General features: G+C 52.3%; 2 protein-coding genes and 1 long non-coding RNA gene across 5 annotated transcripts; 1 reads left to right on the top strand and 2 right to left on the bottom strand.

The window, feature by feature from the left end:
* Positions 1-14,841: 14,841 nt before the first annotated feature.
* Positions 14,842-21,038, bottom strand: Lif (LIF, interleukin 6 family cytokine). Of its 2 annotated transcripts, none has more exons than XM_004645540.2 (3): positions 20,814-21,038; positions 19,019-19,197; positions 14,842-18,273 (listed from the first exon to the last, which is right to left on the bottom strand). In XM_004645540.2, exons 1-3 carry the CDS (start codon positions 20,830-20,832, stop codon positions 17,863-17,865), a joined length of 609 nt encoding a protein of 202 aa, XP_004645597.1. In that variant the 5' UTR covers positions 20,833-21,038; the 3' UTR covers positions 14,842-17,862. The 2 variants fall into 2 exon arrangements, with proteins under 2 accessions (XP_004645597.1, XP_023561633.1); XM_023705865.1 differs by lacking the exon at positions 20,814-21,038 and adding an exon at positions 20,348-20,398.
* A 6,289-nt stretch (positions 21,039-27,327) lies between these two features.
* Positions 27,328-31,769, top strand: LOC111813847. Its single transcript, XR_002818989.1, has 4 exons — positions 27,328-27,391; positions 28,437-28,603; positions 28,836-28,961; positions 31,675-31,769. It is a non-coding gene; the product is annotated as an uncharacterized LOC111813847 (long non-coding RNA).
* A 5,617-nt stretch (positions 31,770-37,386) lies between these two features.
* On the bottom strand, positions 37,387-40,499 carry Osm (oncostatin M). 2 transcript variants are annotated; one of them, XM_023705863.1, is made up of 4 exons: positions 40,427-40,499; positions 39,878-40,050; positions 38,741-38,889; positions 37,387-38,025 (listed from the first exon to the last, which is right to left on the bottom strand). In XM_023705863.1, the coding sequence occupies exons 2-4, from the start codon at positions 40,011-40,013 to the stop codon at positions 37,471-37,473; spliced, it is 840 nt and encodes a 279-aa protein (XP_023561631.1). In that variant the 5' UTR covers positions 40,014-40,050; positions 40,427-40,499; the 3' UTR covers positions 37,387-37,470. The 2 variants fall into 2 exon arrangements, with proteins under 2 accessions (XP_023561631.1, XP_023561632.1); XM_023705864.1 differs by lacking the exon at positions 39,878-40,050 and having other exon boundaries at positions 40,427-40,486.
* Positions 40,500-56,113: the final 15,614 nt, after the last annotated feature.

The raw sequence follows: 56,113 nt of genomic DNA, 5'->3' as shown, positions 1-56,113 counted from the left end.
AAAAAAAAAAAAAAAAAAAAAAGATTAAGAGGGCTGGAGATACAACTCAGTGGTAGAACACTCCTGGCTCAATTCCAGGTCTAGAAAGGGAGAAAACTCCTCCAAATGCTTGGCCCACCATACCGATGCAAAGCAGTTCAATGACCATGACTATGATAACATTCATCGCTACAACTGTATTCAGCAGCAATTTCATCTTTTCATTTGTTACTTTTTTAAAAAACTTTTTTTTTTTTCCTTTGACAGAACTGGAGATTGAACTCAGGCTCTTGCACTTGCCAGGGAAGCACTTATTCTACTGAACCATCTCCCTAGCCCCTAAGAAAATGCTTATTAATTAATTAATTAATTAATTGGTATAGGATCTTGCTGCGCAGCTCAGACTTGTAATGATCCTCCTGTCTCAGCCTACCCAGCACTGGGATTACAGGTGAGTGCCATCATGCCCTGTTTTGGTGGCCAGCATGGCATGTGGTACTGGGAATTGAATCCAGGTCCTTATGCTTCCCAGGCAGGTACTTAGACCACTGAGTTATCTTCCCAGCCCCCTTTTTTCTTTTTTCTTTTTTTTTGTGTGTGTGTGTGTGTGTGTGTATTTAATGCAGGGTCTACAGGGTCTCACCACACAGATCGGACTTGTAGTGATCCTCCTGTTTTCAGCTTCCCAAGAGCTGGGATTACAGACATGCGCTATCACACCCAATCTCAATCGCCATCTCAGCGCACCCCGCAGGAATCAAACCTCCAACCCAAGTGTCTGCCTAAGCAGGCGCTTTAATCTGCTAAGCTATCTGGCTGGCCCTCATTTGTTACTCTTGTGCTCATAGCACTGAGCAAGGAACTTCAGACAGGTGTCCTTATAACCATTTGCCAGGTGGTAAAGCTATCATGGTAGGGAGCCATGGGAATGTTGGCCTCCCAGGGTGGCTTTGCTCTCCTTGTAGGCATCGGCCAGAGTCCATGTGACCACCCCCCCACCCCCCCACCCCGTCCATCTAGGGTGGACGCCAGCCCCACATCCCGAATCAAACAACCTGGGTCACATGGAAGGTGTGTTGTCTGGCAGGAAAGATTCACAAGCATGTTCTCAAACACCCAAAGGCCTTGTGGGCAGAAGCTGAATGAGGCTAAGTCTAGGTTTCCAAGGACAGATGGAAGGCAAACGCCCCTGGAAGAACATGGAAAAAGGATGTTACATGTTGTGGGAAGGATTCTTAACACACTGAAGCGGTGACAGATGGAACAGGCTGCCCGAGAGAGAAGTTGGAGGAGAAGGCAGGAAAAAACAATCCATCTCAGACTCAGCTTTGCCTGCTACACACACACAACACAAATCTTTCCACAACATCAAAATGTGCAGGGAAGGGCCAAGGAGATAGCTCCATGGCATAAGCAAGGTCCTGAGTTTGACCCCAGGTACAAAAAAAAGGTCAGGGATTCTCACCACCACCAAGGAAGTGTGACCTTACAGCGATCATGAGCCCTCTAATCCACCCTACTCTAATGTGGTCTCCCTGGAGGAAGGATCCAGTCCCACAGGGTGGGCTCATTTCCCAGGACTGCTGCGTGACTCCCCCGAACACTGTCTCACACACCATCACAAGCCGGGGGCTTGTTTTGCTTCACTTTTGATCTACTGGCTAAAACCCAGGGTTTCCACCAACCCCTCCCCAGGTTCAATCAAGTTGCTTGAGTGACTCAGAGAACTCAGGAAAACACTTAGATTTACCAGTACATTGTAAAAGACATTGCAAAGGAAATGGAAGAAGAGATGCCTAGGGGTGAGACGTGGAGGACGACTCTCCCCTCTCCAGGCACACCGCATTCTAGGGAGCCTGCAGGTGTTCAGTTTTCTGAAAGTTCCCAAATCCTGTCTTTTTGTGGTTTTAGTGGACTTCCTGCATAGGCAAGGATGCTAGAGACTGAGCAGAGAAACCCAGCAAGCCCTCTCTGTTTCCATTCTCCTTGGCCTCTCAGTGGAGCATTCCTCGCTCCAGGACCCTCTAGAATGATAGAGATCTCACGGGTAGTGAGCTGCCTGTCCCTGTGTGTGCACAACTCTGATTAGCTAGAAGTTGTACAGTGGGGGGAGCACATTCCCTGAGGGAGGTTTTAGATCAGATCTAGGCTTCTCAGCCTTAGCACAAGTGAGCACAAGTGACACTGTTTCTTTTTTTTCTTTTCTTTTTCTTTTTTCTTTTCTTTTTTTTTTTTTTTTGGTGGAATCCAGGATTGAACTCAGGCCCTTGCGCTTGCCAGGTGAGGGCTTATTCCCCTGAGACATCTCCCAGCCCTAGTGACACTGTTTGAGGTGTGGACCATCCTTAGTACCACAGGGTGTCCAATATCATCATTTTCCTCTGCATGATACTGGCAGTGAAAACATATCAGGCATTGCCAAGTTGTTTCCTGGGATAAAAACCATCCCCAACCGAGAGCTACTGGTTTATTTGGCTTTGAAATCCCCTGGGATCCTTTGATGCCATCACTGTAAACAAGGAGCCACAAGAATCATTGTCATTTTTGGAGCCACGGGTGGCTTGCATGTTGCTGAGTCTGGGATGTGTCATCTCACTGAATGTCATAACTGCCTCAGTAGTCCCTCTTCTTCTTTTTTTTTTTTTTAAAGTATTTTTATTTTTGTGTGTGTGTGTGTGTGTGTGTGTGTGTGGCCAGCTCAGCCCACCAGGGGGCGGGGCTGGCTGGCATGTGGTGCTGGGGGATTGAACCACAGTCCCTGTGCTTTGCTAAGCTTGTTCTAAGTAGGTGCTTTAGACCACTGAGCCATCTCACCAGCCCAATAGTCCCTCTTCTTACATCACTCTCCTCCACTCCCTGGCTGGGTGTCCTCCAACTCCCCCTTAGGGCTCGGAAGATGCATTTGCCTCCCCGCAGGCCCTCTGTGCCCACCTTTGGTGCATTCTAGTGCCTACACTCACCTAACAGCCACAGTGACTGTGCACTTCCATGCCCGTCTCCCCTGGAGGACCACCTGTGTCTTGCTCAAGTCTGAGTCTCCACATAGGAGAGACTCACACCCAGGGAGCAGGAAGGCGGCACCTCTGTGTACCTGACTATCAATTGTGTCTGCCTCACCCTGCAACTGTGGTGTGGCCGTGGCCTGGGCTGCCCATGTGTTCCCCAAACACTCCCTCAGGTGGCAGCCCGCTGCTGGGCGGGTCCCCATTTCTCTGTACATAGGATTCTGACCCAGACACTACCTGGTGTCCACAGGAAGGGCCAGGGGCAGGACGTGTGGGCAGAGCTGTCCCCTGTAAGAGGAAATGACCTGGATAGGGAGGTGACCGCAGCCTTGTCCGCCAAACCCCAGACACCTGAGCAGCTCCTTTCTCCCAAGCTGAAAGGAGGGCACTTTAGGACAAATAAGGGAAGCCCAGCCAAGTCCTGGCCTGGGACAGGCAGGTAGTGAGTGTTCCATCAACTCAATATTCTGACTGAGTGGGAGTCATCGCTCAAGATGTCAGGAAGGTCATTGCCCTTTGAGGGACTATACTCACTTCTTTTGTAAAGTGAAATCGATTTGAACTAACTGTTGGTTTTCAAACCTTTGTGGGTGTTTTTATTTTGTCTGTAGCAAAATAACCCCCACTTCTTAAAGGAAAATATCATGCACTATTCTTTAGTGGCCCTGGGTCACCTCCCAACCCCACAGCGCTCCCAGAGTTTCAGTTGGAACTCACAGAATTTCTCTAAAGCTTCCGAACTGCAGGAGTTTGTGATTCGACGGCTGAGCCCACATGGTAGCCACATGTACCCTCATGTGACAGGCAGGTTTTGGATGGCCTGAAGGTCCCTCTTGCTAGTCTTGGGGTGACTACTGTGATGGTGGTTATCCTTGAACATGCTGAAATGGAAAATTCTGGTCATCCAACTATTCTGTTTATTTCTGTGCGTCCCTGGATAAACAGGAATTCACAGTACCCAGCAAAGATAAACTCACCGAACTCATTACCCCAGAAAAGGTTACAGGTCAAAGACTTGAACGCACTCGACAGGCCTATGTTTTTGATGACACAGAGCAGAATGGAGGATATTCTAGTTTTGATTCTAGCCAGATCACAGTTGGCACAGTCCACAAAGATTCACTGTCTCAGGGTCAGAGCTTTGAAAAGCCATAAGAGCATTTGCTTATCCTTTTGGTGTTTGATCTTTTCCCCTTTTTCCTGACTGACTGAGAAACTGGTCAGAGAAGTAGAGTTGCTGGCAGGCAGGGGAGGCCAGTGTGCTCGGCTTCATCGGGGGTTCCAACGCCAGCAGATGCCTGCATCAGCACATGTCCACAGTGGGTCTCCTAGCCTGGAAACTGGGGGTGTCCAATAAGTTACCTGCCAGGGGCCAGAGAGATAGCTCAGTAGAGTAAGCGCTTGCCTGGCAAGTGGAAGGGCCTGAGTTTAAACCCCAGTTTCGCAAAAAAAAAAAAAAAAGTTACCTTCCAGATAGCTGAAATAAACAGAATAGTTGGATGACCAGAATTTTCCATTTCAGCACCAGGGTAGCTCCTGGTGTCCAGAATAGTCCTGACACACAAGGCCAAGGGGACAGAGGCACCACAGGGACTCCCCCACTGCTCGGGACTGACGCTCCTTCAATGAGAAATGCTGTTCCCCACCACCTCCATCTGTCACTTGCCCATGGAGCCCAGGGATCCATCCCAGGATCAAAACCTCAGTGAAGGACTGAAATTTCTCCTTCCAGAGCCAGCTTCCCAGGCTCACGGGATGCTAGTCCTGCCTCTGGGGAACATTTCTGATTCTTAGGAGAATCTCTGAATCCAGTTCTTGTTGGAGCTGGGGAAACCCTTGAGGGATTGTATTGGTTTCCTCTGGCAGCCATAATAAATCGCCCAAGCCAGCTGGCTTAAAACAACAGTAGTCAGCAGGGCCACATCTGTCTGGTGCCTCCAGGGGAAATCCTTCCTGCTGTCTTGCAGGTTGCTTCTAGAAGATGGCTCCAGGTGTTCATTAGTTTGTGGCTGCATCAGTCTGATCTCTGCCTCTGACCTCATGTCACCTTCTCTGTGTGTCCCAAATCATCCTCTCATTAGGACGTATGTCACTAGGCTTGGGGCTCCTCCTAGATAAACTGGGACTATCTTATTTAGAGATCTTTAACTGAATGCCATACACAAAGGCCACTCTGCCAAGTCAAGTCATATTTTCACATTCTGGAATGTGGATATGTCTTGGGTTCTACTCGTCAGCGTTGTTTTATAGCCGGGGATGCTCAGCCTGAGGCAAGAAAAGCCTCCTGCCCAAGGTAAATGCTCTGTGACAGAGTCCGTCTGTACCTCAAGGAGCACTTGATCTGTGTTCAGCATGTATCTTCTCAGAGGAGCCCCATTCTATGGAGGAAGAAGTGTGATACAGAGAGACCACGATCACACTGCTTATCTGTGACCTATGCTGTCCTTTGCGAGGCCTACATGGCTCCTGGTGTCCAGAATAGTCCTGACACACAGAGGCCAAGCACACATGTATGAGTACCAGCGGTGACTCTGCTGCATGGTACTCTGTCATGTGGCTCAGAGGCTTTGGCAGTCTAACTAGGGAAAGATGTGTCCAAAAGCATCTCATAGATTGGGGGCAGAGGCGAAGCTAGTCATCCCTAAGGGGGACAAAAATATCCAGAGGAAGAAGTCTGGGAAGGATGCTCAGACCACAGGCCTAGGTGAACAAAGCTAGGAGTGAAGGAAGCAGGGAGGGGCATGAGTATCCTGAGGGCTGCGTACCAGTCAGTTTTGCAGGAGCCCAAGCTAGAAAGTAGCAAAGAATAAAGCTGAGGGGACGGCAGAGCCCTGGCTGAGGTGTTGGGCTCGATCTTGAGGGTGCTAGAAAGCCCCTGAGGTTGAAGCAGGAGATGCCTCACTGAGTTTGTATTTTAGGAAGATTACCTTGGTCTTAGCTTTGAGTTAGATCCTGGGACAAACCTGATGAGGCCAGACAAAAGGATCTCTCTGAAGGGACCCCTTCTGAGGGGATGACATTCAGAGTTTAGCACCAGCCTGTTACTTGTAGCTATGGAGAGAAGCTACAATTTGGGACAGGAGGAACAGTACCTGGTGAACTTCTAAGAAAATTCCTCTCTTGCTGTCTGAAAGACCCCAAGCCATGGCAGGAAGTCTGGGGTCTCAGAGGAGAAAGGATTTGAGGCCATTTTAGCACAATACCAGCCTTCATGTGACTAGGCCAATGGCAACTGTGGGAAAGATGCTTCCATCTGTTCATGGCACGTGATCCTGGAAAGGTCACTAAAGAAGAGTGCACAGAGCTGAGGAGATAGCTCAGCAGTTTACGCGCCTGCCTGGTAAGCACAAGCACCTCGCTTCAATCCCCACTATAGCATGCCATGCTGGCCCTGTGCCTAGCCGGCCACCAAAACAGAGCATGGTAGTGCATGCCTGAAATCCCAGCACTGGGGAGGCTGAGACAGGAGGATCACTATGAGTCTGAGCTGCATAGCACAATCCTGTACCAAATACATAAATAAAGTGTGCACATATGCTGCACACCCCAGCCTCCCCCATAGTTCTAAAGGTCCTGAGAAATCCTACAAACAATGTTGTCAAACTTAATGTTTCCTAACATTTTTTAAGATACAACATCTTAAAATTATGGAGAAAAAAAAGATACAACATCTTTTTATTCTTTGAACATTAATGAACTCCCTCAGAAATCAAAAGCAATAGAATCCACTTAGGAAAAACCTAGTATAGAAGAAATCACCAGGGGACTCAGGTAATCTGATCTTTGGCAGAACACCCATTACTTCTCTGGGCTTCTATTTTCTCCTTGCTCTTTCTGCACAGCTGTCCCATGACTGCAGTGACTACATGACCAACCTGAAAGGGAAACCCACCAGGGATCTGAGCAGCTGGCCTAGGGCCAAGGAAGAGTGGATACAGAGTGAAAGCCTGCCTCTCCAACAGGGTTACTGGGGAATTAAATGCATGGATGCCTATGAGGTGAGTCTTATGTAGTAGATTTTAAGACCCTGCATGCTTGAAAGGCACAAAGTTTTTATATGTTTTCCAAGGGACTCTACCCCCTACAGATTTGCCATGTGCCTAAAATTCCACCATTAATCTTCCACTTGCCTTAGGGCACTGGGGGCCTCAATGAAAATGTCATTGTGTGTCCTAGTATGTCTCTGTTGAGCCACCAGCATTCTACCATGTCTACCCAGTAGATGCCAGAAGTGACCAATCAATAGTGTATGACAACCAGAAGTGCCTCCAGACATAGCTAAATGTCCCTGAGAAGAAAAAAGCATCTCAGACTTTGGCTAACTGAGGTGTGAACCCTCTCAAGAGGCTCGCTAGACCCTCCAGAGGCCCACAAATTTCCCCACACCTTTTCTAGAAATTCTCTGGACCTCCAGCATGGTATTAGGAGCTAGTGGGAAACACCCAAAAGCAGAAATAACCAAGCTGTGATAAAAATCAGGAAGAGTATAGAAAAAGGTACCAGCTGTCACACGCAGCATTGTACCCCCTAAGAATGGTCATGTGTCCAGGGGTTCCAAGTTGTCTTTATGCACCAAGTCACCCCAGAGTTTGCTCTGGGACCAGTCTTCATGGACCAAAGCAGACCCAGAGGGCCCAGAATCTCTTTTTTGGTGTTCTTTCTTGGCCCACCCTGCCTTCCAGCAGGTGTCTGGAGTGGGTTTCCCAAGGCCCCCTAGAGAGAATGAAGTGGACAGACCTGGGCCCAGGGCTGTCATCAGGGGAGATGGAACAGGGAGGGCACAGGGGTGCATGTATCTCGCCACGTGGGTGGCTGGCTGCTTTGCGTCAGGCTGGTCTGGTGGAGACAATGACCTCACCTGCTTGGAAGAGCCCTTGGCGGCTGCTTGAATCTGGGGTTGGGGAGGGGTCCTGAGGGCCAGACAGAGAGGAGCTTCGGGGCTGAGAACACCTCCCCCTGGCCTGGCTGCAGCCCAGCTCAGCTGCCTGTGGTCTGGCCCCAGAGCAGGGGACAGACCTCCAGTGTGGCTGGCACCCTCTCAGCGGCCTCTTCCCAGCCACGGCGGGGAAAGGGAGAGGGGCTGACGTGGGGCTGACCTCATGCCCATCTCCCCCTCCTCCAGAGTCTCCCTGGGCCTTCTCTGTGGCTGGGAAGTGGGACCAAGAGAAGGGAGGCAAGCAGAAGCTTCAGGAGGCTGGACTGGGTACAGGAGACATAAAAGGCTTCCCACCCCAGTATCTCCTCTTCTGTGCAGATGGAAGATCAGAAGTTTCCTTTAGGATGGTTGCCATGGTGGGTGGGTCAGTGGGGAGGCTGTGAGAGAAATGAATCCTTCCAGAAATGAATCAGGGTGAAGGCAGGGACAGGGACAAGCAGGCAGAGGAGACAAGAACAGTAAATTAAAGTGCCGCCTGACCCACTGGCCTTCTGTGGCATGTCTTATCCCATCTACTTCTCTTAATGACCATAGAAGGGTCATTGACAAACGAGGAAACTGAGACATAAATAAACTTAGGAAACTGACCTAAGCTCCCACCGTTGAAAAGAGCAAAGCCAGGATTCAAATCCAGTCATGTCAGAGTCTTGGCACTACACTTGAGCCTCAGCTCTTGCCCCATGATGACAAGAACAATGAACAGAGTCCCTGAGATTCACACTGAAATGCAAATTCCATTTGAGCTCGATTGAGGTGGGGCTATGTCTGTATTTCTAAGCTCTGAGGGTGTGGACCTGGCTGATACGTGCTCTAGTTATTTGATATAGTGTACTACAGTTAAGTGTCTGCCGCAGGTCACTAATAAACAGAAGTTATTATTGCTATGACCTATGCTGCATTCCTACAATGTGCTCTGTGCATAGTAGGTACTCGATAAACAGTAGGTCCTTGTGGACCATAACCATGCGAAGGAAGAGCTTGGTGAATTCTAAGGCCCTGAAAAGACATATAGTTGGAACTCAAATGAGCTTAGGAGACTTCAATCTGAAGGGGTCAAGGGACACATTGTGGATGAAGTAACATCTGAGCAGACCCTAGAAGAGCCAGAAAGAATTTTCCACATAGCAGAGGAGAAGTGACATTCTAGACAAAGGTAAGAGCCAGGGAAAAGAGCTGGGAGGAGGTGAAAGGACATGACATTTAACAGATTCCCAAATCACTACAATGGCCAGAGGGAAGCCACATGGATTTAGAGGTGAGGCCAGGAGGTTAAATTGACCAGGGCAAGCCACATGATCCACAAAGTGGAAACACCAGGCCCCTCTTCAGAAGCAAGCATTTCAAGACAACAACGACCACGAGCTCAGAACCCTTTTGTCTGTGCAATGACCCAGGTTGCACAAAGCTCTGAAGTTGGGACCTAGCTTTTGGTCTACAAGAAAAAAGAGCTGACCTTACACTGTTGAGAGTCTCTGCAAGAAGTCTGAGGGCTTTTGAAGTGAGGAGGTAGTTTGATCAGCCCTGGAAACTTGGAAATGAGCACAAAAACTGTTGCTACAGAGGGAAACATAGGACTGTATCAGGGACACAGAGTGGCAGGGAGGACTTCAGGTCAAGTGGAAGCCAATTTGGACATGTTTGGTGCAGGTGCCACTGAAGTGTTGGAAAGTTCTGAGTAGGTATATTAGTGCCTGTGTTAATCTGTTTTCCAGTGCTGTAGCAAAATACCTGAGACAATCAACTTAAAGAGAGGAAAGGATTATTTGGTTCTCAGATGTGGAACTTTCAGTTCATGGCTGGTTGGTCTTGTTGCTTCTGGGCCTGTGATAAGGCAGCACATAGCATGTCATTCCTCCATGGTGGAACAGGCGGTTCATCTATTGGTGGCCTTTAAACAAACAAGGAGAGGTAGATCTGGACTGGAGTCCCATATCCCCTTTGAGGGCACCTCAGTGACCTAAGACCTCACATTTTTAAAGGTGCTACCACGTCCTAGTAGCACCATAGGCCAGCCAATCAAGCATTAACATCTGGACATTTCAGGGCTGCCATCCAAACCATAGCAGCAGCATCCTCAGGCTGCCGTAACACAGCACACAAGCTGGGTCCTGCCCTGGAGCCTGCTGCTCACCGACCACCACGGCTCTGGAGGCCAACAGTCTAAAATGACAGGATTAGCCAAGCCTGGCCCTCCCCAAAGGCTCTAGAGGAAAATCCTTCCTGGCCTGTTCCAGCTTCTACTGGCCCACGTCTTCCTTGGCCTGTGGCTCCCCCAGCCATCTCCACCTGCACGTGACCTCTTTCCTCTCATAAGGATGCTTGACCTTGGACTTAAGGCTCACCTACTTAACTTCAGAACATCTACCAAGATCCCTTTTCCAAAACAAGTTCACATTCACAAGTTCTGGATTAGGACCCCCCCATATCTTTTGGAGGTCACTGTTCCAACCACTACAGTAGGGATGCCTGAGACCCAGCTGAGCAAGACGGGACAAGAGCAGGAGCAGACAGGGGACACGGAGCAGTCTAAGCCCACACTGCCCATGTCTGCTTCTTGCCTATGACACACTCTCACTCAGGGGAGCTGAGAGGGTTCCAGCTGGCCTACTGGGCACAGAGGCGTGGAGGCTGGGGGACAGGGCCAGGAGAGCGCCTGCTGACAGGTAGAGTCTTCCCGGCTTTGATTCATTGACCGTCTGGGCAGGAGCTGGACCAAGCTGCCTAGAATTACAAAAATGCCTCGCATATTTTCCTCTCCACTAGCGGTTTTGCTCTCAGCCAGCAAGCCAGTCTGCTCGCTTAGCCCCCGCCTGGTCCCCATCCACGGCCGTCTGCGGCTCTCCCACTGCATCCCACCGGACACCCGGCCACTGAGGCTGCCTCCAGTGGGCGGCGCTTAGCCACGTCCTCATAATTGAAATATTTGCTTCCTGAAGTGAAGCCAAAGCAGGGTGGGGCTCCCCCAACTAAGTGAAAGGGACAGATTCAAGCTGGGCCCTTCGCAGGGAAGGGAGAGATGCCAGCCGGAAGTGTCCTGGCTGCTGCAGGCAATGGCCCACTGAGGACTTTCCATCTGGGTCCAGTAGGACCCAAAGGACCCTGGAGGCAGGAGGAGAGACTCAGAGCCATCAACCCCCAAATCCCTCACCAGACATGATACATGCTTCCCAATTCTCCTCTCCCAGCATCATCCCTCAGGACCACCTGGCATCCCTCTTTCAGCTTTCACAGATTCTTCCAAGAGGGAAGAAGTCATCTAATGTCCCTTTTGTGGGTACACTGTATGTCAATAAAAAGGTGTTTGAAACCGATCATAGTGTATGCACCTGTATCCCACGACTCTGGGAAACAGAGGCAGAAGGATCCCTAGTTTGAGTTTAGTCTGAGCAACTTAATGATTTTCTAAGACCCTGTATCAAAATAAAAAATAAAAAAGATGGGCCAGGGATGTAGCTCAATGAAAAGGCCCTGGATTCACTGCTCAGTGTCATTTTTTAAAAGTGTAGGTGGAATCTTCTGAATCACATGCAGCCCTTACATACAGTAGGGGCTTACGTCCAGCCCTAGGTGACCCAAAGCCACAGTTTTTGCCCATGGCAGACTGGCTACTGGTAGAATCCCCTTCATTGGGCTGCATTTCAGAGTCAATCTGGCCTGTCTGCTGCAGAAAGGTCTCCCAACCCCAGGAATCCACACTCTGTTGAAAGGGAGACCCCTCATGTCACTCACTATGGACCATGGTTTCAGACAAAAACCCTTTTTGGGACCCAGGCCCAAGCCCAGGCTCTACTTTCCCTGGGCATCCTCCTTTCTAATTATGAGAATCACATAATAAGATAACATTTCCCTTTTTCCGTTAGCTGCCAGGAATCTCAGAGCCAACTTTGAAGTTCAGCCATGGTAATTACATAGGCCTTGTGATCTGAAATATTTTTTTTTTCTTTCTGTGGTCTTATTTTCTCAGTCTGTTTATATTTCTCTGAGGCTAATTCTCTATCTCTTTTCTTGGTATTTTTATTATGTACCTTCTGTTAGAAGCTGTCTTGGATGCTGTTGAAAACAAAGAGAACTTTAAATTAGGAAATGAATGTACTTTGTTTCCTTTGTGACATTCATGCGTATTGCAGACATGTTGCTTTGGTGTATAAATACGTTTCCCTTCTGTACCATCTTCAAATTTAGGAATTTCCCTGGGAGATTCTCTTTCTTCCACCTGAGCCCCTTGAGTATAAATTTTGCAGCAGAAAAGCCTTTCTCAGGCTTGACAAGGTACATGAGGAAGTGACCATAGAAGTAAACAGCAAGGGCATCTCATGGCTGGGGTGCAGCTCAGTGTGTCAGTAGGTGCTTGGCATGAGCAAGGCCCTGGGTTCTATTCCCCACCCATACACTTGCGTATGTGCACATGCGCACATGCGCATGTGTGCACACATGCATGCACACACACACGCACACACACACAGAACCCCACTCCACCCTGTTTCTTCATCTGTAATATAGAGTGAATATGCAACCCGATAGTCACAGAGTGGTAGGGAGGATCTAATGATGGGTAAAAAAAATGCTTGGTAAACTGTAAAGCAGCGCAGCTCCTCACCAAGCCCATGCAGTAGGACCACTGTTGGAATTATCTTCCGAGATTCGTGGGCCCTGTGTCCTGTTGTATTCCTGAGGACAGGAGTGGTTGAAGGCTTAGCTGGGAATCTGGGCAGCCCACATGCTCCACCTCATACCTAAGGCCTTTGTACCTAAGTGTCTTATGGGCCTGGGACTTGGGTTATCCACAAGGAGCAATCTGCTAGAATGTTCACACTATCCCCACCATCAGCCTATCCAGAGCAATAGACTTAACTGTCCATATCCTCCCTTCTGCTTTCTCTGGGGGAGAGTGATGCCTTGTCACCTGCAAAAGGGGCACCAGGTATCTGAGATTCCTTCTGCTTCACATCGCCCTCCACCTAAGAATGGACAGGCTGGGTCCCCAATAGAATCAAAATTCACCCAGCATGACTACCCCTACTTTCTGGTTATTGTGGTAGATGGAATGGCATTCACCATCGACTGTTCTTGCATCTTCACAGAAAAGTGAGCTGAGCTCCTCAAACGGGCCCCTGGCTGAACTGAGCAGCGATAGCACCAGGCAAGAGCCTGGCTGGCCCTTCCCAGCCAGCAGGCCATGTCCCTTCCTCCACTGACCGTTTTGCCTCTCTCTTTTTGAGGGTGACCCAATAACCAATTAACAGTCTGTTGTTCTTTCTGGCCAGGGTGGGACCCTCTCCCTGGTGGAGAATTCCAGACATGTGGGCCATCTATCCACCATCCCCATCCTTCCTTTTCTGCTCTTTGGCATTTGTTTTGTTTTTCTGTAGTCTCCTAGTAAAGGTTTCTTTAGGAAAGCTTTAACCTTGCTTACCCTGGGCAATGGAAGGATTATCTCCACTCCTGGGCATGACAAGCATATATTGGCAGATGTGGCCTGTCCGAAGGACTCAGCCAGCAAGAGGGCAAGGAGACCTGGGGCTGCCTTTGGAGAGAAGATCCAGGAAGAGCTCTGGACCCTCAAATCTTCCTTCCTACAGCTGCCTGCACTGTCCTGGGAGATTTGCACGGGGCCTCGCAGCCTGTGGAGGAGCATGAGGTAACAGGGTAGGGTAGCCTTTCTCTGTCTCACTATGCATACAAACAGCTTGGGATCTTGCTTTAGGCCAGATTTTGACTGGTGGATGAAGCTAAGACTACAGGTTTAACCTACTCTCAGGTGAAGCCAATGTTGCACCATGTCACAGACCAGCCCCTTCGCCATACAGAGAGCAGGCTGCCGACATCCCCAGTTGATTCCAGAGTGAGTAATCTCTCTATTTTGACCTCCTTGCTTCTTGGAACCTCTTCCATCGCCCACATCTTCCTAGAGGGGGTATTCATTGTCTCCACTAGCAGTTTTAGCTTTGAGCTTCTACAAGGCAATGACTGACGCCAGTAAATGTAAGTGCATGAAGTAGGTGATTCTCAGAAACCCTGCCCAGATCTCCAAAATCTGAGAAGCTCAGATCCCAATCTCAGAGAGAACCCTGGGGAGATATTTGGGGCTGCTCCAGGTCTCTGTGTCTGTGACTACTCAGTATGAACCTTACTTACTCCCCCAGTGAAAGGGTCCCAGGAGACTGGGAAGAAGATTGCTGTGAAAATTACCAACCCAAGTGTAAGGCAGGAGGAGTGCCGCAGGGCCACTATGGGAGCTGCTCAGGCCCAGGAAGACTAGCTAAGAAGCCATCAGTGTAGCAGCTCAGCTCTGAGCTGGCCTGTAGGAGCCCAAGAAGGACACTTCTCCTCCATTCTCCAAAGTCTTTTAGGCCCATGCTTCTTAGGTCCCTCCAGATGGTCAGTAACCATTTCTTCATAATAGGGACCTCTGCACTGGGTCTTAGTTCTAAGTCTCTAACGTTCACAAAGGGGAAAGAACATGAGGTTTGGAGTTGAAGAGGTGACCATAATTGTTCCTAAAGACTTCAGATGGTCACAGGCATTTGGTTTCATCTCTCTGACTCTGTTTCCTCCTCTAGTAAATGAGACGCAATCAATGGGGTTACTGTGAGAATTTAGTGAGTAGCCAAAGAACACCCCTCCCCACAGATGAGCAATTCAGCCCTTTCCTTGGTGACATCCCATGATCTGGACATCATCCACTTTCTGCCTGGGCTAAAATCCCACTCACTCACTCCTGTCAGTGCCAGAACCCTCGGCCAGTGGAGGCACCCCACGCCTCCCCACTCCCGCCCTTCATCCAGCATGAGTCCCACCCAGCTGGACTGCCAGGTCCCCACCCCTCCTGTCTCCCCACATCAATACACTCCAAAGTACTTGCCAAGAGCAGATTCTTTATTAATTTCTCTCTTTTTTTTAAAAAAAAAAGTATTCCTTCAGTATAAAAAATAAATATTTTAAATATGACATTGAATAAATTAAAATAATCTGTCTTTATGAAACATTCCCACAGGGTACATTCATCAAAGAGGAATTTATCACCCAAGGTCAAGTCCTTTCTAGTAGAAAGGAAGGAGGGAGGCATGTAAGGCCCCTTGGTGGGCCCACTGAGCTAGCAGTGCAAATGGGAGAGGCAGCCTAGGTACTGGGGCTGGGTATGAGATTTATCTGACATGGGAACATTGTATTGTCTGAAAGGCAATTGCTACCTCAATAGATTCTGAGATTCCAACCCCACTGGCCAAGTCTGCCCTGGAGACCCAGTAAAACAGGCCAGACTGACTTAATCAGGGTTGGAGATAAGAAGGAAGATGAGTAGAGACAAGTAAACTTACAGTGCTTTTGTGGTTTAAAATTTTAAATAATAAATAAGGACCCCTATACTTCTTTCTTGATAAACTGCCAAATGACTGTCTACCCCATCCTCTGCAGAAGACCCATCCTTCATCCTCTGGCCCAGGCATATGACCCATCGTGCCAGGTGAGGGTCAATGCCAGTAGGCCAAAACAAAGCAACGCACAATTTATTGCCCACAAAGGCTCCATAATTCAGTGATACTGTGCAAAGTGGGTGCTGACCTGCTGGAATTAGACCTAGAGAGAACACTGAGGACCAAGTCCTTGAGGCAGAGTCCAGGCTGGGCAGCGAGTGTCAGGGAGCCAGGGCTTGTGCAGGCAGGGAGGAAGAGATTCTATTGGCTCCTCAGCCCTCCAAGGCTGCCAGGTAGGTCCAGGCCAGGGAATCCATGTCCAGTCCACAGGGAGATGGGTGATGGCAAGCTGAGCTGGCCCCGGGCTACTGAATCCTCCATCCTGGCTTCCAGACAAGCTGTTTTTCTTGCTGCTCAGCTTGCAAAGTGCAGCCATTCCCAAGCCATGCCCAAAGGAGCAGAGGAATAGGAGGGTGGTAGGCTTTGATCGTGGACAAGAATGTGACCCAAGTTGAAACTGTGTTGGGAAAGGCACAACTGCTGTGGCCTCTTCTGCCACACACATCACATCTGAGTCACACCGTTGGGATGCACAATGCCTAACCTTCCCTATCCCCACCCCTGCCATCGAGGTAAAGTGCTTAGAGAATAAGAGAGAAAGGTACAAAGTGAGAGTGAAGTACCATCACCGGTACCAAAAGCTTGTGACTGGGCTGCTGGGACTACCACAAGCTTGGGACTCGAGAAGCAACCAGAAGGCTGCTCTCAGCAGCTGCCACAGCTCCATCACCTCCCTCCCTCTCTTGCTTGCAGACCCAAAGGCATTTCTCTGTTCACCTGGCCCCAACATATAGGAAGAAAGCAGATCTGGTTCCATGCCTGAGAACCCAGACACAGAAGGGAGTGGGAAGGAGGTGGGTAGCAGGAACCACAGCTTCCTGGTCTGTGTCCCAAGCATCTCAGGTCTCACTTTCCCAGCTCCAGAGCACAGGGGCAGCTGCTCAGTCCATGCCCTGCCCTAACACCCCACGCACTTACTTGGTGGGTGATCAAGCCACCTGAGGATCTTCCCTACCACTCAGGAGTACTCTGGGTGTCAGGGCAGGCTCATTCGCATTGTGTGACAAAGACTCCACTGATGAAGATAAGTGAGCAGCCTTGCCCACTGCCCCAGGGCCATCATTTCCATGATGAATGGTGCCAACCATTCGAGGGGGTGCTAGAGAGCACAGTGGGAAAGTGTCCTGGAACCAAGAAAACTAAGCCTCCCTGCACAGACTGGTTCAGCCCCTGCTGCCTGTCCCTGACACCCCCAAAGCAAGTCAGGAGGGAGGGGAACAGGGACTCTAGCCAGATCTCTCAGACCCTGACACTCCTCTGAGCTTCACCCATAAGGCTAATTCTACTTGTAACATGTCAGCTTCTAGACCAAACCCTGCCAAAAAGCTCAGCTCTGGTTCCCTGCTGGGCAGAGAGCAGGGGAAAGGATTAACTTTACCATTTAAAGCACCAATAAGTTAACATAAATAGGACATCATAATAAATAGATAACCATGCTGGGCTAGACACACAGCACTTTTGGATCTCAGGCTTCTCTGAGACCCTGACCTCAAGTTCTGTGACCCCTTGCTCTAGGGACCCAAGACGGGCTCTGGTCCCCCTCAAGTACCTTTGTATGATTTTACAGGGCCTCTATAGGCCTCCAATGTGAGCTGCTGCTCTGAGCTACCTGTGCCCTTCCCATCCCCAAGAGGAAGCTCTTGGGCCCCCTCTAAAGCTCCACACCCATCTCTGTAACCTGCGCTTACCCACCTCCATGTACCCTATCCTGGATCTAGCTACCAAATCCTGGCTGTACCAGGCTGTAGGAAGAGTGCAGAGGAGAGGAAGAGGGACAAGGTTTTGGGGGCCTCTCTTCCTTCTAGCACCTTCCTTCTCAGGCTTGAAGGTAGCCTCTCTGCCTCCCCAAGAACCTAAATACCAATGACCTCTGGAACCATCTACCCAACAATACCTGGGCCTAAGATTTCTGTTTATGTTCAAAAGAATATGGCATCCCACCCCTTCTCTATCTTCTACCTACTAAATTTTCTAAGGGACAAAGAGTTCCCGACTCCAGTCCCTCTGGCCTGCCTATGTCCCAACAAAGCCTTCCAAAGTCTAGGAAAAACGAAGGCACAAATGGCAGTCAGTCCACTGGAAACCAGTGACCCCAGGCCCTCACTGTCTTGCCCTGTGATCAGGGCTGCTCTAGACAACTTGTGCGGTTTGAACAAGGACTAAGGGGGACAAGTGGGAGCAGAAATGCTGCCTACACTTCCCTCCCCAGTGCGACACCCTGGTTACCGGAAGGGAACCTCTTCTGGTCAGTGCTGTATAGAGGCCCTGACATGCTGAGAACCCCTTGGGACCTGCCAGCAGCCCCCAGGTTAGATGATGCCCTGGGCCCCAGCCGCTCTTTGAGAACCCCCCACATTTGGATCCTGCTCCTGAGATCCCTCAGTCCATGACAGGCTTCAAGACATTCTGTCTAGAAGGCCTGAGTCACTATGCCAATGACCTGCTTGTACTTCCCCAGAAGTTGACAACCCAGCTTCTTCTTCTGAAAGACATCCTTGTCTGAAGTGTCAGGGCCATAAGCCACGTCCACATGTGCCACGTGGTACTTGTTGCACAGACGGCAGTGCACATTGCTGAGGAGCCCCCGCATGACATCTGCAGTGACACTGAGCTTGCTGTGAAGGCTGAGCGCATTGGGGTTCAGAAGCTTCTGGTCCTGAGTGATGTTGCTCAAGGCAGCGCCAAGGTAGGCAATGATGCGATACAGCTCCACCAGCCTGGCCTTCTCGGTGCCGTTGGCGTGGAAGGGAGGGAAGTCCGTCACGTTGGGAGCACACAACTTGTCCAGGTTGTTGGGGAACGGTTCCCCCTGGGCTGTGTACTGAGAAGCAAAAGAGCGGAGAGGAAGTGACAAGGGAGTCAAGGGTTGACATTCCAGCCCTGTTACCAGCCTCAGGGAAGCTCTTAAGTTTCTGTTTCCCCACCTGAGGTCTGTGGACCCAACTCCCTGCCCTATAGGCATCCAGAATTGTCCTGGGAGCTGGAAGCAATCACAAGTGTGACCAAACTTGCTAATCATCAAGGCCTAGACCAGGGATGGCGAAACTTTCCAAGATTTCAGTGATAACAAACAGCCAACTGCAACACAGTGTCACCACCACTGGCCCAGACCATGCAAGCAGTTGTCGTCATCATCACCTTGACCATACAGAAAAGGAAAGGAGCCAGTGGCATCTCACTAGTGACACCTCGGCGGGTAAACCACACATACTTGCACTTTCATCCGCCACACTCTCCCTCTTCCTGGACGGCCCTGCAGACACTCAAGGCCCCTCTTTTCTCCTGGCTCACTCACTGTCTTAGTCCCCTTGATCTCTCACAAGACTAGAAGTTCCAGGCCCCCTCCTCATCCCAGCTCTACCCCTCACTGGCCAGGCACCTTGAGAAAGTGGCTTCCTTTCCTAGAGCCTGGGCTGTGTGGAAGAAGGGGTGGGAACTCAGATGTGGGTTGACCAGACTTATCTTCACTGCCTCCTTCCAGCTCCAAAGGGGTCCCTTCCCGCCATGGCCAGCTACTCATTAGCGAGCCCCTCCTTCCTTCCTGAATATCCTGTAGGGTAACTTACATAGAGAATAAAGAGGGCATTGGCGCTGCCATTGAGCTGTGCCAGCTGGTTCCTGATCTGGCTCATGACGTTGCTGTGACATGGGTGGCGTGTGGCACAGGTGGCATTGACAGGGGTGAAGGGAAGAGGGCTTCCTGCTCCATGTTTCCAGTGCAGAACCAGCAGCAGGGGCATGACTCCTGGGAACAGGAAAGACAGGAGAGATGAGCGGAAGGGTGGCTTGGGGCACGGGGCATACTGGCTGAGAGTCGGCAAGGGGCTCACAGGAGAGGAATCCATTCTGCTCTCTGCCTCCAGCTCTGGCTCCTCTGACCATTTCTAGTTTTCTCTGCATCTTTTTCCTTGTCTCTCTGTCTCCAGATCTCTAGCTCTGCTTTGCTGGGCCTTCTTGTCTGTCCCTACTCTCTCCTGGGTTGAGGGACCGGGCAAGGATGCAGGAAGGAGTCATTCCATCAGCTGGAAGCTGGGCCCAGAACAACTGTCCAGCCCCTTCCTTTAGGAAGGATGAAACCTGAAAGCTTCCTGCCCTCTGACTGGGAGGCATCCTTTCCCAGGAGAAAGGTGATCCCTATCATTCCATCTCCTGGGATGGTCCAGATGCCTAAGCTTTGCCTCATACTCAATGGCCCATTTCAGCCCCAGCCTCCCAAATGACCGCCTGGGGACAAGGTGTGGGAACTTCTGTTGACACTTTTCTCTAACCTGCCACTGAATTCTAGCTTCAAGAATTCCGACCCCTAATCCTTCCGACCTTGTCCCATATCCAGCATCTCTGTCCTTCCCAGTGAAGCCACTTCCCCATCCAGGGCCAAGTCCCCCTTCCCCACTCCCAAATCATCATTCCCTTCAGACGGCCCACCTCCCTCCCTGGAATCCATTCACTTGCCCCTCTTGTCCACTGTCCTTTGTCCCAGGCCCTGGGTTAGGGCAAGGACCACCTGGCTTTTGTAACGGAGAGGAAAGGGTGCAACCAGGAAAGAGAAAAGGAAAAAGGTCGCAGGCAGCCAGGCCCAGAGGGAGTAAAGTGAAAGGTGCCAGGAGAGCGGGGAGCTGTCCGGGCCTGTCCCGATCACCCCTCCCCCCAGGTGCCTGAACCCCCTTCACCATCATGCACCCCAGACAGGCCACTCGGGTCCCAGCAGAAGGCGCCTGAGGGTCCTCGGATCTGAGACCAGCCGACCCGAGAAGCTGGAGGCGTCCAGCGAAAGCCCCCTGTGTGAACAGGAGCCTCAAGTTCACTTCCCTTGAGTCCCCTTTTCCTCCCAGCATCCCCAGGCCGAGTGGAGGTGCCAGGATGGCTCGGGAGAGAGGGCCCACACCGCGTCTCACCTAGTGCGGACCTCACGCTTTCCAGGCACTAGCAGCTGGAGGTAGCACCTGCTCCCGTCCGAGCCGGAGTTTGCAAGCTGCTCGGCCGCCCGTGCCCCTCCCAGGGAGCAGCCCGGGACGCAGTCGGAAAAGAGAAAGCGGAAAGAAAGAAAGAAAAAGAAAAGAGGGAGAGTGAATCGTGGAGAAAGCAGGGAGGCAAGGGCAGCGCGGGAGAGTGGCGGAGCGAGGAGGAAGGCTGCTTGGCCCCCACCTTCCCCGCCAACCTGCAGCCCGGCGGGCTGGGCGCCCGGAGCCCCGACCATGTGTAGCCTCCCAGCGCCTCCGGCGGGCCGGGCGGGCAGCGCGGGCGCCCCAAGTGTCCGAGCGGCTGCGGCAGGAGGCGTCCCGCTGGTGCTCGCCAAGCGCCCTAAGCTCCGCCGCGCCCGCTGCGGGGACGCGGAAGCCGGCACGGCCCAGGAGGATTTACCTGCTGCCAAGACCTTCATTATGGAACGGACTCCAGAGGGCCTTGGAGGAGACCTGAGATGCCGGCCGTTTTCAGAGGTTCATGCTCAAATGGGGAATTTGCCTGATTTATATACTGGAGCCTGTGTTGTAAGACAGAGAAACAGCTATATTTAGCCGGGATCCCCGGTCCAGGAAGTTGTTTGAGGTGCATCATAGGAAATTATGAATGGAAGAAAGTGAGAGTGAAGGGGGGGACAAGTGAGGGAGGAGGGTAGGGAGGGCAGATTTTTTTCCCTCTTCTAAGAATTTGATTGATAAAATTATAATGAAGTCGTCAAAAGAACGTATGCCCTGTGGTTTTCCTGCGAGGCTTGCCCTAGGCTTTGAAGATGGGCCTGGTAGGGATGGGGCCCCAGGCCCTCAGTGGGGGTCCCTCCAGCCTGAGGCAGCCCAGATGGCCCTGACTCACCTGGGTTTGGGGAGGTGGCAAGACTGGACTGGCAGGTGGAGGGTGATGCCTGTGGTCCCTGATGGGGGGCTTTAGGGTCAGTGGGAGGACACAGGCTGGGACTTGGCTGAGAAGAAGGTTCCAGGAAGAGGGGCTGAGGCCTGGCTTGGACTTTAGACGGTAATAAAGCAGAAGTGAGCATGGGCGCTAGAAGCCACCTAAGAGGTGGCCTTCTGCAACCTGCCCATTGCCACTGGCCAAACCGGGGCTCCAAAGGAACACATAACATGGGGTCCCAGAAAGTCAGACCCCTGTCAGCCATCAGTACACCTGCTCTGCTGACCACTTCTATCTGTGAGGGTGGAGGAGGAGCTAGGAAGATATGAGGGGCTCTGGCCTGCTTTGGGGGGATCTTTTGGGGAGGAGCTCTGAACAAGACAGTTCAGCATTGCCATTCTAAAGGGATCACCTGAAGCAGAGACCAAGGGATGTCTGAAAAATCACATCCAGGCTTCTTCCTTGGGATGACAAAGGGTGGCTGGGCAAACAGAAATAGCAGGCACGCAGAACCTCCTGGAAAAGCCCCCAGAGGTCAGCTTCAGAAAACGATAGCGTCTTCCAAAAAGGGCTTCTGGAGTCTCTGAGACAGTTCTGGTGTCTACCATGGGCAAGTAGATTGGTGAATACTTGAGGGTCAGTAAGAATGGTGGGGACCAGAGCAAAATGAGCAGAGGGACTCCTCTTCCGTAGGAAGCAGAATAAAGAAAAATAAGGCAATACATCTGAGGCCATGCTGTCCCTAAAGCTATCAGGTCTCTCTGTACCAAGAGCTGCCTCATTACCTTGGGGACATCACCCCACCCCTCCTGCCTGACCCTGGCCCAAGATCCAGGATGGAGAATCGGTTCTTCAAGTCCAGGAACTCCCACAGCCTTGCCTAACCCTTGCCTACCCTTTTACCCATCCTCTGTGCCCCCAGCTCCAGGCTCTCACCATATCCTGGACCTGCCCAACTCTATCCCCAGTCCTGCCAAGATGAGCCACTGTGCTGCAGCTGTCCCCTCCTGCACACACTCCATGCCCTAGCCAGACTCCTCCATGGCCTCCTGGCACAGCCTCTCTTGTAGAGTGATAAAGTTGCCCTTCCCAGCGGGTACTTCCCAGCAAGAGGAGGAAGGAGAGCCAGTCTGGCACTGTCCCAACATACTTTGTCTCTTTCTTAGGGTGCCGTGGAGGGCCCCAACTGCCGCTCACTCCTCCTATTCCCATGCCCTGGCGGTCAGTGTGCACCCCAACACATTCCAGCTCACCCCCACCATGACCTGACAAGACCACTCTCAGTGCCTGAATTCTGGATCGGCCGCTAGTCCCACCCCATGCTCCCAGCCTGGCTGACATAAGCCTGGATGCCAGATCCACCTAACTAGAGCTTCAAGTGGTCACCAGCTACATATCCATCCCCTGTCCCCCTAAGCTGAGCCTCGAAGTAAGTGCTCCCAGCCTCCTAGGGGCAACAACCCATTTCCCTGTGCTGAGGCTCCGCCCTGCATCCCTCTCAGGGGACCTCCAAGCCTTACACTGCCTTGTGGCTCTTCCTTTAGCCCTACAATTCACCCCCAGGCACCATTTAATCTCAGCCCTACCCCACAGGAAGTGGAAACAGGGTCTAAAAGAATCTGTTGCTGGGGCCATTAACCCCAGCCCTGCCCGGCGCTCTCCCATGCCTCTGTTTTCCCTTTCCCCATACCTGACTTATTCCATGCGCCCCAAATGCTCTGGGCTCCTTGGCATCCCAGGCCCAGCCTTGACCTCCTGTCCATGTCTGGGGACCACCTGCACTGGGCCTTTGGGAGAAGCCGGGCAAGGTCTCAGAGTCGAGTGTCCGTGAAGAGCTTGCAACGTGGCTACAGCCCGGGTTTGTTTTCTTCCCTCCCTCTTTTCTGCTGTGGTGGTGGTGGTGGTGGTGTGTGTGTGTGTGTGTGTGTGTGTATACACATGTGTTTTCCCCTGTTCCCTCACGGAAGGCATCCTCCCTTATTGGCTGCCTGCTTCCAGGGTCATGACCTGGACCCCACCCTGGAGTGGCAGCCCCAGCCTGGCCTCTTCCAGCTGTGACTTCATCCACAGCCTGTCTTGCTCCTGCAGACTGGGCCTGCTATGGTTTTGACCACCCTCTGGGTGAGAGGGATAGTCAGCCCACAAGGGACCCCTTCAGTCTGGGCAGGGCCTGGGGTACTGTCCTGTCTACAAGCAATGAGCAAGTCGGCTTCTCTTATTTATGCATGTAGCCAGCCAGCTGTCTTTGTCTGCTGATTTTCACCCAATATACTCAAGTCTGCCCTAGAATGTCACAGCTGCTCATTGTTTACATGGGGAAACTGAGGTTTAGCGGGCAAAGGAACTTAAGGTCACACAAAGAGTTGGCAAAGAGGCAGACCTGGAAGCCAGGCCTGTGGCTCACAAGACACCCAGGAATTGCAACAACCCATCGCTCTTTGGGGACGGGCTTCTAGAAGTCCCTTCAGCCCCATCTGCTCTGCTGGCCTTTGTTTCCAGTTACCATAAATATCTTATTCCTCAATCTTTGTGGGCTTGGATGGAGTCTGCCAGCACCTGGACTCTTAGCAGCAACTGTTTGGGGTGATATCCAGAGTAGATGCTAAGTATTTTTTGAAAGCATTTTCTGCTTTCCAAAAGCTGTGCATGCCAAATCTCTCCTGGAAAGGAGGTGTGGAAGGCTGGTGGTTTGAATGGACTTTGGCCTCATTCATAACCACGCTGGAGGTTTAGCTCTGCCGGTTGTGAGCTGTGTATCTTTGGGGGGAAGTGGCCAGCAGCTGGCCTGTGTCTCCATCTGTAGAATGGGAGGGATGGTAGCTACACAGTGGGTTTGCTGGGAGGACCCAGAGTTCAGTGGTTCCGGGCCCCAGCAAGCCTCCTACAGCCCAGCATGACTGTGTTGATTTCCCTGGGAAGGAAGGATTCTTGTCACAATCTTACCTATAAGGAAACTTTGGGAGGGAGAAGGGACACCTCTGTGCTCCACAACCTCCACCTTCAGGGAGCTGTGGAGATATCAGGTACGGTGGCATGGCAGTGTGCTTGCCATCCTTGTGCTCCCCTACAAGGCCTGAGCTGGGGCAGCTGCTGACCGGCCTTGCCGCCCCCAGGAGCTGATTCACCCCCAGGCCCCATCTGAGAGGGATGGGGACATAGCTCAGCTCAGAGGGGCTTGAATCACCAGCCGCCCCCTGCAGAGCCCCCCTCAGGATGTGGGGGTGGGGCCAGCCCCCTGCCTGCATGTCTGTCTCTTTCCTGGGCCCCCAGGGTACTCCAGAGAGGGCTGCATGGCAGTGGCCACTGACATGGGGTGGCAGGGAGTTGCCTTCTTAGCCAGGCATCCTGTGTGGGCAGCCAGCAGCCGTTACTCAGCAGGTAAGCAGTTCTCTGGGCATCGGGAATTCCCCAAGACCAGTGACCCAGATACAGAGTAACCCCTACTGCCCAAGCCAGCCCCCTTCCTCTTTTCCCCCCTCCCTCTCTCTCCTCCCCAACTCTGATCTCAGTTCTCTGAAAACTAGCCTTAACCCCTGGCCTGGATGTTTCCACCTAGGAAAGGAGTGGAGTTCCCAGATGGGCCTGTGGGGTTGTCAGAGAGTGCTTCCGCAAGATCAAGGCTGGGGACAGGTAGCCAGAGGAGACAGGAGAAACTCAGGAATTCCTGGCAAGCCCTGGCAGTTGAGTGTCCTGTCCAAAAAGGCAAAAATACCTCATTATTAGATACCTGAGACGTGAGGGTGTAACCGCCTGTGGCCCCTGCCCCCACCCTACGGCTCCATCTGGGAGCTATCTGGACACCTGGATTTGGCAAGTCAGCTTTGAGTAGAGCAGGGCTGGGCTAGCGTTAAGAGCGCAGCCCTACATCCAGGCCAACCTGGGTTCAAATCCTGCTCACATCACAAACCAGTTCTCTGGCCCTGGGGACAGTAACTGAAAAATGCAGATAAAGTGCTGGACAATTTAGACTCAAACCCTAACCCAACCAACTTCTCTCTGAGCCCCTCTTTGATCTGATAATGAGGATGCCTCAGCACCAAATGAGGTTGCCCTGGGGACAGTAACTGAAAAATGCAGATAAAGTGCTGGACATTTAGACTCAAACCCTAACCCAAGTCAGGGGCTTGGAGCAGGCCTGGGTGAGGGGTCGATGCTGGGTGGTGTGAGAGTCAGGGCAGGCAGTGGCCTCAGGGTCCTCCCAGCCCCTAGAGCTTGGCGTGGGTTCTGGAGCACCAGGGAGCCTCTCAACCTTGGCAGAGATGGGCACAGTACTTCCCCACCCCCACCCCCCCATGGCCCTAGAAGCCCAGACACACTGGGCCTGTAATCTACCTCTTCCTGCCTTCATCCCACCAAATCTCTGGCAGTGACCAGCAATGCTCTGTAGGGCCCCAGAGGAGCCAGAAGCCACTCTGGCCTCCTGCCAGCTGCCCCCAGCATCACCCTGACATTTCCCGACTGCTTCTGCGTCAGGAATCAACCCCCTGGAGGTGAATCAGAGTGACTACATTTTTTTTTTTCTTCATTTCTGATAGAAATTGCAAGGGAAGCAGCAACCCACAAAGCACTGCTCATCAGCGGGGCAGACGGCTGACCGTGGCACTGCGCAGGGCCAAGTCTCACCCAGCAGGGCTCTGTCCTGGGTTTCTCCCCTTGCAGGATGGGTCACTGTCTTCCTTGATCACAGCACCTCAAGGTGGTGGTATTGGGACTCTGTGAGCACATTGATATCCTCCCGCATCTGGGTCTCTAGCCTGAGATCATCCCAGGCTGAAGTGGTTTTCACACGCTAGATCTCTCCCTTCTGGTGGATTGTGGGTTCAGTTTAGAGTTTGAACCAGCACTTTCAAAAAGGAAATGGAACAGCAAAATCACTTGGCATCACCCAGAAAGAGGGCAGGCATTGTCCTGTAGAGCCCCTCACCGCCCCCGTGTCGCTATCAGTGTGTCAGCTTCCGGTAGCAAGGTGCTCTGTGTTTCTTGTTGTGAGTCAAAACTGTGAGCCACAGGTGTCAGTGATAAAAGCCAGTGGAGCTGAGTGACTTGCCCAAAGTCACTCAGCTGTTGGGACTATGAGCTCCTATCACCTCAGGTGCCACCTGTTCTAACTCAGGCCGAGGCGGGACAGTGTGCAGCAGGTACCCACAGTGGGGACACAGGCCCACGCCATAACAAAGGCCTCCCAGAGCCCAGCTTCTCCATGCTCACTCCCTTCCCTGCCTCAGCTCCTGGGCTCCCTGCCTTCCCCTGCCCCACCTGACCTTTCCTCACGCTGCAACCGGGGCTCTTCATCCACCAAAGGGCCAGTGTGGTAGGAGGAAGTGGCCACAGCCCACTTCCCCAAGGGCCTGGCCCAGGTCAGGAAGCACCCTTGGAATCCCATGGGTGGCAGGCCTGAGTCTGCCTGTCTGTCCGTTCGACTGGGTCTGAATGGACATCACGTATTTTAGCGCACAGAGAGAACCCAGGTGTGTCTTTGCACGTCTCTGCCTGGCCCTCTGTATGTGCACGTGTGGGTGTATTTGTTTGCACTGCCTGTGTGTGACTGGAAGAGAGCCAGGCTGTACACACCCTGGATGACGTTGTGAATTCTCTGTATGGTTGTTTGAGAGTGAGAGAAAGAGACTCACGCCTGAGTGAGCCTGTGCAGAGCAGTGGTCCCCGGGCACAAGGGATACACGGTAGAAGGCGCGATCCTGTGCACCCACGTGTGCATCGCTATGTCCTGCTATGTGCTTCCGCGTGCATCCCAGAAATCCCTGCTCCTCACTGTCAGCCCCCGCCCCTGGGAACCATGTGGCAGCCTCACGTCACAGGGGCCACCAACAACTCGTTTCCTCCCCACCCGACCCGGCCCCCCCACCTCGCCCTGGCCACCCTGACTCTTGGCTCAGGGACAGCGCTGATGTCAGAGCCGAGCTGACAGCTTCCTTCTCCCACTGGATTTTCCAAAAGAGAGACCACAGCACAGTGCCTATTAAATAATCTCGCTAGGGGTGGGGGATGTGTCACTCAATGATTTCCTGAACAGGAGGCAATAAACAGAACAGGAAGCAGCCATGGACACACTTGGCCTGGAGCTGGCCATGGAGGTAGGGCCCTGGTCCTTCTTTCTCGTCTCCCAGCCAAGCTCTCTGGGACCACCTTGACTGAACCAAGGATGATGTCAGGGAGGTAGCCATGTGTGACCTCTCCTCAAACTATCCCTCAGCACCCAAGGACCCTGCAGAAATATTCTAAAGATGCTCTGTAAAGGATGATATTGAGCCTCAGGCCTCGCAGTGGTAATAAGATAGAAAGAATAAAGTGGTCCCATCCCCAAGGATAGGGAGGTGGAGGGGAAGAGACCTAGTAGTCCTCTTCCCTGAGAGGGGAAAATGAGCTCCCTGGAGTCAGAGCACTGACAAGAGCAGGCAGGGAGACCCCCTAGTGGGAGCTGAGAGGAGAGAACCCAGGTGTCCCTGGCACCTCATGGGCAACTCACTCCTGACACCTGCACACTTGGACAAATGCAGAGCTTAAAGAGTCTTCTACCCAGCTTGGCATCCTTCCTAGGGCACAGGGATGCCCTGCTAGGCGCCCCAGAGACCTCATAAGCTGCTCTCCTCCCCAAAAGCCAATTATTGTAGTGTTCACCAGCCACCAGATGATCCCCAGTCCTATCACCCACCTCCACCTCGTGCTATGCTGTATCTGAATCCTCCTTTGATGGGTAGGGAAACTGAGGCCCAGTGAGTTGAATGATTTGTCCAAGGTCACACAGGGTCTAAAGCCCCCTGCCCAACCCTCCCTGACACACATCTAGGGAGGTCCAGGTGTGGTCTGAGCAGCTGGAGATGCTCACAGCAGCAGAGAACAGTGGGGTTCATGGGGACAAGTCACCCCTAGGGAGTCTCTTCTTCTGCCTGGCCAGGCAGCTCAGCTGCTTATCAGCTGCAAGGCTCCATGACACAATCCTGCTCTGATCTCCTGCCCAGCCAGGCCTCCACCCCACCCCACCCCTGGACCCTATTTCCGTTTCCTCCCCTCTGGGTGAGACCCACGCCTGGCCCTGGCGTCACAGTGGGCTGTCCAGAGGGCAGGCATCCACCAGTGCCTTAACTACTGAGGCCTCCCTTCCTCCACTGTGGCCCACAGGCTGACGGTGGTGCACAGGGAGGACAGCGGACTGTCAGCTCTCAGCCTCGTGTCCCGGCAAAGCCCACCTGCCTTTCCAAGCCACTCAGCTGGGAGGGAACTCAAAACTCGCCAAGGCCGCTCCTGACCTCATTGTGGCTGCTTGTGCAGGGAAATAACTGGAGGTGGTAAGGTCGCATGGTAGAAGCAAGGGGGAAGCCAGACCTTAGGTCCAGTCCCAGCTTTGCCACTAACAGACGGTGCCACTTCACGCAGGTGGCCTTGCCACCCAGACCTCAGGTCTAACATCTGCAAAAGGGGTAAAAGAGCACTGTCAACCTCTCATGTTGGCATCGCCCCCTCTGGGAAGCTTGGCAGGCCCTGAAGCTGCCTTTATTATTAATGCTGTTCTCGTCACAGGTACAATTTCAAAAATGTCACTTTTTCAAAACCACAAAGCATAATAGTAGGTATGCTTGGTGGGCAGCTTGCCTCTCCTGAACTCCCAGACAGATGGGACACCTGAGCCCTGGTTCCCACTAGCTGGTGAGAATTCCAGAAGGAAGCTTCTTGGGGTCTTGTTGTCCTGCATAGATCAGCCTTGAAGGATCTAGGAAAGGTTCCAGAAGGCTTACTCTGGAGTGTGGTGGTGTGGGGTGGGGGTACAGACTGCCTCCAGGTTCCCTGGAAAGCAGGGCTCGGGCTCCGGGATCCCTGCTCAGTCCTCTGAGCAGCTCCAAGCCACGGGCAGCAGCGCCCCCCACTGCCCGGTGGGTGGCAGACACTGTGCCCACAGTGGAGAGCCCCGGGTCCGCTCTGCGGATGTCTCCTCTAGCAGGGAGGGGCGGGAAGCACTAGCTTTGGGGATTTGAGGAAGTGAGCGGGACTGCCTGAGGCTGGGAATGAAGCCGGCGGGGGTGGGGGGTGGGAGCAGGGGCCCTAGCGGAGATGGGACAAGGCTGTGTCTGGCCAGCACTTGGCGGGAGAGGGGAGCACGGGCCAGGAGGGGGCGCTAGGACCGTGCGCCGCGGGCGGAGGGCGCAGCACAGCTCCAGGGGAAGGAGGCAGGTGGGCTGCCTACCCAGTCCTCAAGCTCTCCTCCAGATGAGAATGCTACCCTTCATTTTATAGAGGCAAACCGAGGCTCAGAGAGGTGATACGAGCTGCTCAAGGTCACACAGCAAGAAGCAGGAACTGAAGGGAACCACGAGTGTCCACTCCAGAGTCAGGGCTCGTAGCTTCCTCACTGCCCTGCCACAGGCCTGCGCTGCCCAGCACTCAGGGGGCCCCAACGTCCAGAACCAGGACAGGCCTAGGGCCAGTCTCCCATCCTCCTGTAATCCCTTCCAGTGGAGACCTGCTGCCAAGCACCCTGCAGAGGTCTGTGGACACTCAATACAAGTTTCCTCCCTTCCCACCATGACCCTCAGAACTGGTGCTTCCTCAGCCAGACTCCTTTATAGAACTAATGAGGTAGAGCAATCAGACCCCGCACTAGTTCAGGTCAAAAGCAAAGGGGCCAGGATTTGACAGATTGTACCCTCTGGAGCTTCCCACAAGGGGACCCATGGCCCACTGCAGCCCTCCCGAAGGAAGAAGGACTCTCTGATCCCACAGCTCCATCTGAGGTAAAGCCCTCCACTGGCTGAGAACTTTCCACTGCTGTGGAGAAAAGGGAACTCGAGAATCCCTTGGGAATCCAGAAATCAAGACTCCCAAAAAGGTGGCTTTTCAAAAAATACAAAGCCAAGGATTTGAACCTGGGCCTCCCTGCATCCTCCCTCTCTGGGGCTCTGTCCTCTTCCCTTTAACTCATTGATGATCTCTAACCCTTCACATGGCCATGAGACACTTTCACAACTGGTCCCTCCTATTTTGCCTCAACATCCTCCAAAAGGTTCAGGGCATGTCTTCTGATGCCATTTTACAAATGAGGAAACTGAGGCCCAGAAGCTGCATGGGCCCCCAGGTGGTCTGTAATGCATGAGGGAATGAGTGATGTTTGTCCATGCTGGGGATAAATTTGGTGTCCACCCCACAGTCCTGCCCCACCAGGGAATCCTACCTTGTTCTCTGCGTCTGCGCTCGGTCCTCCAAATCGGAAAGGATATTTGCCACGTCTTCAGAGGGACACCGTCATCTTCGGGACCAGGCCCCTCTGCTTCCCTCTAGAGCTGAACCTTCTCTGGTGTCAGCTCCTCACCCCGCCCCCCTCATGACTTCCCGTCCAGGGCCGGTGGCCCCAAGGCTCCCCCCACTTCTACCCCACCCCCAAGCTGAGGGCCAGGGACGACAGGAGCAGCGAATCCCAGTCATACACACACTTCCCCCAGGCTGCCTGGCAGAGGTGCGAGGTTAGGGTCTCCCAAATGGCCACAGGGAGAGGCCAGGTGTGAGGAGGGGGCGTCCCTCTGCCCGATGCCCCTGTTCTGGCTGCGTGGCGAAGCCACTGTGGCCTGAGTCACTACTGATTGGGCCGCGCCCAGCCTGCCTGGGTGACCCGGGCCAGCATAAGGCGATGACTGGGCCGCTCTCCACATGACCAGCTGGGGTCGGCCTTAGGTGTTTTGACTCAGACCTGCCACAGGCCGTGTGCACCCAGCCATCCTCCTTTTGTCCCAGAAGTCACAGGACTGTAGCTGCCCCCCTGGACATAGTATCCTCCATTCCATCACTTCCTGCCCCAGCACCCACCTCAAAACCAGGGAGCCAACTGGCCCTTCTGCTCTACCTTCCAGCCCAGGCTACAGGGCCCCACCTGTCCAACCCCTGTCCCTCAGAGACCTTCGCCCCTCCCCAAGGCAGCCCAGCCCTTGGGGACACCCGCCCCAGGAAGCAGCAAGCTGGCTGGCTGTGCCAGGGCCTCCCGCTCTGACTGTGGACTGTGACCTTTTCTCGATGCCGGCAAAGGGGTTCTGGAGACATCCTGGGTCCTCAGCCTGGTGTGGAGAGGGAGAGGTTATGATGGAGACAGGGACAAAGAGAAGCACTGTAAAGAAGGAAAACCAATGAGAAGGGAAAAAGAAAGTAAAAACATTGTTTGCGTACCTGCAGAGGGACAGTGCTAACATCAGCATCCGGGCTGTGTTATCTCCTAGGACATCTTTATTATAGCTGGGAGGAGGCTCAACCCAGCTTCTCTCGACAAAGAGGGAAACTGAGGCTTGGGCCCAGGCAGGTTACTGGGGAGGCTTGGGGATTGGGGGCAGATCCATTTTTCTCAAGTCTAAATTACTTTTCTCACTCCTTGCTTTTTCAGAAAGAAATACCACATTAGCTGGGGCAAGGCTGGTAGAGCAGTTGCCTCACAGTCTTCAGGCCCTGAATTCAGCCACCAGCAATGGGGGGAAAAAACCCAACCCGGAACAGCAAAAGAAGCAAGGACATGGAGGTGCAGGAGTGTATCCTGGGGCTGCCATTTTAGGTTGTGAGTTTGTTCTGCAGATAAACAGCAAATGCCAAGAGAACTTCTCTGCCTTTTTGCTGCAATTCCTGCCTTCTAGGCCGTGTGTGTGTGTGTGTGTGTGTGTGTGTGTGTGTGTGTGTGTGTGTGTTATTACCAGAGATTGAGTTCAGGACCTTTTTTTTTTTTTTAATGTATTTGGTTGTTGCAGGTTCTCATTATGCAGATCAGACTGGTGTTGATCCTCTTGCCTCCCCAGTGCTGGGATTACAGGCATGCGCCACCTGGGTGCAGGGCTGGTGCAACATGTGGTGTGGGGGACTGAACCATGGTCCCTGCACCTGCGTGCGCTGGTCTGTGCTTGCCTAAGCAGGCACTTTAGTCCACTGAGCTATCTCACTGGCCCTGAATCCAGGGCCTTTCTACCATTGAGCTACATCTCCAGCCCTTTAAAAAAAAAATTCTTTTTTATGATAGGATCTGGCTAAATTGTCCACACCAGCCTTGAACTTGAAATCCTTCTGCCCCAGCTTTCTGAGTGCTGGAATTATAGCCATGCACCACCATGAATGGGCCCTAGAGAACTTTTTTTTTTTTTCCCAGAACTAGGGATTGAACTCAGGCCCTTGCACTTGCCAGGGAAGAACTTATTCCACTGAGCCATCTCCTTGACCCCCCCTGGAAAACTTTTAATCCATGTCTATGACCTGCAGTGTTGACTGAGAGTCTAACAATAACCTTACCCCCTCAAAAAAAAAAAAAAAGAAAGAAACAGAAAAAGCAAGCTCTGAGTTGGTCCAGGCACAGCACCACACCACACTGCTTTTGTCTCCCTGAGCTTGGTGCTGGCTCACTGTTCCGTGTGACCAACTTGTAACTTCACACAGGGAACATATTTGCATAGACCTTTCAGGGGGAAAAAGTGCCTTGTGGGGACTCAGCTTAACTTGTGGCCCAAAAGCAGAGCCCTGATTTTGTGCTTTTAATGGCAGACGGCCATGGAGACCCAGTCAGGCAACCATTTCACACTAACGGGGTGAAGGTAATCAGAGAAGGGCTCCTTCTGCCCAGGGTTTCTGGGACTCAACAAGTAGTCCCTACAAGCTGCCCAAAGCCCCAAGGAAAGCCATAGTGGGGCAGAGGGATGGAGGATTTGAACTACAGGTGTACTGGGCAGTAGGACAGACTGTTGGGATGCGCTGGGACCAGCTGAGATTGGAGCCACTGCAGGAATGAGCTGGCAAAACTCCGGGCTGAGATCTTCGGCCGCAGTGCTATGACAGGGAACCTGAAGTCAAAGCTTTGTGGAGAAGGGCTGGAGGGAGTCATGGAAGGTTTCTGAGCAGGAAGAAGTACGAAGAGAATGCACTCTCTATATCAGGAGCCAGATCCTGTTTGGCTTGATGACAGAGGAAATAGGAGGTATGAGCCACAGGCAAACAGGAGAAAAGCTGTGGCATTGATGGCTCTGGGGAGAGGAGGGGCCGCAAGGGAACAGGAAGGAAGCCTGAGATTCTGGAACCTTGGGGTGGGGCTGGGGGGGGGAGAGCAAGTGGGCCCTTGGAGGAGGGTGGTGAGTTTGGCTTCAAGGTGCCTCCATTTCCTCCTGGAGCCAGGAAGCGGGTAGATCTCCTCTGGGCAGATGACCATCCTGGGGTTGGCAGTTGGGGATTACCTGCAGCTGTGGCTCATTGGATGCGGTACAGAGCTCATAAGTCCTCGGAGATGGGACTCCCAGACCCCTCCCCAGAGACTACAGCACCCTCCTCTACTTCCTGGGGACTATAATGCTGCAATTGGAAGCCAGGTCAAACAGCATCCAGGAGAGCCCGGAACAGAGGGCAAGCCAGGATGGGGGAAGCCGGCCTAGGATTTCTCTGAAGATAATCTCTGCTCTCTCTGAGGGCAACCTTGGTACGCACCACAGGGATGGTTCTCATTCTGCTCCAGGAAGCTGAGAGTGCTGGGCTTTCACCTCTCACCCATAGCTTCCCAGAAGCCTAAATCAAGAAAACCCCTTGTTCCTTGCTGGGAGGGGCAGCTATGAATGAATCCAGCTCCCTGCTGCTGGAAAGACGGGGAGCTGAAGACAGCCAGGGCACTGGGATGACATCTGCAGGATGGTTTCCCCAGTGTACACTGTGCCTCAGTTTCCCTATTGATACCCTTGCCTTTCTCTTTTCCTTCGACTTGGGTGGCTCCTCGCTGAGCTCCCGCTAGGTACCAAGTACTGCTGGGTGCCAGAACTTAATGGAACAGAAGGTGGTTCTGTCCATGGCAGCTCCAGGCCAGTATGGAAGATGGTCAGGAATGCAAACACCAAACACCACAGGGTGGGTATAACTGAGGTGCTGGACTCAGACTATGGGTGGGGGAAGGGTTGCCCAGGATACCCCGTTGAGCTGACGGCTGACCACAAGGGGAGCTGACAGGACCGAAAAAAGACAGGGAACTGCATGTCTGCAGAGCAGGAAGAGGTAGAGGAGCTCAGTGAGGAACCACCTAGGCCAGAGGAAAAGAGAAAAGCAAGGGTGTCCATAGGGAAAACTGAAGCCTGGTGTCCAACCTACAGCATAGGTGGGGGGTTTGTGGTGGGGGCGGGCTAAGAGGGAAAGGGGCCCAGTGGAGGGTACTAGAGGGCCTTCATTAGCACTAAGCAGATAGCATGCAATACACTGGACAGCTTCCCACAATGACTGCTAGTTGGAAAAGTAGGGGCCAGAGTTCTACCCCAGCCTTGCACTAATGCTCTGTAGGGTTGGGCAAAATTTGGCCCCTCTCTGGGCCTTTTTGATAAGTCAAGATGCCCTCATTCATGTTCTGATCTTTGGGTGTCGGGAGCCTTTGCCCTAGCTGTCCTGATCACCCCTCTGCGTGTCATTCAGACCACAGGGCAAACGTCATCTCTCCCGACACAGTCCTGACCACCCACAGTGCTCCATTCTCTCTCTCTGTATTACATCATCCGACTTTTTTTTTTTTTTTTTTTTTTTTGGTCAAACTCATATGCAATCTCAGATGCTCCTGTTGGTTCTTTTGCTGGTCTATTGTCTGTCTGACCCTTACCCCGGAGCTCAATGTCTTTAGGGACTCTTGCAATTGTCAGCCAAGTTGCAGAGGCAGGGTTCGGTAGGGGAGCATCCAGGCAGATGCTCCCACCCCAGAGTCCAACAGGCCTGAAATCAAGCTGTGCCCAGCCCAGTTATCTTGTCCTGAGGATCTGGGCTGATGAGACTCTCTGAGTCCTGGTCTTTCCATCTGCAGAGAATCATACCTGATGCAGCATCCTCCACCTCTGATGCAAGAGTTGGCTCCCAATTCTAGGAAGTGGGAATGGCCAGGAACTGATGCGAGTCAAGGTCAAGCTGTTACACATTTTAGGGAAATGTTCTACCACTGCGCCATATCCCCAGTCCCCCATCCTTTAGGGTTTGTTTGTTTTTTAACAGTGAAAAGAATGCACAGAATTTATTATAAGCCTAACACGTATTAAACTCCAAGTTCATCTGCCTCTGTTGGCCCTACTTCCCCTGTAGCTTCTGCTTTCCTGTGCCATTAATCTCACCTGAGGAGGAGCTCTGGCATCAGGTGGAAACTCTAGCCCCTTCCAAGAGCAGTGTGAAACATACCCCAAGGCACACGCTCTTACGGCAAGATCAGCTAGGATCTGGCCCATTTGACAGATGAATAAACAAAGGTTCAGAGCCTCCTCCATTTGCCCAGGGTTACCCAGACAGGAGTGTGTGAGAGACTCTGAGCCCAGAAGGTCTATCTGACTGTGCTGCGCTTTCCCATCCACCCCAGCAATTGCCCTGTGTGTACAGCCATTCCTTTGTGGGTATTTGTGTCACATGTTGAGCAAGGGGAGTTGTTGGCAGGGGATGACTGCAAATCCACACACTGATTCATCCCACAAAGACTTAGAGTACCCACCGAGTTCCAGCCCCAGGACATGCCTATGTCCCATCAGTGATGAGATGTTGGCATACGTGTGCCCTGTATACACGATATATGCAGATGTAGCACATGTGTGCGTGCACACACATGTATCTACTCACATATCAATATCCAGGCTCCAAGATGAGGAGAAAGAAAGACACAACACACACTGGTGCACATCACACTTGGCACACACACCCCAGCCCCAAGGTATCCCAAAGCAACTCACAACCCCAAGCCTTCCTCCATCCTCTCTTACACTCCTACCCCACGACCCTCATCCCCAACATCTTAAGGGAGACCCATGCTGCCAGGAGTGGTGCACTCCTGTAATCCCCGCTGCTAGGAGAGGCTGAAGCAGAAGGATTACCTGTTCCAGGCCAGCCTGAGCAATCTCGCGGGACCTTGTCTCAAAATGAAAACGGCTGGGCATTTAGCTCAGTGACAAAGGTCCCCTTGGTTCAGTCCTTAGTACTAGAAAAAATATGAACTGATCCTCATGGCCAGGGGCACCCCTGGCCCCACCCTCCGCGTTCCCCCTCAGCTAGGTCATGTGACTACCTTCGCTGGACAGAGCAAGGGCATCCAGCCCGACTTCCAGGCGTGAACTTTTGGCCTTGCTATCTAAAGATGCCCCTGCCCCCCATCCTCTCCCACATGACAACAGAGACAGCAGCTTTGGAAACCAGGCAAGATTTAAATATGTTAGCACAATATTATTAACATTAAATATAGATCATAAATAAGCCTTATAAATATGGACCTGATTACAAACTGATTTTTTTTTTAAAAAAATCAATAAATTAGTCACGGTGCTCCAAGGAATCCACCCACATGCTTCTGGAACCTCCTCCTTGGAGGCCCGATTTCAGCGCAAGAAAATTCCACGATCCGCCGCCAGAGGGAGTAAGCAGCTGTGCAGAACCAAGACCCAGGGCTGGGGGCTCTCACGGAGAAAACTCCAACGCGCACCCATCCTAAGGCTCTTTGCACCGAGTGTCCCAACTTTCAGAGAGTTTGACGTCCAATTCATATCACAGAGTCCCAGAAATGGCCAGGCAGAGGGCGCCTTAACACAGTATCCAAATTCTTGGCTTTCCAAAGAGAAAACTGAGGTCCAGAGAGGTAAAGTGATCTGCCCGAGGTGGCTCAGTGAATTAGAGACGCAGTTGGGGTCTGAGTCTCATGCCCCTAGACCTGCAGGCCAGCGCTCCTTCTAGGACACACTGTCTCTGCCATAGCTGCCTACAGTGAGGTCACCCCGGTGTCCAGGTGTCTAGCCTGAGCGCCGATGAGGCATCAGAGGCCAGCTCAGGCCCTGACCTCCCGTTGGAACCCTGCCACCACAGAAAGGAGGAAGTCTGGGGGCCAGAGCCCCACAAGTCATGAGAGGGAAGGGCCTCTGGGGAATCTGAGGGGGCAGTCAGCCCAGCCATGAGTCAGCTTGTGTCATCAGACCCCTGAATCAATGGAAAGTCGGCCCCTCGCGGCCTGACCTGGCCACCCCACCAGGACTGGGAAACTCAAGCCGGGGGCTCTGCAGCCTGGCTCTCCCCCAAGCCCAGCAGAGGTAGAAAGGGCCATAGCAGCACCACTTTTTAAAGTGCACTTCTAAGTGGTAGGGGACAGAGACAGCAGATTTGGAAACCCAGGTGGGGACCCAGCACCCTCCACTGGCTCCTCACATCCACACCCACAGGGGTGTTGCTCAGACTACCAGGACAGCTGCCCCATGGACACAGGCCTCCTGACCCTTCCTGAGGGCCTGGCCCTGCGTGCCCCCTTGTGCAAGGCCCGGCGGGAGCTGTGTCTCCTGTTACGACTCGAGCTGTCCCCCCACTTCCTGAAGATTTGCTCCACGGAGCCCATGAAACTGTGGTAGCCACATAGAAACTGACAACCCTCCATCTTGGCCTGGAAGGTGTCCTGGGCAGAGGGTGTCAGCGGAGCCTCTGTGCTAGGTCGTGGGGCCTCGGGCGTCTTCATCTCTGAGCCTTTGGTGAACAGCTCTGACATGCAGTAGATATTGTTCCTGATGCCCCGGATGTTCTCTATGGCCATGTGCAACTCTGGCAAGTCCTTGGCCTTCAAGCACTTCTGCTGCAGAGCATGCAGTCCCTGCAGGACACTGCCCAGTGTGGCACTGACGCTGTGCAGGAAGGCATGCCTGCTCAGTGCTCCCAGGGCGTCCTTGCTGGGGAAGGCGCTGTCGGAGCACTCCATGCAGGACCGTCTCAGAATAGGTGTGTTTAAGCCTTGGAGGCGAATCTGGAGGAACACGAGAATCAGGGGGTGCATGCACGAGGGCCCCCAACCACACACACAGATGAGCCTGCCTTGGTTGTCCTTGAAATACTAGACCTGATCTTCCCATCAGAGACCTGAGAGATGGCAGCACTGAGATCCCTGAAGAGAAAGTAGGAGGGCTGTTGGGGCCTGTGTGGTGACTGCATAGGCAGTGACAGGCGTGGGAAGGGCCCTCGGGAGGGCTGGACCCTGCTTACTGCACAAGGCCCAGGGAAGGGGCCCATAAACGTGCAGACAAGCAAGCACACATGGCATGGGGTTGGGAGCTAGGGAGCCTGCGCGGTCCCCTCCTTCAGCTCCTCTGGGACTCAGCTTCCCTACACTGTCCATACCGAGTGGGACCTGGGCCTGGTCTTCCCTGTGCTCACTCTCTTATTTTATTTTATTTTATGTATTTAGTACAGGGTCGATAGGGTCTTACTACACAGATGGAACTCGTAATGATACCCCTGTTTTCAGCCTCCCAAGTGCTGGGATTACAGGCATGTGCCACCAAGCCCAGTCTCAACTGCCATCTCAGCATGCCCCCGGGGCAGGGCTGTCACAGCAGGCAGGGTATCAAACCCTGGTCCCTGCATCTGCTTAAGCAGATGCTTTAATCCGCTGAGCTATATGGCCGGCCCCCTGAGCTCACTCTCTTGATAACCCCCTGACATTCTCTGAGGCTGGGGCTTACATAGGGCTCTAGGAGGCAACCGGTGTCCTTCATGAGGTAGGCCTGGCTCTGGAGCTGGCTGAGGAGCTGCGTGTAGGAGCTGGAGCATCTGCGCATGGCCACTGCTGCCTCCACCACTGGGCTCAGGAACAGAAGTCCAAGGACCAGACCTGGAGCAGAGAAGGACAGAGTCACTCAATGTGGTGGAGAAGCTATCGGCAAGGCCCTGGGGAGGGGCTCAACAGTACCTTGGCAGGTGTCCACCTTGTCCTGGGCAAGAACTCCCGAGGCCACCACATCTTTCCCAGGAGTCACTGCCCATGTCTCAAAACAGGGCTCAAGGGATGGGTGGCTGGCAGAGGGTAGTGGAGGTGGCCAGCCAGATCTGGCTTGCCTGCATCCCAGGCCTAACTTCAGGTGCTGACAGCAGGTGGCCTGGGGGAAGGGATGATCTGCAAGACCTCTGGGCCAAGGGCCAGCCACAGCCCCAGGACTTACAGCCATGCTGGGCCCCCGTAACAGACCCCGGACCCCTGCACAAATGTACTTTAGAGGAATATGGGGCAGCAGCCCCAAGCATGGTGCGCCCTGAGCTCTGTACACCAAGCCAGAAAGAGCCAGGAGGGTACACTTTCCCTCCCAAAGGGTCCATATGGTGAGGACATGAGAGCTCATCCAACACATGTGCCCATTTTGCTGACAGATAAACCAAGTCACAGAAGAACAGCTTGCCCTGATCACAAGAAGCCAGCCCTCTCTACTCTCCAGATTTCTTCCTGCCTCTGTAAGTGGTCCCTTTTTTCAGGGCCACCAGGTTTGCCATAATTCAATGGGAAGGTTTTAGGGGGCTAGCGCCATTACAGCTCACTATCCCCCCACCCCCACAGGCTCTAGCAGCCACGTGGTCGGAAGGGGCCTGTGGCGCAATGGCCCGGAAGGCAGTGACACCATCCTTCCCTTCCTACCAACTGCGCAGCCTCTAGGGGAGGACCAGCTGCTGGGAAGAGCCACAGGGTAGGGCACCCAGGCGCCCAACCACAGGCACCCTTGCTACTTCCCTAGGTGTCTCCAGTCCAGCTCTGGGTGGGGGACCCACAGCATGCGTGTGACTAGTTATATGGGACCAAAAGTTGGCAGGTGGTGTGAGAGCAGACCTACAGGAGCCACCAGGGAGCCCTTTGGCCTGGTCACCTGGGGCCTGGCTTCCAGGTTGGTTAGAGTGAGGGCTCCAGATGATGTCACAGGGCTCTTTGCACCTGTCACCACGTGGGCGTGGCTCCGTGTGCTTGTACATGCTCCTAGGCCTGGTTGACTTTCACTCCGTCCTACACCTGAGAATCAAATTGGGCCTAGATGGAGCCCTGTCTGCACACACATGCATTGCCTCACTTCCCTGCTGGGCCGGCAACTGCTGGCCCGCCCCACATGTCTTCCACCTGCCTCCTGCCTGCAGCCTCTTCCCATCCATCCTCTTCCTCACCTTTATCCCAAAGTAGCCTCCCCAAAGCTTTTCCAGGCGGCTGCAGTCTGCACCTGTGGGGCTGCTGGGTCCTCAGCAGACCCTCCCATCCCTCACCCTGCTCCTTTTCTCAGCATCCTTCTGCCCAGTGCCTGGCCGATCCAGGTTGTGGAAGCAAGGGTGCCCTGCGCTGTGCCGGGTCCTGGGCACAGCACGAGGGTGCTGGCACAGAGGAAGGAAGTACTTACTGAGTAGCAGCCTCCGTGTGTGCTGTGCCTGCATGCTGGGTGCCCTCGCTCGCTGGCCCGTGCCTGCTGGGGGCGATACCTCCAAGCTGGGAGTCCTGCGGGCTGGCAGCCACTTTATGCCCGCTGGGGCGATTGGCCAATACCTCGTGAGGTGGGTGGGGAGGGGGAGGGCAGGCCTTCTGGGAACATGACCCCAAAAACCAAAGTTTCCTCGGCGGCCAATGGGCATGCCTGCTCCTCCTCCTGTTTTCTTCGAATTCGTTCTTCGAGGTCAGCTCCACGCCCAAGGATGATGCAAACCGCAGCCTCAGGCTTCTTGGGGTAAGTGGGGCACAGGGGCTCTGTGCCGTCTTCAGGAGGCTGTGCCCAGAGCCGGAGGTAGGGACAGAGAGCAAGGTGGTTGGAGGCCCCCAGCCAGTCATGGTCCAGAATCCTTTGGCCCCACAGGTCACCAGTGAGGTTTGGGCTAAGCAAGCAGCACATCTTCCTCGTTGAATGCCCTTCCTGCCCTCTTGCTGGGGCTGTTGGTACATCTGTAAGCGGAAACCACTGGGCTCTGGGCACAGAGCCAAAGCCAGACCCAGGCTGGCAGCCCCGAGATTGTGGTTCTAGCCCCAGGACCTGCATCCCCCAGCCATACCTGCATCAGCCTCGCTACCAGCCTCCATCCCAGGCCTGCTGCCCACTGCCCACAGCCATGGCCCTTCTCTGCAGCCAGGGCCCGCAGAAGAGAACTGGACACATGAACAAAAGAAGCAAGAAATGGGTTCATGAACTTGCTGACATGCTGTGTGGCCTGAAGCAAGTCACTTAACCTGTCTGGGCCTGAGAAGCCCCACCTGAAAAAGAAAAGGAAGAGCAAAGCATTTCGTAGGCCACCTCCTGGAGCTGGGGCCATCATGGACATAAAAGGTAAAAGCCCTAAGAATGGAAAAGACAAAATGAAACTCTAATTCCAAGTACTAGTTGTCGGGGTGGGATGGGGGGGTGGAGGAGATGGGGAAGCTGTGAGCTCAGAGGGGAAGCCTGGGGTGGGGGAGCTGCCGCCCTGGCGGTTGGAGACAAGGTTTCACTTTCTCTGAAAGATAGCGATCGTGGGTTGGTCCCCGGTTGTCCTCGAAAAGCCAAAGTCATCAGAAGAGGCCTTGGAAAAAGTGCCTCCCTGCTGCTTCACTGGGGTAAACTGAGGCATGGGGACATGTGAACAAGGAGGTGTGGGGGCTGGCAGAGGCCCACAGGAACTGCCTGACAGCCCCAGCACACGTCCACTGGGGCTGGAAGAGTATCCCTGGCTGGTGCCCTCTGAAGTTGGGGAGCCAGGGTGGTTGCTGTGCGCGGCTGCTGGGCTTGGGGCGCATTGAGCTTGAGGATGGGGGTGGGGGGCTGACTTGCAGCCAGAGTGGAGCTGCTGCCACCCACTCTGCAGACCTGCCCCCATGCCCTGTGGTCATTCAACAAACCAGGAAAGGTCCAGCCACTACTAGGTGCTAAGGATCCCACAGTAGGCAAAGCCAGACAGCTCCAGTCCCTGTGGCTTCTCCACACCCGGCCGCCCACCCGCATCCAGTGTGGCACCTGCTGCACCCAGTCCCTCACCATACCTGCCTCGCCCCCTGGGCTAGTTCTGGATTCGCATCCTCAGAACGCCACTTCCACTGAATTCCTCATCTCTGCTCACCCCCGCAGGGCTGCTTCCTGGGCCTGGCCAAGCGGGCATCCTTCTGCATTTCACATCCCTGATCTCATAGCAGCCTGGGAGAGAGAGGCCTCATCTCGCTTGGGTGGGCAGGGGAAGCCCTGGAAGTCCGGAAGCTAGCTCAGGGCGGGAGAGCCAGGTCCATCCACAGAGCTCCTGCTCCTCTTAGGGACACTTGGGGACTGTCGCTCATCTTTACCTTGTTCCGTCCTCCCTGATTACAAGCTGGCTATATTGTCTCCCAGGTTTAAAAGGCCTCAGCTGGGCTGGCAAGATAGTGCAGTGGTCCAAAGCGCCTGCTTAGGCAAGCATGCAGGGACTGTGGTTTGATCCCCAGCACCACATGCTCTGCCAGCCCTGCCCCCAGGGAGGGCTGAGCCGGCCCCAAAAATAAATAAATAAATAAATAAATAAATAGCCTCAGAGGCACAAAGATGGGAGGTTGCCCCACTCAGGCTGCACAGCGGTTAGGACAGCATTCAAGCGGAGCCTAATTTGTAGGACCACATTCTGATTGCCACAGGGCTCATCAGAGTGCTGAGGGCAGCCCAGGACAGCATCAACACAGGCAGGCATAGTTCTCACATTCATTTGCTGGAGTTGGAATGCCACAGTCCCCTGACAACCACAAGAGATGGGTTCAGCACCCCCCAAAGATGCGTCTCTTACTCAGCACGATGTGGCATTTGCATGGACTTATCCAGTGGTCTGCTGCCCTGGGACCATTTACCTTCATTTGTTTATTTGTTTTTTTTTTTTAGTTTTTTAGTTTATCAAGACAAGTTCGGGGAGCCTGCTGGTTAGCTCAGCTGTTTAAGTGCCTGCTCATGCAAACATAGTCAGGAGCAGAATACCATGGTTCAATCCCCACCTCCACTAGCCTTAGCAGACCCGCCATTAAGGCAGCCTGAGCCAGCCAAAAAAAAAAAAAAAAAAAAAAAAAAAACCTTCTCAAGACAAGTTCTTGCTCTGTAATCCAAGTTGGCCTTGAACTCACTATGGAGCGCAGGCTGGCCTCAAACTCATGGCACTCCTCCTGCCTCAGCCTCGGAAGTGCTGGAATTGCAGGCATCCATCACCACACACAGCTTACCTTCTGTATGTTTTTTTTTTTTTAATATTATAAGTATAGGGCTGGTGAGATGGCTCAGTGGTCTAAAGCACCTACTTAGAACAAGCTTAGCAGAGCACAGGGACCGCGGTTCAATCCCCCAGCACCACATGCCAGCCAGCCCCGCCCCCTGGTGGGCTGAGCTGGCCACACACACACACACACACACACACAAATAAAAATTTAAAAAATATATATTATAAGTATAAAATATTTTAAAATAGATCAGTGTGGTGGTGCATTCCTGTAATCCCAGCACTCTGGGAGGTTAGAGCAGGAAAATCACAAGTTTGTACCCAGCCTGCACAATTTAATGACTTATTAAGACCCTGACAAGGTAAATAATAAAGGACTGTGGATGTAGCTAAGTGAGAAGACCCTGGGTTCAATGCCAGTGTTACAAAAGAAAAACAAATACTGTAGTTAGATAGGAAGTTTTGCTATTATTAAATGTGTTATGTATTTTATAAGGGGTGTCCAATTCCTCTTCACTCAGCATAGCCCAGGTGAGCTGAAATGTTTGATAGCTGTGATACTAACTCCTTTCTAGATTGCTTGTACTGCCCAGCACGATGCCAGTGCTATCCAAGCTGGCATCCTGTACCATTTAGGGAACGGCGGCAAGGGTGAAAGTGTGTGCAGGGCCAGTACAGGGCCTAAGTATATTTCCAGTTTGCAGGAGGCTGGCTGTGCAGATGCAGAAGCTACAAACACTGAGCGCTGCCCATGCCACAGGCTGCGAGGATTCAGGAACGAACTTTATTTTCTCACACTTTTGGAGGCCAGAGGTCTGAGGTGGAGGTGGCAGTGGGCTTGGTTCTTTCTGAGACCTCAGCCCTTGGGGCGTAGACGGCCTTAGCTCGCTGTGGCTCCCCAGGGGCATCTCTGCTCTGTGAGCTGTCCAGCACTTTGGATGAGGACACCAGTCCCAGGACTAGGCTGCACCCAAAGGCCTTGTCTTCCTTTCGCCCTTCTTCGTGAAGGGCCCGCTCTCCAAATGCGGTTGCATGTGTGCAGATGCTGGGGCTCAGGAATCACACATAGGACTGGGAGAATGAGAATCAGCCCACAAGAGCTTGCAGGAGGCAGCATGGTTGGAGGGCTGCAGAACGTTGGTGGAGGGTCCGGGGGATACACAGGAGGACACAGAGTGGCCAGTGGCCGAAGGTGCCGAGGGCTGGCCTCTCGGCCATCAGAGCAGAGGGTGAAGGAAGATGCGTCAGCGTTTCTGGTGAGGTCAGTGCCTAGTGACGTCCCTGTCACCATCAGGAAAAGCTTGCAACACAGCATAGCCAGTATAAATAGGACCCAACCACAGGACCCGGGCTGTCCCCTTTCTGAGCCACGTCAGTCAACTCCGCGTGATTTGGGGAGGAAGAGGACAGGCTTGGTTCCTCAGAACCGCTGCCTCTCAGCCTCTCTGGCTCATCACCCTCTGGAAGCGGGAGTCCTCCTTTAAATGCAGGGACAGGCTCTGCGGTAGCTTGGGTAGGAGGCCTAATCCACTGGCTAGAGAGAAAACACCCCTCCCCAGGGTGGACAAGAGAGTCAAGTCCCAGTCGCAATCTGCTTTGGAGCCAGTGTTTTTGATCTAGTCACATCCCTTCCTGAGCCTTAGGTTCCCCTGCATAAACTGAAATGATACAACAATAAAAGATAGCCCAAGCCTTATTCACAATGGTGCATGACTGGAATCCCAGCTACTTAGGAAGCTGAAGCAGGAGGATCACCATGAGTTCTAGGCCAGCCTGGACTGCATAGTGAGTTCAAGACAGCCTGAACTGCATAGCAAGAGTCTAAATAAATAATTGGAATAGACATTTCTTCAAAGTAAAAATAGACAAATGGCCAACAAGAGCATGAAAAAATCCTAGGATCCAGGTTCAGTAGCACACACCTATAATCCCAGCTGCTCAGGAAGCTGAGCCAAGAGGATCACAAGTTTAAGTCCAGCAAGTGCAACTTAAAGATCCTATCTCAAAATAAAGTTTAAAAAAAATACAGGAGATAGAGCTTAGGGTGGAGTGCTTGTCTAGCATGCAAAGGTTCTGGGTTTAAACTAGCACCATGTAGAGAGAGACAGAGACAGAGAGAAAGAGAGAGAGAGGGAGGGAAAGAGGGAGAGAAGAGGAGGAGGGAGAGGGAGGGGAAGAAGAGGGAGAAGAAGGGAGGGGGAGCAGAGGAGAGGAGAGGCATGATGCTGCACACCTGTAATCCCTGTACCGTGGGAGGCTGAGACAGGAGGATCTAAATTTGAGCACCACCTGTGGAATTTAGCAACTTAATGAGACCCTGTCTCAAAATAAAACATTTTTAAAAGTCTGGGGATATAGCTGAGTGTAAAGTCCCTAAGTTTAATCCCCAATAGTAGAAAGAAGAAAAAGTACTTGACACCATTAGCTAACAGGGAAATGAAAATTCAAAACAAGGTGAGGTAACACATCACACCCACTTAGTGCAACCATAATAAAAGGCAGATAATAAAAAGTGTTGATGAGGATGCGAAAAAATTAAACCCCTTATACACCACTGGTGAGAATATGCCCTTCCCTGGAAAGCAGTTTGGCAGTTCCTTAAATGCTATACATGGAGATATTATATAACCAACAATTCTACTCTTAGATTAATACCCAAGAAAACTGAAGACAAACATTCAAAAATTTTTTATTTTATTTTATTTTATTTTATTTTTTATTTTTTTCCATAATTTCATTGAGAAACAAATAGCAATGAGACAGTTTCAAACCAACTTGGTAGGACAGTTTCAATAATTAACACATTGCATACCTTCTTCTTAGTGGTTCAAAAAAAATTTAATAAAAGGAAAGCATATATCCACACACAAGGTTGCAAATGGTCATAACAGCAATTACTTATAATCTCAAAAAAACACAAATAACCCAAATGTCTGTCAAGAGCAGATGGGCAAGGGCTGGCAAGATAGCTCAGCGGGCTAAGTGCCTGCTTTTGCAAACACAAGGACCAGGCTTCAATCCCTGGTCCTGCGTGCCGAGCTAGCCCCACCCCCGGGGCACGCTAAGCCAGCAATTGAGTCCAGGCGTGGTGGCGCACATCTGTAACCCCAGTGCTGGGGAGGCTAAAAAACAGGAGATCACTACGAGTCTGAGCTGCATAGTGAGACCCTGTACCAAATACCTAAATTAAAAAAAAAAAAATAGTAAATGGAAAAACTACGGCCTACCAATAATACAACGGAATAGGAGTGAGTGACAAACAGGAATCGAGTACTGACACTTAGCATGACAGGGATGGATGCAGTTCAAAAACAGGAAAAAATTAAAGCAGCCCAATACAAAAGACCACACGTTGTATGGCGTCACTTATATACAATGTCCTGAATGAGCAATCAGGGACAGAAAGATTGCTGGGACTGGGGACCAGGGATGGGAAGTGACAACTAAAGGGCATGGGCTTTTCGGGGGGTGAGATGGTGATTTTTTAAAAAGGGCTAGAATTTTCCTGAAATACCACCACTCGGGAGGCTGAGGCAAGGAGACTGCTGTGAGCAAGTCTAGCCTAGAATATGTGGTAAGACTCAGTCTCAAAAAAAAAAAAAAATTCTAGAATTAGATAACAGTGATGATTGCACAACTTTAAAAAATTTTTAAATTATTTATGTATTTATTTCATACAGGTTCTCACTACACAGCTCAGACTTGTAGAGATCCGCCTGTCTCAGCCTCCCCAGCGCTAGAATTACAGGCATGCACCACCATGCCTGGTCTCAGTGGGTGGCTCAGGGATCCTGGGGGCAGGGCTGAAGCAGCATATGGTGCCTGGGATCAAACCCAGGTCTTTGTGCTTGCCAGGCAGGCTCGTAGACCATGGAGCTATCTCCCCAGCCCTGCACAACTTTAAATATGCTAAAACCCACAAATTGGGCTGGTGAGATGGCTCAGTGGTCTAAAGCACCTACTTAGAACAAGCTTAGCAAAGCACAGGGACCGTGGTTCAATCCCCCAGCACCACATGCCAGCCAGCCCCGCCCCCTGGTGGGCTGAGCTGGCCACACACACACACACACACACACACAAATAAATAAATAAATAATGTAAATTAATTTAAAAATAAATAAATAAATAAAACCCACAAATTATATAAATGCGATGGGATATAAATTGCATCTAAATTTTTAAAGATATAGGGGCAAGCACCACCTCAGCACAGTGCAATTCATCAGTCAATCCTAATTGGCAGCTGGTGTCTGGTAAATATGTACCCAATAACCACTGGGGCAGATGGAGGCACACATTTGCTTATGTCACAGGGTGGCTTTGAGGGCAGTTGGGAAAGGCTGTGTTACATAAACTCTGGAGTGAGGCAAGGATCGACCAGTTCAAAGAGGTCATCCTGGACGCAGGGATCCTTTGACTCACAATCTGTCACTGGGGCCTGGCCTGCTCACAGGTGCGGGAAACCTTGTACCCTGTGCAGGGTGATGACTCCCCAAATTGGGTAACTGAACCCCTCCCCCTTCCAGGGGCCTAGTCAGGAAGTATGGCAAAGAGAGAACCTCCCTTCTGCTCCCTAAGTGCCCACTGACCAGAGTCCATACACAGCTCCTCAGACCCAGGCCTGCCACAAGGAGTCCCCAGGTAGAGGGGCACCGGCCAGGTGGGAGACCGCGAGCACGCAGGTGGGGCAGCAGGAGACAGCTCCCCTGCTGTCCACCCTCTTGCTGCTCACCCCCACCCCTCCCCACCACTACCATACTTGCTGAGCCCAGGTGCTATCTGGGGTGACAGATGAGATACCTTAAAAGGACCAACAGCCCTAAAGACCTAAAGAATTAAACATGGATTCCCATGGCTCTTAACATGTAAATATATCGTGCTAAGTAAAAACTCTAAACGTTAAATGGGATAAGCAAGTCCAACCGGGTCCCTATTTTCTCACAATGACAACATATAATACCTCTTTTAGTTTAGTTTTGTTTTTGAGACAGGGTCTCACTCTGTAGTTCAGGCTGGCCTTAAATTCACTATGTAGACCAGGCTGGCCTCAAACTCACAGCAATCCTCCTGCTTCAGCCTCCCAAGTGCTGGGATTATAGGCATGCACCACCAGGCCCAGCTGTAATACCTTTTGTGAAACATGAGGTTCTTGCCACCAGCATATTTCTGGAGCCCTTGGTGTGCAGGTCCAGGTACTACACATTCCAGGTGGGATGTCCCTTAGGAGCCAGGGTCATTGCTTCTATCCTGAAAATGAGGAAACTGAAATTCCCAAGGGAAATCCGAGGCAGCCCTCCGGAGCCAGGAGCTCCACCTCCAAGCCCAGGGGATCTCGCAGGACTGATGCTGCCAAGTGACTCAAGGGAAGTGAAAATTCTTGCTCTCACAAGGGGGTTGGGGAAGAGAGTCCACCGAGGGAGGCCAGCCTGAAGCCAGGCAGCCCAGAACCAGGTGAGGGGTCGTGGTTGGAAGCCTGGCAGGGGCAGAGGCACGGCCCACACTTGCTGGCTTTGCTGCCGTCACAGTCACCAGGAAGGGGCTTCCACCACACAGGCTGCTCACACCCCCTCACCTGAAAACTTTACTAGTTTCCTGTTGGTAGAGTCCTGGCCTACAACCAGGCCCTGCCACCTCCCAGTCTTACTGGTACCCCTTGCACTCACCCCTTTCTTTACCTTCCTTGGTCCCTCAGGAGAGGAGAATCCATACCTCGGGGCCTTAGCAGACTGAGCATTCTGCCTTCTGACCTGCCACCCAGAAGTCAAAATCCAGCCCAAGTGTCACCTCTGGAGGGACAGCGTGCCTGTGAGGCTCCCGGAACCCCAAGCACCTCTTTGTGTATCACTCTTCAGAAGTGTGCATTTTTTAAAGCCAGGAATGATGGCACACACCTGTGATCCCAGCACTCAGGAGACTGAGGCAGGGGCAGGGGGATCACCTGAGTTCAAAGCCAAGCTGAACTACACAGCAAGACCCTGTTTCAACCCCTCCACTCCCCCTGCAAAAAAAAGTGTGCATTTTTGCAAGTATGGGGTGTCTCCCCAGCCAGACTAAATTCCAAGGAAGGTATACACTGTGGTCTGGCTCCTCCTTGTCTCTGGCATGTGGTTAGGGCCAAAAAAATATAGGAGGTGCTGAAGAAATCCTTAGTGAACAGCTGACTCCAGTCACCCAGATGTGGCAATCTGCAGATGTCCCAGGCAAGGTGAGCGATGGCTCCAGCCTTCAGGACGGAGTCGCATCCCTGTTCCACAGCTGGTGTACCTGCACCAAGGTTTCCAGAAGTGCAGGGCCACTGCCTGCTGGGCAGATGGACTTCTCCCCAGCCGTTTCCCCCAGGGCTCCTGCTTCCTTTCCCAAGGAAATCTGATTTCTGCCCTGCTCAAGGCGCTGCAGCATGTGATCCCAGTTCTGGGCAGCCTCGATTTGAAAGACGCTGACTTTTTCCTTTATGATAACTTCTTTTAAAAACAAATTCAGAATCTGCTTTTTTCAACCGTCGCAGATTGCAACACTTTCCTGGAAAACAAACTGAAGAAGAAAAAGTCAAAGCATTTTTCCTGTTTCCTTTAAAGCATTCATTTCAGAACAAATTCCACAAGTGAGGTGCAGACGGCTTCACAGAGGAGACTGATCCTCCTCCCAGGGGCTGGGGGGAGGGGAGCCTTTATTTTGTAAAAACAAAAGACAAATCATGGTGGTTTTTCAGCCCCTCATTTAACCTATAAACTGGGCACCAGCCAGGGATAAATCAGCACAAAAGAGAAGGCTTATGGTCCAGTGAATTTTGCATGAATGCTTTATCCCAGTCAGTTTAGAAGCAGCGAGCAAGCAACACATGCACATGCTTGAACCAACATCGCGTGTGCAAAGGACTGGAAGAGCCACTTGTCAGATGCCTGTCTCTCTCCCCGGTGAGATGCCCGTGGCCTCAGTGCCCTGGGAGGTGGTACCTCACCCAGCCTGGTCTTGGCAGTATTCTGAGATCTGCAAAGCAGCTATGCATCCTGAGCAGAACCAATCAGAGTCCTTCCCTGGGCCTGATGTCATAGGCAGGAAGCATGTCTTGGCCGTGTGGCTGTGAGTTCAGGTTCCTCACACCATGAAGTGACCCTCACAGGAAGCTGACCTTCCCTGGCCCCACAGTACCGAGTGCAGTCCCGCTAAGAGGCTTAGGAGGCAGCCAGCACAGCCCGGGGCCTGAGCCATCTCCCTGAGCCCTGTCTGTATTGAAGCCAGGGTCAACTCCCGGTGTGTCCCAGCCACACAGGACAAGATGCAGTCTCCTCTTTGCTGGCTTGTAAGAGACACTTCCAGGTCCTCGTCTCGGTCCAAGAAGCCAATATTTGTAATCCCAAAGTTACATTATTGGAATCCCATCAAGTTGATTCCAATCTACCACTTACAATGCTACCCACGGCGAAAATAAAGACACTAAATTATATTTTCAATCATCGGGGAGTCAAGGAGTTCTAAGTCCAGCCACAAAGATGGTTTTCTGGAACCAAAAGAGCGATCCAGGGCCTCACCCGGTTTTTATTCAGTAGAGGAGTGGCTTGAGGAGCGTGGACTGAGAATTGTGGGAAGTAGGTGATCCTTGTGAGCTGAGCTAGTGGGTGGCCTACATTTACCTCTGCCCTATGCAGAGAGGATATGCAGAGAGAGTAATCTGCATTATATGGTATCTAATGTTTTGGTAAGTCTGGTGCTTCAGCTTTGGTGTAGCCTTTCAAGCCCCGGGAAGTCACAGCCTCTATCTCAGGCTCCATCCCAGCTGGCGGCAGGGAGCACTAGCTCTACCGTCCTGTCTGGACCCGGCTCACATTAAAGAGCAGCAGGTATAGGTTACCAGGGAAACACGCACGCCACCTTGAAAGACTATCACCAGCACCGCAGCTAGACCAATAGACATTGCTTAAGGCCAACTGGAGGATAAACAGAAGTCCTGGCCAGCTCTGTGCAGAACAATAGGAGGAAATAGGGTGAGGCTCAGTCAAAATGGAGACAGTCGCTCTTCTTTCAAGGAGAGCTGCTCAGGTGGTCCTCCACACTGGTTGAGCTGGTTTTCCAACATTCAGGGCTGGAAGCCCCTTCTCCTGCACAAGGCTGAGGGTGGATGGGAGGGGTAGAGAAGGAGAAGGCAGTGGGTCGAGCAGGAACTTTCTCTTGGTGCCTTCACCTGGGGACCACAGTGCAGCCAAGGACAGTGCAGCTTTGCTCCATGGACAGAGGTGGCAGGAAGAGGCCAGGTCCTGCAGGACTGGGACACAGAAGTGGGACTCATGCACAGACTGCCCATCACTGCCCCAAGGAAGTGACCTGGAGCAGGTACTGTGGAAAGAGCTGCCTTCCCCCTCTTACTCTTGGGGAGACTGTAAGCAATCCCTGGTATTTTGCTTGCTACCAAAAAAGATAAATCCTACAATTCCATGGAGAAAGAAGGTCATAAACATGTGCTATGTCCAAGGACCTACTGGTGGCTGTGCCGTAAGTGGTGGGTATGACCTGCTGGGAACAGGTCACCCTGTCTGTAGAATGAGCCTGAAACGAAGGTAGAACAACACCTCTGGAATGACCCAAAGGTTGGGCATCTCCTGGTCTACAATGCAGGGATTAAGTGCTTATGAGTTTACAAGCAGGGGCTGGTGAGAGAGTTCAGCCGACGAACGCACCTGTTTAGGCAAGCCTAGGCAAGATCAGGGGCCGCTGTTCGATCCAGCACAAGTCTTGCCAGCCCTGCCCCCAGGGAGGGCTGAGCCACGAAGTGTTCAGGCATAGTGGCCTATGCCTGTAATCTGTAATCCCAGTGCTGGGGAGGCTAAAAGCAGGAGGATCACCATGAGTCTGAGCTGCATAGTGAGACCCTGTGACAACCAAATACATGAGAGAGGGAGAGAGAGAGAGAGAGAGAGAGAGAGAGAGAGAGATTACAAGCAATCCAAATGTCCTTTGTCTTTTATGTATTTGGTGCAGGGTCTCACTACACAGCTTGGACTCATAGTGATCCTCCTGTTTTCAGCCTCCCCAGCCCTGGGATTACAGGCATACCCCACTACATCGGGTCTCGGTAGCCAGCCAGTGTGCCTGGGGTGGAGCCGGCGAGGCGGGTGGTACCAGGGATTGAATCCAGTTTCTGTACTTGCCTAAGCAGGCGCTTAGCCCACTGAGCTATCTTGTTTGGCCCCAGATGTCCTCTGAAGGATAATGAATCAACAAAATGTGATCAACCCATACATTAGAGTATTATTCAGCCAACCAAAGCAATGGCATATTGACACGCTACTACAATGTAGACAAAACTTAGAAACATGAAGTGAAAGGGGCTAGATGTAAAAAGTCATATATTGTGTGATTTGTGTGTATGAAATATCTGGGAGTGGTAAATCCATGGAGACAGAATGCAGATGGATGGTGGCCAGGGACTAGGGGAAGAGGACCAGCTAGTAACTGCTTACTGGATATAGGGTCTCCTTTGAGGATGCTAAAAATGCTTTGGAATTAGATAGAGTTGATTTTGTACAACATTGTGAATGTGATAAAAGTCACCTAATTGCGCCGGGGAGATAGCTCAGGGGAATAAGCACTTGCCTGGCAAGCGCAAGGTGTTGAGTTCAATCCCTGGTACAAAAAACCACTGAATTATTCACTGTAGAATGGTTTTTCCTTCAGTACTGGGGATTCAATTCATTTTTTTTTTTTTTTATTGCGGTACCAGGAAGTGAACTTGGGACCTTCTAATTGCCAGGCAAGTGCTTATACCGCTGAGCTACATCCCCAGCTCCACTAGGAGGGATTGAATCTGGAGCCTTCACACTAAGCTATGTCTCTAGCCCTCTTTTTAAATTTTTTTTTTTTTAAATTTGAGGCAAGATTCCATCAAGTTGCTAAGTTGCATAGGCTGTACTCAAAATGTTCGATCTTCCTGCCTCAGTCTCCCAGAGTGGTTGCATTACGAGCATGCACCACCCAGCTGGTTTATTTATTTACTTATTCATGTGTGTGTGTGCATTTCAGGGAAGGGTCTACAGGGTGTTCAGGGTCTCACTACTAGATCAGACTCATAGTGATCCACCTGTTTACAGTCTCCCAAGAGCTGGGGTTACAGGTGCGCACCACCACACCCAGTCTATTTTTTAAAATGTATTGGGTTTTTGCGGGGTCTCACTACACAGCTCAGACTCGTAGTGATCCTCCTGCTTTCAGCTTCCCCAGCATTGGTATTACAGGTGTGCCCCACTACACCTGGACTCTTTGTGGCTCAGCCCTCCCTGGGCACAGGGCTGGCGGGACATGTGGTGCCAGGGAGTGAAGTGCGGTGCCTGCACTTGCCTAAGCAGGCACGTTAGTTGGCTGAGCTATCTCACTGGTCCTGACTGGTTTAAAATGCTTAATTTTATATTATGTGAATTAATTCTAAATTTAAAAAAACAGGGGGGTGTTTGTAAATAGGATCACTAGTCCGCATCTTGTACAGCAATTAACCACTAAGAAGAATATATGCAGTGTATTATTTGTTGAAAAATAAAAAAATAAAAAAAAAATGACATATTTAGCATAACACAAAAACTCTGGAAATTATAGCCTTCCCTCAGAGGCATAACTAAATTTAAAAAAAAAAAACAATTTTAAAGTTAGAGCTTGAAAATACAGTGAGGGCTAGAGGTGTAATTCAGTGGTAGAGTACTTCCCTAGCATGGGCAAGGTCCTGAGTTCTCCAGCACACAAAAGCAAAACAAAAGAATAACAACAACAAAATCAGCAACCTCCGGGGGCAGTCAGGCTGCAGAGATGCAGAGATCAAGAGCAAGTCAGAGTGCCCCACCTCGGTGCTGCCCTGTGACCACTGGTCCACAGGCTTTCAATTACAGACTAAGACAAGGCCAATGTAATTTCAAAGACCCGGTAGCACCAGCCCGGACAGGGTATGAGGGCATCCTGCAGGGGGCGCTCTCTGCTGTGGGAGAGACCCAAGCTCAGGAAGAGACACCCGAGTGGCAGGACCTGGAAGTTGGTGCAAACTGGGAGGTCTCCGAGGCTGACCTCAAGAGCAGAGGCTGTCACTGGGAAGGAAGGGATTGCACATACAGCATTGTACAGGGAGAAACCTGCCCTAGCAGCCCGCTGAAAAGGAAAATGGGGGCAGGGAAAGCAACAGGGAGCCAAGGGCAGCAACACGGATGAGGACAGCACTAGACTGAACTGGGGCCCCGGGGAAAGGGGCGCCAGCCTGGTGGGAGCGTGAAGCTGGAGGGCAGGGGGTGGGCTGCCGGGGTCTGGGCGGGGCCCTGAGCTGCACTGTAGTCAGGGACTTGGGACTGCACAGGAAAGGAGCTGGCTGTGGGCAGTGGGAGGAGAGAAACGGGCCAGGCTGAGGCCAGCGTGGGAGGCCAAGGGAGGGGGCAGAGGCATCATCAGTCCAGCCCCACTGTCCTGCTGAGGTGGAGGGGCTTCTGCCGGCCAGGGGAGGCAGGGAGGACAGAAGGAGAGGGATTCCAGGAGAGAGAACTGGACAGGAGGGACACACGGGAACACATACACATACACACGAAAGACACCCATATGTGTGTGCACTTTTGCTCTAACTTGAAAACCAGCCACAAACAGGTGTAGTAGAGCACACCTGTATTCCCAGCTACTTAGAAGGTTGAGGCAAGAGAATTACAAATTCAAAGCCAGCCTGGGCAATTTAGCAAGATCCGATCTCCAAATAAATAGGGCTGGGGGGTGTCTCAGAGGTAGAACACTTGCCTAGCATGTGCAAGGCCGTAGATTCCACCACAAAAATACATACATATAGACATACACAAAAATGCCCCAGCCACATACAAACAGGCATACACAAACACAGCCCTTCATGCTAACATGTACATGCACATGCATGCTGCATGTGTGCAGATGTACATACACGCAGCCACACACATGCAGACACATGTGTAGAGACAGAGCAGGGTCCCAGTTGACATTCATATAACACAGATGTGCATAGAGCCATAGACACCCAGGTATCCACCACAGAGGTTCAGGTAACAGCCACAAGGGGACATCCCTGTCCCTTCTACCCACATGTAAGTTGCCCCCCCCCACACACACTGCTGTTGAAACAAGCTCATCTTTTCTTTTTCAGGCCCTTGCACTTGCCAGGGAAGTGCTTATTCCACTGAGCCATCTCCCCAGCCCCTTTTACTGCTTTTTAAAAGAGACGTATTTCTCTGCTGCTCAGGTTAGCTTTGAACTCCTGGTTCCAGGTGATCCTCCTGCCTCAGTCCCGTACCTAGGTGAAACCACAGGGTGCGCACCGCTGTGCCTGGCTTGTACAGGCTCCTCTCTGTGACGTTAGCTCTGCTCACCCACGCAGCACATACCCTCAGAGCAGGCGCAGATGCACACATACCTACACACACAGCCGGACAGCTCACACAGCCACAGGACACAACTAACCCCATGAGAGGAATCTCTGAGCACCTCGATAAGAAGCAGCATCAGCACTGGAGCCCCAACCTGGGGGCCCGCTGGGGAAAGTGAGACACAAACCGCAGCCATTGCCCAACACACCCTCCCTGCCCAGCCCAAGGTCAGGGAGGAGCCAGGGCAAGCCTCACGTGCCTGCCCACGCAGCAGCCGTTGCCACCGACAGCAGACACCCAGCCTCTGGCCACCCTGGCCACCGACAGACAGTTGGGATTGCAAAGGATCTTGCAAAACCTTCCCCATCCCTCAGGGTTCAGCTAAAGTGTCTCTTCCCCCCAGGGAAATCCCCCAGGCTTCTGCATTCTGCAGACATATTTAACCTTCTTTCAGAACTCTGGTTCTACGGTGCCTGGATGTGTGACCTCAGGCAAGTCACTGTACCTCTCTGCTTTCATTCTTAGCAGTGTAAAATGAGGATAACAAGAGCCTGCATTGAA

This window comes from Octodon degus, unplaced genomic scaffold, assembly GCF_000260255.1.
Source record: "Octodon degus isolate 3935 unplaced genomic scaffold, OctDeg1.0 scaffold00230, whole genome shotgun sequence".
Taxonomy (NCBI): domain Eukaryota; kingdom Metazoa; phylum Chordata; class Mammalia; order Rodentia; family Octodontidae; genus Octodon; species Octodon degus.
This window is presented reverse-complemented; position numbering and strand designations above follow the sequence as displayed.

Excerpts from the sequence above, each read along its gene's own strand:
- Osm (XM_023705863.1), bottom strand. The coding sequence starts at position 40,013 with ATGTACAAGCACACGGAGCCACGCCCACGTGGTGACAGGTGCAAAGAG. Across the intron at positions 38,890-39,877 it reads AGGGCTCCCTGGTGGCTCCT|GTCTGGTCCTTGGACTTCTG; the intron begins GTAGGTCTGCTC and ends TCTCTGCTCCAG. Across the intron at positions 38,026-38,740 it reads GTTGCCTCCTAGAGCCCTAT|ATTCGCCTCCAAGGCTTAAA; the intron begins GTAAGCCCCAGC and ends GTGTTCCTCCAG.
- Lif (XM_004645540.2), bottom strand. Across the intron at positions 18,274-19,018 it reads ATGCCCTCTTTATTCTCTAT|TACACAGCCCAGGGGGAACC; the intron begins GTAAGTTACCCT and ends TTTGCTTCTCAG.